This window comes from Garra rufa, chromosome 4 (assembly GCF_049309525.1).
Source record: "Garra rufa chromosome 4, GarRuf1.0, whole genome shotgun sequence".
NCBI classification, from domain to species: Eukaryota; Metazoa; Chordata; class Actinopteri; order Cypriniformes; family Cyprinidae; genus Garra; species Garra rufa.
This window is the reverse complement of record NC_133364.1, coordinates 37,296,021-37,368,109: the sequence shown is the minus strand read 5'-3', so window position 1 is coordinate 37,368,109 and position 72,089 is coordinate 37,296,021. Positions and strand designations below refer to the sequence as shown.

The 72,089-nt window shown below is 37.2% G+C and overlaps 2 protein-coding genes and 1 pseudogene across 2 annotated transcripts; all 3 read left to right on the top strand.

Annotated features, from left to right (window-relative positions):
- The first annotated feature begins 12,659 nt into the window (after positions 1-12,659).
- LOC141333993 (uncharacterized) lies at positions 12,660-30,946 on the top strand. Its single transcript, XM_073839145.1, has 3 exons — positions 12,660-12,764; positions 17,563-18,545; positions 29,465-30,946. Exons 1-3 carry the CDS (start codon positions 12,680-12,682, stop codon positions 30,284-30,286), a joined length of 1,890 nt encoding a protein of 629 aa, XP_073695246.1. The 5' UTR covers positions 12,660-12,679; the 3' UTR covers positions 30,287-30,946.
- A 2,172-nt stretch (positions 30,947-33,118) lies between these two features.
- LOC141333995 (uncharacterized) lies at positions 33,119-53,442 on the top strand (annotated as a pseudogene).
- A 12,208-nt stretch (positions 53,443-65,650) lies between these two features.
- On the top strand, positions 65,651-71,674 carry LOC141332921 (uncharacterized). The gene is made up of 2 exons (XM_073837882.1): positions 65,651-65,781; positions 70,962-71,674. The coding sequence occupies exons 1-2, from the start codon at positions 65,697-65,699 to the stop codon at positions 71,672-71,674; spliced, it is 798 nt and encodes a 265-aa protein (XP_073693983.1). The 5' UTR covers positions 65,651-65,696.
- The last annotated feature ends 415 nt before the right edge of the window (positions 71,675-72,089 follow it).

Here is a 72,089-nt window from a genome sequence, read left to right as displayed (position 1 = left end):
GAGAAAGATCATCATGGTTTCACAACTGAAGAAGAAACGTTTAGTTACTCACAAACTAAAAAGACTTCCTCACGTAAAAGAGTTAAAAAAGCGACAGGAGCTAGAAGTTGTTTAACTTGCTTTCAGTGTGGAATGCGTTTTAGTCAACATGGAAACCTTAAAGCCCACATGCGGATTCACACTAGAGAAAAGCCTTACACTTGCCATCAGTGTGGAAAGAGTTTTGATCAACATGGGAACCTTAAAATCCACATGAGGGTACACACTGGAGACAGCCCTTTTATCTGCGAACAGTGTGGAGTAAGTTTCACTCAAATAGGAAGCCTTAACCGGCACATGAGAATTCACACCGGAGTGAAACCTTACTCATGCTCTCAGTGTGGACAGAATTTTGATCAACATGGAAATCTCAAAGTCCACATGAGAATTCACACTGGAGAGAAGCCTTATATCTGCCCTCAGTGTGGAAAGAGTTTTGATCAACATGGAAAGTATAAAATACACATCAGAATTCACACCGGAGAAAACCCTTTCACCTGCCCTCATTGTGAAATAAGTTTCACTCAAAAAGGAAGCCTTAACAGGCACATGAGAATTCACACTGGAGAGAAGCCTTATACCTGCCAACAATGTGGAAAGAGTTTCGATCAAAATGAAAAGCTTAAATTACACATGAGAACTCATACCGGAGAAAACCCATTCATCTGCCAGCAGTGTGGACTAAGTTTCAGTAAGAAATGGACTCTCAATAGACACATGAGAATTCACACCGGAGAGAAACCTTACTCATGCCCTCAGTGTGGAAAGAGTTTTCATCAACATGGGAACCTTAAATTCCACCTGGCAGTTCACACTAGAGAAAAGCCTTACATATGCGGTCAGTGTGGAAAGAGTTTTAATCAAAGTGAAAAGCTTGATTTACACATGAGAAATCACACCGGAGAAAACCCTTTTACCTGCCAAGAGTGTGGAAAGAGTTTCAAACGAAAAGGAAACCTTGATCACCACATGAGATCACATGCCAGCAGTGCGGATGAAGTTTTACTCAAAAATGAAGCCCTAACAGGGACATGAGAGTACACTTTTTCAGTCAACAAACCTTGAAGTTCAGATGAGAAGTCATACTGGAGAGACCTTTTACTTGCCAAGCGTGAGGAAGCTTTGCAGATTACTTTGAAAATGAATCCATATCTGGCTCACAAGAGATCAGTGTGGATAGTGCTTCAGATAAACGTAACCCATAAGCTCAATCCTTGAGGATGCACTCGAGAGATAATGACACCAATGGTTGGAGTTTCACCGACGCGAAACCCTTTGGAATCGTGTAATAGAACTTTTCTATTTCTTAGAACTTAGGTTTAATGCGAGTGCTGAAAACACTTTCAGAAATCATTTGTTCTGAAGGAAGACAGTTTAAGATGTGGAAACGTGAGACCCTATTTTTGTTCTTTGTGATTCATTACAAAAACACATTGTTTGTTTACATATGGGTTTATACATGCATCACAGCTGAAACAAATGAAGTATCATTATAGCAGGGGTCTCCAACCCTGTTCCTGAAGATCTACCTTCCTGTAGAGTTTGGTTCCAGCCCTGATCAAACACACCTGAACCAACTAATTAGAATCTGAATTAGCGCTTGATAATTACAGACAGATGTGTTTGATCAGGGTTGGAGCTGAACTCAGCAGGAAGGTAGATCTCCAGGAACAGGGTTGGGCACCACTGCATTATAGAGTTCCCAAATGCTACTTTTCAACCTAACTTTAGGCCCAAAAAAAAAATCTGCCAGAAAGCTTTAAAAACAATGTTATATTGATTGATAATTGTGACATGGCTATCTCAGGGGTGATAGCGTTCCGGCACCACGCCGGATTTCCGGCGTACTGTGGCTGCGGGATATTGATCTGTCATTTCTCTAAATCTGAGATGTGCAGGTCAGAGAGCAGCTTGACGCTCAACGACTCAAACAAGTCACATTCTAGCCGATGAGCCAATCAGAAGTAGGGAAGGGGCGGGCCTTGTGTCTCTGTCAAATAGATTGATACAGGTTAAGGCAATGCTCCATGCGCAAAGGTGTTTTTAGCTCCCATACTGTACAATTGTCTCCTACTGGCAACTCAAACCGTAATTCATGGATATGTTTATGAAGCCAGGGGAAGACATTAAGGATTTCGATAAAGGCATATTTACAGCGCTCGCAAAATCGCTAGCCCGACGTCCTGGAGCTATTGGGTTTTCCAGTCGGGCTACCAACATTATTTGACCGGCTGCCCGACGGCTATCCTGAAGTAGAGGGCTCATGGGGTCCTTAAAACTCCTCAATTTAGTTGTATCAAATTTAAGGCCATAAAAAGTGGTAAATATTTTAAATAGTAAAAGAAGAGGATTAATTATTTTAAGAGGTCTTACAGTTCGGGACGGAAAGACGAGAATCGCGATAGAGCTGGATTAAACTTTAAGAGGCAATGATTTCATTGAATAAATATGCTCAATGCACTTTCAAAGTCAAAACGCGGCACTGTTGTCTTTATATGAATGTATCTGAAGGGAAGCGACTGTCCTCAGAAACGTGTCGTTGGCATTTTCATTTCATGACTGATAAAACAGCGTTAATGCTGCTTTTGCTTTCAGCCATTCTTAGGGAAACCGTAATATTTCAGCGCTCCTAAAGTGCCCCCTCGTGACAGAATTAATTTGCACGTCCAAATTTTTAGCTGTTTTTGGTCAGATTATTGCAAATCTCGACCAATGTTTTTTATGCAAACACAGAGTTGTAAATGTGAAAGAAGTTAATGTGCTTTCTAAAAATCTAAACAATTAGGACATTGTTTTAAATAAATGTTATGCATTATATACTTGATTTATTCATTTTAATGGGATAAAGGCTGAAATGCCAATCTATAAGCTTTTTTTGTAAAAAAAAAAAAAAAAAAACCTTTATCTGACTGAACTGAACCAACAAGTTATGTGTTAAAAGTGCGTCGCATACATAGTACCTCCACCCCACTCACCTCGGGGGGCAAGGGAAAAAAAAGTTCAGGCTCAGGAATTTTTTCCACTATCAGGCCTGCTATCTTAACAAAATATCCTCTTACACTCATCATTCCTGTTCTGTGTTGATTTTATGTATCACCCAACTCATAAAGAAGTAATCTAAAGCAGAAATTTGCTCTGTGAAAAAATTAAACTTAATTGATAAATCCTTGAATAGTTCTCTTTGCAACTGTTCATGTTGTTGTGCATATATCCTCAATTTTATTAATAATGTGCTCTGTTCCAGTGTGTTTACTGCATTGAATCATGACTTTGTGGAAAAAAGGACATAGGACATGTTAAACATATTGTTTATATATTTTTTATTACCTTATATGGTAATATATTTTTATTGTCTCCGTACACATAAAAAAAATCACATGCCTTTGTGCTATGAGACGGCAAAACCTGACTGATCTCGTTCCACAGCATCTGAAATGTTGCTATGGTCATTCTGAAATACCAGCGCATAAATTGTATAATTGCCTTCAGGAAATGTCTTACACGACTGAGTTCCCAAACAGCAGGCATCCACTTCTAAAAGCAAAGACCCCATTTACTTTGTCTACTCGCTCTGAGGCGCAAGTAATTTATTATATATGAAAAGTATTATATTCAGTGGCTTCTCCTACTTTCATAGTGATGCATATTGCCTGTTTATGTATTTTTTGCACAAGTTAAATTCGCAACTTTTGGATGGAACCCTGGCTACAAACATAATAAACGCATGTATAGAACGCTTAAAATGTCCACTTTTAAATAAATCAATTCAAAACTAAAACAAATAATATCTTTTGATGTGATCCTGTTGGAAGTAGTGGTACGGTTTCTCCTGTATCACCTCATTATCACTAATGTGATCCCGCCTTACATTGAGCGCAGAGTTCATATCGAAATTATGTAAGGTGATGGGACGATGTTCTCTTTAAAAAATCTAAATGCCTCTTTGGATACCTCTTAATGTATCACAGACATATCTCATGATTCCTTCTATAAACAAAATGTAGAGAGAGTGTAAATAAGAGATTGATCGTGCGGCGCAGAGAGCGTCGTTGATTATAATGGAGCTTTGTGATATCGCAAACTAAGATGAGGGACTTTTAATATTTGTAATGGGAGTTTGTAAATTAGATATTGATTGAATACAGCAGTTAAATAAACAAGAAGTTATTATTAAGTGACTTACATTGTCTGACAATAACACTAAATGCAAGTGAAACACGCACACTGTTGAGGCCATGCAGATTTTTAATGGATTAAATCCAGATACAAAGCAGAGACAAATAACACAAAATGTTTATGACAATATCTTCACTTAAAATGTAATGACCTCTAACTTAACCAATTCAGATATGCTTCCACAGTTTAATACTTTAAAATTTTCCAGATCCAGCAGTTTTCTTTTTTAACTTGAGTCTTATTGTTGACCAATGCCAAGTACAATGTCTTTTATAAAACAGATTTAACCAGTATTTAAAAATTACAATTAATAAGCATCTTTGTAGCGGGAACTGTTCCATTAACAAAAACTGAACATTTTTAGATGTCTACAAATCATTTGGGGCTGCAAATATTTTGATTTATTAATTTTTATTGAGATTAAGATTTTATTAAATTAACACGCTTATTTGTTTTTCAATTCATCAAGTAATTATTTGATGTCTAAAATGTCAAATAATTATTAACAATTTCAAATCCAAAGTGACATTTTCAGATGACTCTATACAAGATGGATTTAGTTTGGTTCTATACAAGAATTTACATTTGATACTTTGTTGCTGTAGGTTTGCACCACAATGGGCTCATTTCCTTCAGCTTGCTTCTGCTGTTAAGACTAATGGAGAAATGGCATGCCTATGATTGTATTTCTGTATGGAAGGAGGACATACTTTTTGACAGTCTCATCCATCTTAACACATTTGAGTTCCTGGGACAAGTCTGCGAGAAGGAACACCCCCAGCTGGCATGAATTTATCGGGTAGTCAAACAAGCTTGAATGATGATGAAACTCATTATACACCAAATGCAGAACTCCATCAACCTCAATGATATTCCGGACTATACCTACTACACCACTATGGTGAATGCAGTTAACTCCCACTGATATTTGACAGAAAACTGTGGAAGAGTAGCTTCTTTGTACTGCATAACTGGACATGTGATGTAAGATGGTAGAGGACCATCATTGTGTAGCTTTTGAGTTTAGTTTTGTCGTGTGACATTAGCCTCACAACTTGTGCAACTGGGAACTGAGGGCTGCGGATCGTTTTTTCTTTATTTGCCCAAGAAATTTCTCGCAGGGAAACCCTGAAATGTTGTCTAGGCACTGACCTATGTTGTTTTACATCGTCACCAAGATGAATAAGGCCACGCACATTGTAGACAAGATTTCCCCTGCCATAAAGCTCTCCATAAAGTGTTCTACAAAAGACACATGCAGTGTTTTTGCAAAGTCACAGAATGTGACACAGAGATTTGGTTATGGCAATATAGATATGGCCACATAGAGCAACATGAAGTTGCTGTAAACTGGAGAGGCAAAAACATCAAGTAATGCCACTGGCCCGGTATACAACAAAAACTGTCTCCATTCAGTTGCCTTCCATCTATGTCTCTCTTGGCTTTCTAGCAAATTCACTAGGAATTTGACACTTCTGAAAGACAGAAGTGTTTCTGACAACTGAGCTACTTTACTGGAAGGCAAGCGACACCTAAGTGTGCCACTGGTACCTCCCCACAGCTCTAGGAGCTTCCTTGTGACTCCAAGGCATACGAGGTGCATGTAATCATGCAGAAACATGGAAACCATTCCGATGTCTGTTTCAGCAAGTGGGGAGATGCCTCTGTGATCGAGCCGACCGATTTATCGGCAGGCTGATGTAACCCCTCACATCCGGGTCCTACCGCACCTGCTCCGAGTGGGTGGGTCTCGAACCCGGGTCTCCTTCACGGGAGGCGGACGCACTAACAAGGAGGCTAAAAGGCTGCAACCTCTAGCGTCAGTCGCTAGTGCCTGTCTTGAGATCGGGGAGTGAGGTTTACCTGCACAGCACCTACTAGCTGGCCTCTGTTACACCGATATTATCGACCGATATTAGGCATTTTTCAAACTATCGGTATCGGCATTTATAATGGCCGATAAATGAATATTTCAAAACTAAAATAAAAACGGACGAAACACCCTTCAACCATATCATGAGTGTTGGTGTTGTATAGTTTGTCCACCAGAGGGCACTCTACACCGTCCCTGTTGGCAACACTCGTGTATAGCGCCACACATCCTGCAACCTGCTGATCCAGCCAGAGTCGAGGAGAGAGAGACAGTTATCCGCGAGTGAAATCATCGGTGAAGTGTGTTTATGGTGAGTTGGTCACGAGACATGCATTGCTTGAATAACAATTAAAAGAACATCCCCATCAGTTCTCTTAACTCAAAAAAGCATGACAAAATTTGTGACTATCATGTCCAGTTTTGCTGCTGTTAAATGAGTCGAGAGTGAAGCGGAATTAGCTAATGCCCCTATCAGTCAAAGACCGCTAACGTTAACATTAAAGGATAACTATTGCCAAAATGCAACCTGGGCTGTTTTTTTACTGTAAACGAGACAAACATATATCTAAAAGCATAATTACGACAAACGAGCCGTTTTTGAGATTGACCGTGATTTCGTTTTGTGGTCAGTGGCCGGTGAATGGGAGTACTAGGGGCATAACTTTGAGCGCATCAAAATCGATATTTTTTCAACACTAAGAAGCTCGACACACCATGAAACTTTGCTGGAAGTATTGCCTGGGTCTCTACACATGAACTCCAGCATTGAGAACATTGTTTGTGTACACAGTTTACTAAAAAGAAAGGTTTTGAACAACTCACTTTCACTGTTTGGGTTTCTGCTCGCAGCCGTCTTGCCTGTCAAGAAGTGTCGATCTCCGAATGCGAATGATTGGACTCCATAGGATGAAATATTAGGCTTATATGAGGCTCTTTTTACAACTAGAAGGTTAATATTGTTTTTCACTTGCGACAAAAAACAACGAATTAGCCGTGCATTTATATGGAAATATACTTTAGGAGCAATCCATCCTCCCATTCGGAAATCGAAACTTCTTGACTGGCAAGACGGCCGCGAGCGGAAACTCAAAAAAGTGAAAGTGAGTTGTTCAAAACCTTTCTTTTTAGTAAACTCTGTGTACACAAATAATGTTCTCAATGCTGGAGTACATGTGTAGAGACCCAGGCGATACTTTGAGCAAAGTTTCATGGTGTGTCGAGTCTTCTTAGTGTTGTAAAAATATAAATTTTGATGCGGTCAAATTTATGCCCCTAGTACTCCCATTCACCGGCCATTGACCACAAAACGAAATCACGGTCAATCTCAAAAACAGCTCGTTTGTCGTAATTATGCTTTTAGATATATGTTTGTCTCGTTTACAGTAAAAAAAAAAAACAGCCCTGGTTGCATTTTGCCAATTGTTAATCCTTTAATGAGCTTGGAAACCACAACAACTTATTCTGCCTAAATAAAGTACTCATTACTGTATTTATATCTAGCATATCTCTAGTTACAGTCCCTGCATTGTAAAATGTCAGTTAGACTTGTGAGGAGTGAACATTTAGACATAGAGAAAGAGTATCAAACCTAGCTTGTGCATAAAAGTTAGCTTTTCTTTTACACGTGTGTGAAATCCAATGACGCCAAGTGTGCGTTGCAGACTGTCGTTCAGCCGCAGCATTAACGAGTCACATAATGGAAATAACTACAAATAACTAATGTTAGGGAAATCTGTTAATGTTTTGTTGCGCATTTTAAAAAAAAAATAAAAAAAATATCGGCCGATATATCGGAATATTGGATTTTAAAACCAACAAATATTTGTATCGGCATCAGCCTTCAAAATCCTTTATCAGTCGGGCTCTACCCTGTGATGTTCTTCATCTGTTTGTAGTATACAACTCTCATCTGTTCTAGCAGGGCATTTGCTGTCTGGAAACCTTATCCGACCATCTACATCAGTGGTTCTCAATCCTTGTCCTGGGGGACCCCTGCTCTGCACATTTTGCATGTCTCCCTTATTTAACAAACCTGATTGAAATCATCAGCTCGTTACTTCAGTTTATGTATCTCTCTCCTAACGAGCTGATGATCTCAACAGGTGTGTTAAACAAGGGAGACATGCAAAATGTGCAGAGCAAGGGTCCCCCAGGACCAGGATTGAGAACCACTGATCTACATGAACCCCTAATGATGTGCACTTGTCACAGCCTGCATAACCTGTGTGAGATTTGATGGCTTTTATGTAACCTCGTGCAGGAGCATCACACATTACTGATGTTATCTTTATGAACAATGTTTTACCTTTAAATGTAAATCCAGCTGCTAGGGTTTTTTTTTTTTTTTTATCTCTGTCACTAGATCTCTTAAGTTGTTTCCCAGCGGATGTGGTTTTGACCTTCCACCAAACAAGGCAATCAAGCAAGGTTTTTGTTTCGAGGAAATTCCTTGGACTAACCCCAGAACTGGCCATAACTGGAAACCTGAAGTCTTATACAGAGGAAGTTATGGAATAACTAAAATGTCACAGACATTTAATGTAATGTGGTCAACATTGATTGATGCTGAAATCTGTAGTTGCTGCTTCACTTGCATGTGCTGCATTTCTTCCAACAAAAAAGGTATTTCTATAGCTTCCAATTCATCTGCAATAAAGTAGGCAAACGCCACGTGATCTGGCATGTTTGAGAGAGCAACGAGATCTCCAACGTGTCCGACTTGACGGCTCCGTTTTCAGCTCCTCCCCGACTGCTTTCGGCTAATCTCGCCGATCGGTCTGCGCAGCGCAGCATGAGCTCGAACGCACCTATTGTAATTTCTGTTTGTATGGAGGAGTGTCTTGGCATCTTTAGGCAGGGGTGGACGGTGACACCTTAATATTGACAATAAGGCAGTCAGTGCAACCAAAGTGATGCCATACTCTACAGCCCAGTTCATCAAACTAGTAAGCAGAGATGGCTGTTCAGTTTCTTCATCGCTCTCATCTCTTTCCACAGTCACCCACAGTCCTAGGATATGCCTCAGTTTCCATGATTGTCTCCATGTCCTGCTCACTAAGATCCTCAATTTCAGCTCGATCACCAATCTCAGCAACATGATCACCAAACTCTTGAACTTGATCACTACATTCAGCATTTTGTTCAGGAAGTTGACTTTCAGCAGGATCGGTAGCTTCATCTATTAAGACACTGTAGTTGACTGACTCTAAACGTGCATGAAGGTAGCTGTCGCCTTTTTTCGCAGATTTGAGGTCCTGATGTACTCAGAATAACGCTCAGTCATAATGGGTGGAAAAAAACGGTAAAACTGCAAAGCACAAATAATAATAATAAAAAATAAAACATGCAATAGCGCTGAAGTAACCCCTCACATTTAAGCAACCGCTTTAGTATATCTTCTCAAGGGACAATACTATAGAAATGAAACTTGGATATATTTTAGAGTAGTAGTCGATGTGTATGAAAAGGTGAGGCAAAAAATGGCAGATAATTGCCAAATGCAGATGTGCAAAGCTTGTCACATCAGACCCAAAAAGACTTGAGGCTGTAAAGGTGCTTCAACTATGTACTGAGTTAAGGGTGTGAATACTTATGCAATCTACTTATTTTTAATACATTTGTCAAATTTGCTAATCTGTTTTTTTGCTTTGTCATTATTATGGTGTATGGAGTGTAAATTCTACAAATTTATTAAAAAGAAAACACTGAAATATGTACATTGCATAAGTATTCATACTCTTAACAAGCTTTGCACATCTGCATTTGGCAATTATCTGCCGATCTTTGCCTCACCTTTTCACCTCTCCATCTCTGTCAGACATTTTCTAGAGTCCTAGTTGTTCCAGTCGTCTTCCATTATGGAGAATGCTTCTGTCAACCTTCAATGCAGCAGATTTGTTTCTGAACTCTTCTCTAGATCATCGCCTTAACGCAAGTCTGTCACTGAGCTCTACAGACAGTTGTCTTGGTTTTTGCTCTGATATGCATTTTCAGCTGTTAGACCTTTTCTGAGAGGTGTGTGTCTTTCTAAATCAGACTCATTCAAATGAATTTGCCACAGTTTAACTCCACTCCAAGTGTAGGAACATCTAGAAGCAATATGAATGCTCCTGGGCTACATTTACAGTGTCCCAGAAAAGAGTATTAATACTTATGCAAGGGGATCTTTCCAGTTTTTTATTTCTAATACATTTGCACAAATGTTAAAAAACTATTTTTTGCTTTGCCATTATGGAGTATGGAGTGTAGATTGATGAGGGAAAAGGTAATTTAAAGTAGTTTAACATAATGCAGCAACATAACAAAATGTGAAAAAAATGAGGCACTATAAATTGATTTGAAATATTAGAGTGAAAGTTTGAATGGATTAGAAAAAGTACATAGAATGGAAGCTTGAGTTAGTCTCAAGAGTTTAAAATTAAATCAAGTCTATGGAATGTTTATGAGTTTTAATCTTCAATTTTATGAAAAGTATAAGTACTATGGAGTTTGGTGGTTCTATCTTGAAAGCTCTAGGAGGAGGAGCATTCAGAAACTTAATCTAAGAAGAAGAAAAAGCTTCATTAGCAGATCAGTGGCTTTCTCAAACCTACTTAAATCAAGCTTTAAATTTTTTGGGAATAAATAATTTGGCACTTCAGATTTTACTGGGAGATGAACCAAGGAAATCTATCATTTATAATGAATTATTTTTCTATTTGAAAGAAAATTCAAATAGTTAAATTGGCATTTATATAGTAGTTCTTCACACTCATTTCCAGTAGATGGCGGGAATGCACCATTTTACAATAAACTAAACTCCAGAAGAAGAAGTGACCTCAAAAGCCTGCGCCGCTCCTGTGTCTGTGATCTGAGGAAAGGTTTGTGTTTTCATTCTTTCAAAGTATTTAAATCATTAGGAGCTGTAGTGAACTGTGACATGCATTGAGTATAGTTTGTGTTACCGCTGTAATACTTCATTATTAAAGAACATTATCATGTTTGTCAGTTAAGCGCATCCACAGATGAGTAACAGAAAAGTTGTATATATTCCCTGTATATCGCGAAACAGGTTAGTAAACACGAATTCGGTCTCTGGCAAGTAGAGATGGAGAAACGGAGCTTAAAACGTAACTGAAACCGTTTCTAATCGCTGGAGCCTGATAAAACAGTGCAACGAAATGAAATGTAAAAGTTTCCCATCAAGTTCAGTCTATGCAGAATTGCTGTAAAGCAAGAGTTGAAAACATCTTCAAAAAAGTTTTTTTTTTTTTTCAAAATAATATATGAATGCAAATTGTAAAATGTCCAGTATATATATAAATGTCCAGTCCATATATATATATATGCTATTTTAATTTATTTTTAGAGGTAAAATGATACAAATTAAATTTTTAACAAAACTTCATATATGTTAACAACATGCTACCCAGATAGCACACATACATCTTGGAGACATCTATTTGACGTCTGCATTAACATCTGCAAGACGTAGTTTGCTCATCTGCAATACATCTATTGGACTTTTCCAAACAGATGTCAAATAAACGTCTATTGGATGTCTTTAAGATGTTTATGAATTAGAATGGATGTAAAACTGACATCTTACAGATGTCTGCCAGACGATTGTTCACAGCAGATGCTTTCCAGATCAACAGATCTTTAACAGACATCTTGCAGAAGTATGTGTGCTATCTGGCTTGTATTTTTAATCCAGTTTTTATATGTAAAAGTTGATCATACTGATTTCAAAGTTAAGGATTCATTCGTGTGAGTATACATTCAACCAAAAACTCTCAAATCACTTTATATACTTTATTTTTTATAGTCACAGTGTTTTGGTAGTGACCTCATCACATTACAGAATTGTATCTTGCATACTAATACACTAATAAAACGGCATAACTGTGCTAAAAGTGTGTACGAGAGAGAGAGAGGGGCACATGAATATTTCCTGATCACTACAGTTTCATGTGACATGAAAATATGGATCACAATTTTTTACATAAAGTTGTATAATTTAAAAAGACAATAGAAGATAAATAACTTTCTTGAACTTCTCTTTTTAAAAGAATCAAAAAATAACTTTTAAAAACAACAATGGAATAAAATACAAAAATATAATTTTCACAAGTGTATATTTAGTGGTTAAGGTTCAGGACAGCTATCTCCCAATTGAAAGTACCCACTAAATTATGACTTTTTATACATATATATATATTATATATTTTATATATTAAGCTTACTGATATTTTAAATGTTAATGTGGGTTTCAACAGAGAATAGAAGGATCTTAGTAAACATCTGAGATTTTAAATGTGTCTTTTGGTTGTGGGACAGCAATTCTGCAGTGTAAATGCAATGACAACAATTACAAAAAAAGCTAATGTTTTGATTAAAACTGAATATGCCATGTTATAAATATAAATAATAATTAAATAAATGGAAACTTGTGTCTATTTTTTATTTGTAAGTGGTAGTTTTGTACCTGTTTGTTTGTTTGTTTTTTCAAACCATCACTCTGACAGACTTACAAGTGCACACAAAAATTTCGTTTTTTTGTGTTAATCATTCTCATCTTATTCATGACAGAGTGCCCAAACACTCAGAAAGATGGCCGTTATTAAGGAGGAGACGGAAGACCTCAGGATTGAAGAAGTGTTCAGTATCAAACAAGAAGATACTGAGGAACAAACAGGTTGGTTTTCATTCTCAATGCATTTGGTTCTCATTAAAATGGCAGCATGAGTTTGTTGTGATTGGTTAATCCTCAGTCATTTAGTGTAGGATACCCAGCTTTTCTTCTGTATCAGTTTACAGTCAGCAAGTTTAATAAGGTTTTAAAATCTGTTCAGAATTTAAGTCGTGTAGTTTATTCTAGTTTTGAGAAGAATGTGCACAAGGAGACTTCTGGTAAGATGGCGGAGTGAGAAGTCGCAAAGTTTCTGCTCTTCGAATTTCTTCTGGTCATTAATTTCTTCAGTTCTCTACACGCCCGGCGCATCTAGCATTATAGAACGAGGTTAATTAGATTTGAATTAAGTCCATTATTAACCTAACATGCCGAGATTTAATACGAGGAAAGCCGCAGACTAGGGATGGACATTTCTGATCATATTTCATTCCACAGGTTTGAGAAACGAGTACTCGATTAATCGGGGGTGGAGCTTAAGCAAGGGGCGGGGCGTTTTCTGCACAGTATACAGTAAACATTTAAAAGAAGTAATAGCATGAGGTGAAGCTGAAGCGCTTTTTCTACATGACACATTGTATATAAAATTAATCACATAGCCTAGATACATAAATATGTAAATGTTATATTACAAATTGTATTTATCTACACAAAATGCATGTGAGCTTGAACTACGTGCAATCATAAAGTAGTGGATGCGCTTGTCCCGTTACTTTAAAACAACAGCAACTGAAGCCCCGCAACAAATAAAACAAAACACATATGATACTCTGCTTTTCATTTTTTTTTATTCAAGTGTTATTTTTAACAAAACAATATTTTATTTCAGCAGCATCACAACAGCTGTGGATCAAAAAAGTTTTTTTGTTAAAGGTTCGCGAAAAATAAAGTTTAATATAACTTGAAACGACTGTTAAGTAGCCCATAACGAAAATTAGAAGCCAGCATAATTTGGCTGTGTAAACTTAAAGTAAAAATAGCCTGAATAATTTTACCACAGCTTTAAAACTTAAAGATTACGTAACATTAACATTTCTTTCAAAATGATCAGTCGGTAAAGGTAAATTAAATAAAGCCGGCTCATCCTTAAAATAAAAACAGCCTGAATAGTTTACCATGCATGGCTAAGAAAATTTAACATAAGGACGACATATTTTTATTCAAAAAGATCAGTCGATCTACGGGCTCAGATGAAAGCCGAGAGTGAAGTCTATTTACATTTAAACCAGCGGCGGAAAAAACGCGCTCAGCAGGCACAGAAATTGCAGGAACAGCCAGGGACCACTGGGCAAGGGTGCTTAGCTTTGCAAATCGAGACTCATTTACTTTCCACCACAATAAAGGATCCTGGTTTACAGAGATGCACGGCTCCCTGAAGTAGCTTTCGATTTCGGTGTCATACGGAGAAATACCACTCATGCCATAGTCATCTCCGAAAAGAGTGTCGAGCGCCATTGCTGAGTCGGGCTTACTTTGTATGGGTCTGACAGGATTTGGGTTTGTTACAAAGCTGCTTCAAATTTTCTTTTACTCTCTCCCGAAGCTCTGTCTCAAGAAACTTGAGATGTTCGGATCGGATAGACCATTGAACTGGAAACATGGGTCTCACTGCACATTGTAGTTGTGGCACACTTAAGAGACTTGAGAACAGGTGTCAGTTCACAGTCGTCCAGTGCTCATCTTTTAGATCAAGTGTCCTCGCATCTGCAAGTTTTGTAACATTGCGATCGGACAGAACAGCACACACAGCCCACCTCTGTTTCAAAAGGTGTTCGAACATGTCACACACTGAATTCCACCGCGTGCGACAATGCTGAATAAGCTTATGGTCGGGTATATTTTGTTCTCTTTGTTTCTGCCTTGGCGCGGTTGTAGCTACTGTGCTGTGGTGAAAATGTGATACCAAGCGGCTACTCGCAGCTATTACATTTTATACAGTTGCAACATTGAAGCCCTCATTGATTGCAAGCTGCAGGGTGTGTGTGAAACAGGGCACTGATTCCCAAATACTTTGATTTGCCAGAACCATGTTAGCAGCGTTGTCATGCACACATGCCATTACTTTTTCAGAGCTTAACAGTCACTTTTCTGTTGCATCTTTCAGGTAGTTGGCAATGTTCACAGCTGTGTCTTTCCTCGAAATCTCGCGTCTCTAATACTGCGCTGTGAATTTTCCATTCATTTATGTAATGACAGGTTAGCGTCATATACGATTCGGTGGTTAGCGAAGTCCACGAGTCCGTAGTTATTGCCACCCGCGCTGGCGTCGACAGGCTGTCTTTTAGTGAACACGCGCATTTTTCGTATAAAGCATCAATCCTTGCAGTGACCGTTTTGCGTAATGGGACAGTATAGTGGGGCTCAACGTAATTCATTAAACGTTTAAAACCTTCACGTTCAACAAAACTAATAGGCAGCAAGTCTTCTGCTGTCATTTCTGCTATTAGCTGCGTCATCTTCTCTGCCCTGCCTTTGTCACATTTCTGTCTGATGGTGAAATCTCGTATGCTCATCTGACTGCTGGTAGTGGCATCGGCATCATCTGCTTTTATGTGCAAGATGGTAACGCATCGAACTCGTTGTGGAGTTGTAGACGAGTGTGCGCTGCACATCTTACACTTGACTGTTTTTTCATCAAGTTTTTCAAAGTATTGCCAGACATTGCTGCGCGCTTTAGAAGCCATTTTCGCTCTGTGCTCCGGTCTTGTCTCTAAACCGCAACTTCTCACAGTAACCAATCAAATATCAGACTACCGCCCAAATACCAGCATAACCAATCAGAAAGAATGAAAGTAGTTTCATGTAAAAAAAAAAATGAATTTTTAGAGCCAATCGATCGTCATTTTCATGCTCGATCATCGCTGATGGGTTCAAGTAATCGATTAATCGAGTACTCGTGCACACCCCTACCGCAGACATTGCTGAAGAAAATGCGCAAGCAGTGGACATGACTGCTTCGGCGCAGGAGGATGATATCCGCGAACTTCTCAGAGGTATAAGATCGGAGGTCGCGGCACTCAGAACAGAGATTCTCTCCGAGTTGAAATCTTCCATTTTGACTGTGAAAACATCGCTGCAGGTTCAGGAGGAAAAGCTTAAAGATGTCGAAGAATCACTCACCGATGTAGATGGACGCGTTACCTCTCTGGAAACCTTGTGCGCTGCCTTATCAAAAGATAACGAACGGATGAGGGCTAAACTTGACGACTTAGAAAACCGCTCGAGGAGAAATAATGTCAGAATAATTGGCATTCCCGAGAAATATGAGGGCACACATCCGACTACATTTATTGAGGAACTTCTGCTTGAAGTCTTTGGAAAGGAGATTTTCACCAAAACCCCGGTGGTAGACAGAGCACATTGCTCCCTGGCCCCGCCACTGAGACCAAACCAGGCGCCGAGACCCTTTATCGTCCGATTACATCATCAGACGAGGGAATTAATTATTCGACTCGCCAGGGAAAAGGGACAGCTTCTGTACAAGGGTTCTCAGGACCCTCAGGGGAAGGTGCTGAGGTGTTATGGAGGCCCAGGATGCTTCGATAGCGGCCTTAAGCTCATCCAGAGTGTTGGGTCTTGCGTCTCTCAACTTTCTCTTCACAATATCCCACAGATTCTCTATGGGGTTCAGGTCAGGAGAGTTGGCAGGCCAATTGAGCACAGTAATACCATGGTAAGTAAACCATTTACCAGTGGTTTTGGCACTGTGAGCAGGTGCCAGGTCATGCTGAAAAATGAAATCTTCATCTCCATAAAGCTTTTCAGCAGATGGAAGCACAAAGTGCTCCAAAATCTCCTGATAGCTAGCTGCATTGACCCTGCCCTTGATAAAACACAGTGGACCAACACCAGCAGCTGACATGGCACCCCAGACCATCACTGACTGTGGGTACTTGCCACTGGACTTCAGGCATTTTGGCATTTCCCTCTCCCCAGTCTTCCTCCAGACTCTGGCACCTTGATTTCCAAATGACATGCAATATTTGCTTTCATCCGAAAAAAGTACTTTGGATCACTGAGCAACAGTCCAGTGCTGCTTCTCTGTAGCCCAGGTCAGACGCTTCTGCCGCTGTTTCTGGTTCAAAAGTGGCTTGACCTGGCACCTGTACACGGTGGCTGTGGATGTTTCTACTCCAGACTCAGTCCACTGCTTCCGCAGGTCCCCCAAGGTCTGGAATCGGTCCTTCTCCACAATCTTCCTCAGGGTCCGGTCACCTCTTCTCGTTGTGCAGCGTTTTCTGCCACACTTTTTCCTTCCCACAGACTTCCCATTGAGGTGCCTTGATACAGCACTCTGGGAACAGCCTATTCGTTTAGAAATTTCTTTCTGTGTCTTACCCTCTTGCTTGAGGGTGTTAATGATGGCCTTCTGGACAGCAGTCAGGTCGGCAGTCTTACCCATGATTGGGGTTTTGAGTAATGAACCAGGCTGGGAGTTTTTAAAAGCCTCAGGAATCTTTTGCAGGTGTTTAGAGTTAATTAGTTGATTCAGATGATTAGGTTAATAGCTCGTTTAGAGAACCTTTTCATGATATGCTAATTTTTTGAGATAGGAATTTTGGGTTTTCATGAGCTGTATGCCAAAATCATCAATATTAAAACAATAAAAGGCTTGAACTACTTCAGTTGTGTGTAATGAATCTAAAATATATGAAAGTCTAATGTTTATCAGTACATTACAGAAAATAATGAACTTTATCACAATATGCAAATTTTATTGAAAAGGACCTGTATAACCCCTGTGTTGTTGGTTATGTTTTACTTGTTGAAAATGATTTAGATGTCTGTTTTGTTTTTGCCCTAGACCTGACAGCGTTTAAAGTGGAGAATGAAGTACTGAATGAAACGGAAGAGAAAGATCAGTACGAGAGCCATCATGATTTCATAACTGAAGAAGAACCTTTTAGTTACTCACAAACTAAAAAGACTTCCTCACGTAAAAGAGTTCAAAAAGCGACAGGAACTAGAAGTTGTTTAACTTGCTTTCAGTGTGGAATGCGTTTTAGTCAACATGGAAACCTTAAAGCCCACATGCGGATTCACACTAGAGAAAAGCCTTACACTTGCCATCAGTGTGGAAAGAGTTTTGATCAACATGGGAACCTAAAAATCCACATGAGAGTACACACTGGAGAGAGCCCTTTTACCTGCCAACAGTGTGGAGTAAGTTTCACTCAGATAGGAAGCCTTAACAGACACATGAGAATTCACTCCGGAGTGAAACCTTACTCATGCTCTCAGTGTGGACGGAGTTTTGATCAACATGGAAATCTCAAAGTCCACATGAGAATTCACACTGGAGAAAAACCTTATATCTGTCCTCAGTGTGGAAAGAGTTTTGATCAACATGGAAAGTATAAAATACACATCAGAATTCACACTGGAGAAAACCCTTTCATCTGCCAGCAGTGTGGACTAAGTTTCAGTAAGAAATGGACTCTCAATAGACACATGAGAATTCACACCGGAGAGAAACCTTACTCATGCCCTCAGTGTGGAAAGAGTTTTCATCAACACGGAAACCTTAAATTGCACCTGGCAGTTCACACTAGAGAAAAGCCTTACAAATGTGGTCAGTGTGGAAAGAGTTTTGATCAAAATGAAAAGCTTAAATTACACACAAGAACTCACACCGGAGAATACCCGTTCACCTGCCAGCAGTGTGGACTAAGTTTCAGTAAGAAATGGATCCTCAATAGACACATAAGAATTCACACCGGAGAAAGGCCTTTTACCTGCCAAGAGTGTGGAAAGAGTTTCAAACAAAAAGGAAACCTTGACCACCACATGAGATCACATGCCAGCAGTGCGGATGAAGTTTTACTCAAAAAGAAAGCCCTAACAGGGACATGAGAAGACAACATTTCAGTCAACCAGGAAACCTTGAAGTTCAGATGAGAAGTCATACTGGAGAGACCTTTTCAAGAGATAAAGACATCAATGTAGATGGAGTTTCACCGACGGGAAACACTTTGGAATCGTATAATAGACATTCTGAGAGAAATCTCATAGTTCACACTAGAGATAAACTTTTCACTTCCCTCTAGTGTGGGAATCATTCGTTCTGAAGGAAGACAATTTAAGATGTGCAAGCATGAGACCCTGTTTTTGTTCTTTGTGATTCATTAGGGTCTCCAGCCCTGTTCCTGAAGATCTACCTTCCTGCAGAGTTTGGTTCCAGCCTGATCAAACACACCTGAACCAACTAATTAGAATCTGAAGGAGCGTTTTATAATTACAGACAGATGTGTTTGATCAGGGTTGGAGCTGAACTCTGCAGGAAGGTAGATCTCCAGGAACAGGGTTGGGCACCACTGCATTATAGAGTTCCCTGACTTTAAGCAAAAAAAAAAAAAAAAAAACAGCAAGAAAGCTTTAAAACAACATTATACAGACTGATAATTGTGACATGGCTATCTTTACAAAATATCCTCTTACAATCATAATTTATGTTCTGTGTTGATTTTATGTAACACTAAATCCTTGAATAGTTCTCTTTGCAACTGTACATGTTGTTGTGCATGTATCCTAAATTTTATTAATAAATAGGGTGCTCTGTTCCAGTGTGTTTACTGCATTGAATCAGATCTTTGCAGAAAAAAGGATGTAGAACATATGAAATATATTGTTTATATATTTTTTATTACCTTATATGTCCAAACCTGCAAACTGTTTGCCCTCTTTCCACATATCAGACCTGAAATACATAAAATATTACCCTTTATAGATTTAGTTTCTGAAGTTAATAGTAAAGAAAACACTGTACTGTACTTATTGAAACAACCAGTTCTTTATTTACTCCTAAGATCACAAGTACCCTTCTAAGTATACAGTATCCGAAAATCATAATACCCTGTGAAAACCTTTATGTTTTATAAGGTTTTGCTTGTACTCATTACAACCCTCATCATTAAATTAATCAGTGAAATGCCTGGTTTGGTAAAATACCCTTTATAAATAATTTTAATATGCTGATTTGCTACTCAGGAAACATTTACCAGTTATTAATATTAATGTTAAAAACAGTTTTGCTGCTTAATTATTATTATTTTTTTTTTTGTGGAAACAGTGATACCACTTAAAATTGTGTATAAGATTTTAAAAAGAGAGAATTTACAAATTTTATTCGTCATACATACATGAAAGGGATAAAGTGAGAAAAGACATGTAAAATTATTTATATTTAACCCTCTGGGGTCGACAAATGTGGCCACCTCCAAAAGCAATGACCCCATTTACTTTGTCTACTTGCTCTGAGGCGCAAGTAATTTATTATATGTGACCCTGGACCACAAAACCAGTCTTAAGTCGCTGGGGTATATTTGTAGCAATAGCCAAAAATACATTGTATGGGTCAAAATTTTTGATTTTTGTTTTATGCCAAAAATCATTAAGAAATTAAGTAAAGTTCATGTTCCATGAAGATTTTTTTGTAAAATTCCTACTGTAAATATATCAAAATGTAATTTTTTATTTGTAATATGCATTGTTAAGAACCTAATTTGGACAACTTTAAAGGTGATTTTCTCAGTATTTTTGATTTTTTTGCATCCTCAGATTTCTGATTTCAAATAGATGTATCTCGGCCAAATATTGTCCAATCCTAACAAACCATACATCAATAGAAGGCTTATTTATTGAGCTTTCATATGATGTATAAATCTCAGTTTTGTCAAATTTAACCTTATGACTGGTTTTGTGGTCCAGTGTCACATATATGAAAATTATTATATTCAGTGGCTTCTCCTACTTTCATAGTGATGCATATTGCCAGTTTATCAGGAAGTAACCATTTAGTTCTCTTTGACTTGTTGGATGGGAACTGAGCTTACTTAATACTACTTATTTACGCAATATTACAATTTTGCACAAAAGTTAAATTCGCAACTTTGGATGGAACCCCGGCTACAGACATAATAAAATTATGTATAGAGCGCTTAAAATGTCCACTTTTAAATAAACCAATTCTCAAAACTAAAACATTTTGTGAATGAGAGAGCTAAGATCGCTTTTATAATTTCCTTGCTTTTATAATTTCCTTGCTGAATGGATTGAAAAGCTCATCAATACACTTGTTAATCCAACCCCAAACCTTCAAGACAAAATGTATTTACATTTTACATCACTGCAAAAACAATTATTTTGGTGAAATGTAAATCATAGCCTTAAAAAGAAGGATGAACGTTGTTTACATTTTTAAATGAAGCTCTTTTGCTTCAGGTGTTTGTGTGAATACAAATGTAAAGTAAGACTATCATCTGTTGATGTTCCTGTCTCATTTTGCTTCTCATTGCATTCACACTCCATTCAGGAAGATGTGACTTTCAGTAAAAATGTTTTAAATCCAGCATTAATGTAATGCTTTATAGTCAAGGCTTTTTAATACTGTAACTAAACCATTTTAACCAAATAAAGTTTAAATTTGATGGTTTTTTTTGCCCTTATTTTTTGGACTATATAGAGATTCAGATTTAAATAAATAAGATCCATTTTAAATCCAAACCTTTAATATGAATACACTGAAAATTTCAACCTGGACTGAAACAATGTCACAAACTGCTTCGCAGTTGGTATTATGAATTGTGAGCACTTAACACTTATTTAGAGCCAAACCAGGGGTCCGTTCTTCGTACCTCGCTTACTACATCCAAGATCAAATCATCGCGCTAACTATGAGCTCGCTATTCCGGTTCTCCGAACGCACCTGTTGTTGATGATTAGTATAGCTGGATGAAGTTATTTGAGATCACTGGGTGGCTTAAAAGGGGCTACGTATCGATAGTAGAAACATTGATGGGCAACGCTTTGATTGGTCGGCGAACATGACGAAGGAGCGCGCTCTGTATTTTTCTGCAGCAGAGCAAGAACTCTTGATTGAGGGATTTCAGGAGTTTCAGAGTTTAATTAAAACGCAAGGGAATACTGCAAAGGCTGGAAAAGCAAGGAGAGAGGGCTGGCAAAAGTAGTGAACAAATTAAACGCGTTAATGCTGCCCATGTTACATGTTTTTTCCTTGATATGTTATTTTATTTATATTTTTATTTTTTTATACACTACCGTTCAAAAGTTTGGGGTCAGTAAGACTTGTAATAGTCTTTAAAGAAGTCTCTTATGCTCATCAAGACTGCATTTATTTGATTAAAAATACAGAAAAAACAGTAATATTGCAAATTGTTTTTACAAAATAAAATAATGTTTTTGTTTTTTTATATATTTTATATATCATACTTTGAAATTTATATAGAATTTATTCCTGTGATGAAAAGCTGAATTTTCATCAGCTGTTACTCCAGTCTTAAGTGTCACACGATCCTTCAGGAATCATTCTAATATGCTGATTTATTATTAGAATGATCAATGTTGGATAATATCAACAGTTGTGCTGCCAAATATTTTTTGGAACCTGTCATATATATACACTTTCTTGCAAGATACTTTTCTTTTCCCACGTGAGTCAGTCCGTGTCAGTCGTGCTCTTTAACCAATCAGATGTGACCTCGCCATTTCAACCAATCATAACCCGCCAGGAGCGCAGCCTAAATCCTGTTTACATGAAATAAACCTGCTCCAGAGCAGGTTTAAGCTTGCAGAGCTGTTGCTATGACAGCAAGTCCAGGATGAGCTTCGAAGAACCAAACAATCCAAGATCATGCCAAATCGTCAACAATCAAATCCAGCTAATTTAGTTAGCGAGGTACGAAGAACGGACCCCAGAAGCGTTCGAGTATATTGTTGTTTGTCAGCGAATTTGTGTAATTTGGTGTGGACCAGACTGTTATTTTGGTCTAAAGACGCGACGTCACAAAGCTGCGCCGCTCCTGCGTCTGTGATCTGAGGAACGGTTTGTTTTCATTCATTTCATTCATCAAGTATTTAAATAATTACGAGCCGTAGTGAACTATGACATGCATTGACTATAGTTTGTGTCACCACCGTAATACTTCATTATTAAAGAACGTTATCTTGTGTCATCCACAGATGAGTAACGGAAAAGTTGCGTCTTATTTCGCTCCCTATATATCGTGAAACAGGTTAGTAAACACTAACTCGGTCTCTGGCTGATAGTGATAGAGAAACGGAGCTTTTTAAAAACGAAACTGAAACCGTTTTGCCGCAAAACAGTCCCTGCTAGTCAAAACACTGTAAATGCAACAAACGTGTTTTGCAATTACAAGTTTGACAATCAAAAAAGCAGCCGTTTTGATGAAATAAATATAAATAAGAATTAAATAAAAATGAACTGTGTATCTAAATTTCATTCATTTGTAGTGCTATTTTTGAGAATTTTAGTTTGTTTGCTTGTTTTTAGCCATCACTCTTGACTGAATCCCTTACCAGCTCGCTGACATTGAGTTTACATTTATTTATCCTTGTTAACTATATTCTCATCTCAATTACGGCAGAGTGCGCAAACACACAGGAAAATGGCCTTTATTCAAGAGGAGACTCAAGACTTCAGGATCGAAGAAGTGTTCAGTATCAAACAAGAAGATTTCGAGGAACAAACAGGTTGGTTTTCATTCTCAGTGCATTTGATTCTTATTAAAATGTAGTGTATATTTCTGTCATTTAGTGTGTGATGCCTATTGTTTTAAAATCTGCTCAGATCTTAAGTTGTATACTGTATTCCAGGCTTAAGAAGATCCTTCTTCCAAGTCAAAAGTTGTTTTAACTGTTTAGTTACAGTCTAGATTGCCCAGATAGCGCACATACGTCTGCAAGATGTCTGTTGAAGATCTCTTGATCTAGAAAGCATCTGCTGTGTACAAATGTCTGGCAGACGTCTGTAAGATGTCAGTTTTACATTCATTTTAATTCATAAACATCTTAAAGACATCTAACAAGATGCAATTTTTTTCTTTTCTTACTGTTGCCATTATTTCATTCACTTTAAACTCAAGTGGTTCACAACACAAAACTGTCATGCACAAAGTGAGCATGATGAACATAGCTTTCTCAGTATAAAGTGCAATTAGAGGACCAACCCCTCAACCTCAGTCATTTTAGGCCATAGATATGAACAAATAAGCTAAACATAGTCTAACTGCTTAGAAAGAGAACAGATCAAACAGAGATCTATATGCCTCTAAAAAAACTAAATCCACTTAGGCTACAACAACAAGACAGATAGCTATTGGCTCTATGAAACTATAGAACTAGACACACTTTTCAATACAAAAATGAAATTAAAGTGCTTGGGCCTACAAGGCCTAACAGGAAATATGGCTCAGTCATTTAAGTAAAAAATAAATAAATAATAATAATTCAGTAAAAAGGGGTCATACAACAAAACATTTTAGCAATACAAAACTGAAATTAAGGTGTTTGGGCCCACATGGCCTGACAGCAAATATGGCTCAATAATCGAACTCGATAATCTTGGATTTAAAGAGTTCCGTTTCCTGCCAAATATAAAACAGAGGTAGTGTGCAGTTCAACGTGGCTGAAAGTAGAAGGGAAATCGAGGCCGTCCTTACTGCTATGGTCGGGGCTAGCCTATTCCATTATACCCCCTTGACTGAAATTTCAGTTGAAGCGCTTCAGAATAAGGTGCTCCATCACCAAGACGGTTGCGTTTTGGGGTGAGTACCAGACTCCCAAGGCTGAAAAGTCTTTCGACCTGTGCACTGGATGGTGTTGGTGCATTATAGCGTAGTGCAATTTTTTTAATTCTTGAAAACTGATGCAGGCTTTCCATTACTGGATCAGAATTGAAATAAGATTTCACCTCTGTTTCCAGTGACATAGGTGCATCAGCCATGGCATTAGGCTGTTCATCAAATGAAAAGAAATCATCTTCATGGGAGGTGACTGCAGCAGTTTGAGGAGCGTCAATCATTGGGGTTGCATGCTCTTCTACTGTTAGGGAGCAGTACTCAGTGGTGAAGAGATACTTGATGTGATCTCTTCTGGTTTCTTCTTTTACCCAGCGGAGTTGGGTGACAGCGGCCAGTATAGCTTCCTTGGAGTTTTAATTGCTCCCACAATTAGTTCTGGTTTATTCTTTTACCCAGCGGAGTTTAAACTTGGGCAGCGAGACGGCGGCCTGTAGAGCTTCCTTGGAGTCAATTGTTGTGGCAAAGCGAGTTTTAATTGCTCCCACAATTAGTTCAGGCAACCCAGTGGTCATTTGTGAAAGGCCATTTTGCATTGCTAAAGTTTTGGCCATTAGAACTTCAAGTGTTGGTTGAAGTGTCCCATAAAAACAAGTTTCCTCACCCTTCATAATGGCACAGTATTTCTTCAGAAACTGGTATTCCCTGTTATTCACACATTTCGCACAAGCTGTGTGCATAGATTGTCAATGTCAGTTAGTGGCATTTCTACGATCTGAACATATGCATCATAAAATGAGTTCCATCGGGTTACTGAGGGCACAATCAGCTTCCTTTCACTCATCTTTTCTAGGCACTCAGATGCAACTGTGGACCGGCTAGCTTTGGTCCATAGTGCTGAACACTTTGCTGTGGAACTGCGAAAAAACAGCCCTGGATTCTGGGTTTGATGCCAACCATTTGCCAATCTCATTGTTGGCAATCTGGCCCATCTTTAATGTGCAGTGTCTCCGAATCAATCCAATGGACCGTCACCCCCAAAAAGCTCTTGTTGTAGGCAGTCCAAATGTCTGCAGTTGTTGACACGAACTGCTGTTCATCAATTGTCAATTTCCATGGCAGTGTAGTTCATATCCAGTTCTTTGGCAAAAGTTGTTTTGCATGGCAGTACATGCTGAAAAAGAAGTAAAATACACAGATATTAAAACTCCAGTTCATGATCATGCCATGCTAAATCACACTTATGCATATTTATTGTCTGTTCCAGTCGGATACAAGAGCATACATTCACGTTATGCTGCTGTATATAGGTCTGTAGATGGCTATAACATTTGACCCAGTCCCCAACTCTTTTTCTGGAGATTTACCTTCCTGCAAGGTTCAGCACCAACCCTGAGCAAACACAATTGAACCAACTAATTAGGATCTGAAGGAGCACTTGATAATTAGCAGGTGTGTTTGTTCAGAGTTGGAACTGAACTCTTCAGAAAGGTATCTCCAGGAACTATATGATCCATACAGAACTATATGAAGTACATCAAGGATGTCATTATTTCAAATACATTTAATCTTTTATTTTTGTATTTTCAAAATACAAAATACTTCTTTTTATCACCTCTTTATCAGACTGCTGATTTCATGTATTAATTAGGTTATACAAAAATAAATACAAGATTAAATGCATTTAACTACAACATACTATTACAAAATAATAGTATTCTGTATTTCAAACGGATGTACTCAAAATATTGCCCATTAATGCAGTCTAATAAAAAGGTTGATTGGTAAAAAAAAAAGTATATTTTAGTTTAAAAAATACGAAAATACTAAGATTAAACACATTTAAATACAAAATAATCCCATCCCATCCGTGAACTAGATTATATAGAATTCTAGCTAGTCATCATGTAAACGTTAGTCATTGCTGCTGGTCACAGGGATCTTGCTAATAAGCTTCCTGAAAGCAGGAGATTCCACCGTTGACAATGGTAACATGTCCTTGACGGCATACTCTGCCACATGTCTTCTGACTTCTCAAGGTTCAAGTGGCATGATGGCAGACCGAGAGAAACTTAATTTCTGCTGCTTTGGCTTATCACTCTCGTCCTCTGTTTTCTTTCTCTTCTCTGTAAGTGGAGTGGTCACATGGCAATGCTGAGATGTTTTAAAGGTCCCATATTGTCAAAATCGAAATTTCCTGTCTTTTTTTCATGATAACTGAGGTCTAGGGGCTATGTAACTACCATATGAGTTTCAAAACAGTCAATCCACAGTAAACTGCACTCAGCCTGCTTAAAGTAGCTGTTCATTTTCACGAGCCGCTGTGACTTCCGTAACGATGTGACGTCCGATCGACTCAGTCACCGCCTTCAGTCACCACCCCGAACACCAATCACGTCCCACCCTCCTTTTGTCAAACCCAGACAATATTGTGTCCATAACATTGCTAATCAACAACAACACAAAAACAAGTCGAGAAAACCCTGTTCAGTCCATAGATGTCGAAACTACATCATTGCACAGGCTTCAGAACAACGTTAATATAAGAGACCAGAGGCACGTCAACTTCAGCCTCTTTTACACAGCGATTCCAGTAAATACACGGATAATATGTCCCATGATTTGTTCCAGAATTGTTTAATTTGGTTCATTCACAGTTGTTTTCCGGAATCTGTGCGTGCTTTACACACAACCCACTAAACTGAAACTAACCTACCTGAACAAACTGCTTCAGCGCTGATAGTGAGGAGCTGGCTCTGCCTGATCGCTGCTTCATTCCACTTTGCACATATTTTTTCGTTGTGAAGAGTCGCTTGATAACGTGCATCATCACTACAACACTGCCTTTATGGTTCTGGCTTTTGTTCACACAGCGCTCGTTCCCGTAATTATCCAGAATCAGCGCTCATTGTGAAAGGGGCTTTACTAAAGCAACAGTTATGTAGCTTACTGCATTCGGTGTTTGAAAAAGAAAAAACATTAATGATCATTCTAAAATATCCTGTTGAGTATCAGCAGGCTAGGCTCTCTCTATGGCTCTGGGCTCGCTTACAGCATACATGACCGTAGTTACCTGTGATTGGCCTGGCTGTGCGTCACTCAGAAAACAACAGGCCAATCAGAAGAGAGGCTCATGAATATTAATTAGATGGGCCAAAATCAACCTGTTTTTGACAGAGCTCCTAAAAAAGGAGCTGTAAAAATATTTTGAGATGGATTTTGGCACTTATACTGCAAATATATATTCTTAAGGACATCAACAACTAAAATAAACCTCCAGAAATGTGTACAATATGGGACCTTTAAGGTTTTAAAATCTGTTCAGAATTTAAGTCGTGTATTGTATTCCAGTTTTAAGAAGAATGTGCACAAAATGCCGAATGAAGTCCAAAATTAGTCTAAAATTAAAAAAAAAAAAAATTGTAAGGTTTAGGGTTTTTTTTTTTAATTTTTTGGAAAACAAAAAGTAATTTTTTTTTAACTCATCGCAAACAAATTCAATGAAAAGCACACAAAAATGGACGTGAGGCTGTATCTCCGCAAAGGTTTGTCGTATTGAGACCAAACTTGGTGTGTGTTATAACAAGCATGACCTGAGTCTACCTGCAGTGTTTTGGCACAGTGCCACCTAGTGGTCAGGATATACGAAAAATTGATATTTTTGATTATAACTTCTCAATGGTTTGGCTAAAAATGTTTTAAATTCAGTGCATTATGCTGACTTCAACCATACCCAATTTTTAATTTTAAAACCTACTTTTTCGAACTCCTCCTAGACTGTTGGCCCGATTTTCATCAAATTTGACTCAGATCATCTTTAGACCATGCTGACAAAAAGTTTTTGATTTTGTGTTGATATACGAAACCGCTTTCATTTAACGCATCAACAAATTTGCTGGAAAGATGCCAAAGTGCATCTGAAGAATGTTTCTCTGCAAAGCTTTGAGATATTTGCACCAAATTTTGTATGTGGCATTTGTCACTTTACACTGATTACACATCAATTTGGTAACAGCGCCACCTATTGGTCAAGAGTAATAAACCATTCATTAACCATTAATTATGAAATTTCAAAAAATGTTAATAACTGTAGATTGCATTAGCCTATTGTGATGAAAGTGGTCTCAAAATATTCCTTGGTTATGGATTTTGTGTCGATATAAAAAACTTTTAATTTTAGGCTTGATGCCACAAAAAGGCTTTATCTCTGCAAAGCTTTGACATAATGACACCAAACTTTGAGTGTGCCTTTGTCACCTCACACTAAACGCACCACATCAATCTGAATATATCTGAATTCCGCAATTCTGTCCGTGTTTTCCGCATCACGGAAATCATAGTGCCCTACCTTTCCCGATCCCCTCCTCCCACTTTGTTTTCTGCCAAATACTGTCCTATCAAACATAAAGCTAAAACACCTCAAATAAAGTGGATATAAAGTTAGAAAGCATTGCTTTGTCAGAATGCCATTCTCTTAGTCAAGTCCAAAAAAAGATGCAACCCACAGTAATGCTTTATGACTGTTTATGGCAAATAAATGTAAATGGTATATAACTGACCTTTGAGTGATTTGTTACAAAAGTGTGCCTCAAATATGCTCAACATGCCAGGTAGAATATGTGGGATATGCTAGAACAGACCTCACTAGTTCTTGAGTGACTTGTTTTTCTTTTAATATCAGTTAACAACGTACTAGACGCCACCTACTGCACGACTCTTGAGTGACATTTGGTGTAAAATACTGGATCAGGTTTAGGCTGGCCAATACAAGTAGTTAAATAATGCTGAAACTATATTAAAAAAAGGTTCTGGGATTATATGCTCCACCACTTTCTCTAGCTTAGTGTGTATGAGGAAGTATAACCCCATGTTGTTGTTTATGATGTTCTACGTGTTTAAAATGATTTTGATGTCTGTTTTGTTTTTGCCTTAGACCTTAAAGTGGAGAATGAAGTACTAAATGAAACGGAGGAGAACGATCAGTACGAGAGCCATCATGATTTCATAACTGAAGAAGAATCTTCTAGTTACTCACAGACTAAAAAGACTTCCTCTCGAAACAGAGTTGAAAAAGCGACAGGAACTAGAAGTTGTTTAACTTGCTTTCAGTGTGGAATGCGTTTTAGTCAACATGGAAACCTTAAAGCCCACATGCGGATTCACACTAGAGAAAAGCCTTACACTTGCCATCAGTGTGGAAAGAGTTTTGATCAACATCGGAACCTTAAAATCCACATCAGAATTCACACTGGAGAGAAGCCTTATATCTGCCCTCAGTGTGGAGTAAGTTTCTCTCAAACAGGAAGCCTTAACAGACACATGAGAATTCACTCCGGAGTGAAACCTTACTCATGCTCTCAGTGTGGAAAGAGTTTTGATCGACATGGAAATCTCAAAGTCCACATGAGAATTCACACTGGTGAGAAGCCTTATATCTGCCCTCAGTGTGGAAAGAGTTTTGATCAACATGGAAAGTATAAAATACACATCAGAATTCACACCGGAGAAAACCCTTTCACCTGCCCTCAGTGTGAAGTAAGTTTCTCTCAAAAAGGAAGCCTTAACAGGCACATGAGAATTCACACCGGAGAGAAGCCTTATACCTGCCAACAGTGTGGAAAGAGTTTCGATCAAAATGAAAAGCTTAAATTACACATGAGAACTCACACCGGAGAAAACCCATTCATCTGCCAGCAGTGTGGACTAAGTTTCAGTAAGAAATGGACTCTCAATAGACACATGAGAATTCACACCGGAGAGAAACCTTACTCATGCCCTCAGTGTGGAAAGAGTTTTCATCAACACGGAAATCTTAAATTCCACATGAGATCTCACACCGGAGAAAGGACTTTTGCCTGCCAAGAGTGTGGAAAGAGTTTCAAACGAAAAGGAAACCTTGACCACCACATGAGATCACATGCCAGCAGTGCGGATGAAGTTTTACTCAAAAAGGAAGCCGTAACAGGGACATGAGAAGACAACATTTCAGTCAAACTGGAAACCTTAACGTTCAGATGAGAAGTCATACTGGAGAGACCTTTTACTTCCCAAGCGTAAAAAGTTTGACAAAACTAAAAAAAAGAGCAATTTCAGGAATCATTCGTTCTGGAGGAAGACAATTTAAGAATCGCAAGCGTGAGAAACAGTTTTTGTTCTTTGTGATTTATTAGGGTCTCCAGCCCTGTTCCTGAAGATCTACCTTCCTGCAGAGTTTGGTTCCAGCCCTGATCAAACACACCTGAACCAACTAATTAGAATCTGAAGGAGCGTTTTATAATTACAGACAGATGTGTTTGATCAGGGTTGGAGCTGAACTCTGCAGGAAGGTAGATCTCCAGGAACAGGGTTGGGCACCACTGCATTATAGAGTTCACTGACTTTAGGCCAAAAAAAAAAAAAATCGCAAGAAAGCTATTATATTGATTGATAATTGTGACATGGCTATTTTTACAAAATATCCTCTTACACTCATCATTCATGTTCTGTGTTGATATGCATCACTCCACACATAAAGAAGTAATCTAAAGCAGAATGATGCTCTGTGAAAAACAATAAACTTTAATTGAGAAATCCTTGAATAGTTCTCTTTGCAACTCTACATGTTGTTGTGCATATATCCTACATTTTATTAATAAATGGGGTGCTCTGTTCCAGTGTGTTTACTGCATTGTATCATGACTGAAAAAGGGACATAGAACATATTAAACATATTGTTTATATATTTTGTATTACCTTATATGTCCAAACCTGCAAACGGTTTGCCCTCTCTTTCCACATATCAGACCTCAAATACATAAAAGATTACCCTTTATAGATTTAGTTTAAGTAAAAAGTAAAGGAAACACTGTAAAGTACGTATTGAAACAACCAGTTCTTTATTTACTCCTAAGATCACAAGTAACCTTCTAAATAAAAACAGTATTCGGAAATCATTATACCCTGTGAAAACATTTTTCCCGCTGCTAAATATTTCTGTGAAAAACAATGATAACGCTCAAAAATGTGTGTAAGATTTAAAAAAGAAAGAATTTAATCATTTCATTCATCATACATGAAAGGGATGAAAGACATTTAAAATTATTTCTTTTAAACCCTCTTGGGTTAACAAATATTCCGGTGCATTTTTTTTTTCTGATAACGCAGAAAAAATATAAATTACTCTTTATTTTTGATCATACAGATAAGCGCAGTACATTATTTGAATCTGTAAAAGATTTGAATCTTTTCTTTTTTTGTTTACACTCATAATAACAACAAAACGCTGTGTTTTGTAAAATAAACAAAACAGACAGGGTGCACTCTCTGCCGTCTGGGTCTCTGTCATCTTTCTTCACAGACACAAAAATAAAACAATCTGAATCTCAGTGAATACTTGCCTCATTAGCTATGTTTTCATCAACATTTTGAAATATTGCATCAGAAATGAGTGACGGAAATGCCTCATTTCAAATAAAAATCCCTTTATATGCCCGCTTGAGGTGGTTTTTAACTTGTCCGAAAAAGGCTTAATGCAAATAATGAGAGATGGAAATGCATTTGCTGAATATATTCCTCCGTACGCATCAAAAAATAACGCGACTTAGTGCTATGTGACGGCAAAACCTGACTGTTCTCGTTCCACAGCATCTGAAATGTTGCTATGGTCGTTCTGAAATGCCCGAGCATAAAATGTATAATTGCCTTCAGGAAATGTTTTACACGACTGAGTTCCCAAACAGCAGGCATCCACCTCCAAAAGCAATGACCCCATTTACTTTGTCTACTCGCTCTGAGGCGCAAGTAATTTATTACATATGAAAATTATTATATTCAGTGGCTTCTCCTACTTTCATAGTGATGCATATTGCCAGTTTATCAGGAAGTGACCATTTAGTTCTCTTTGACTTGTTGGATGGGAACTGAGCTTACTTAATACTACTTATTTACGCAATATCACAATTTTGCACACAAGTTAAATTCGCAACTTTGGATGGAACCCCGGCTACAGACATAATAAAATTATGTATAGAGCGCTTAAAATGCCCACTTTTAAATAAACCAATTCTCAAAACTAAAACATTTTGTGAATGAGAGAGCTAAGATCACTTTTATAATTTCCTTGCTGAATGGATTGAAATGCTTATTTTCTAACAAAAGCTCATCAATAATCCAACCCCAGACCTTCAAGACAAATGCATTTACATTTTACATCACTGCAAAAACAATTATTTTTGGTGAAATGTAAATCACAGCCTTAAAAAGAAGGATGAACGTTGTTTACATTTTTAAATGAAGCTCTTTTGCTTCAGGGGTGTGTGTGTGTGTGTGTGTGTGTGTGTGTGTTTGTGTGAATACAAATGTAAAGTAAGACTATCATCTGTTGATGTTCCTGTCTCATTTTGCTTCTCATTGCATTCACACTCCATTCAGGAAGATGTGACTTTCAGTAAAAAAAATTTAAATCCAGCATTGATGTAATGCTTTATAGTCAAGGCTTTTTAATACTGTAACTAAACCATTTTAACCAAATAAAGTTTAAATTTGATTGTTTTTTTGCCCTTATTTTTGGGACTATATAGAGATTCATATTTAAATAAATAAAATGGTTAGATCCCTTTTAAATACAACCTGGACTTAAACAATGTCACAAACTGCTTTGCAGCTGGCATTATGAATTGTGAGCACTTAATACTTAAAGACAAACTAGAAGCGTTCGTGTTCATTGTTTTTTTTTTGTATGCGAATTGTGGACCAGACTTTTATTTTGGTCTAAAGACGCGACGTCACAAAGCTGCGCCGCTCCTGCGTCTGTGATCTGAGGAACGGTTTGTTTTCATTCATTTCATTCATCAAGTATTTAAATCATTACGAGCCGTAGTGAACTATGACATGCATTGACTATAGTTTGTGTCACCACTGTAATACTTCATTATTAAAGAGCATTATCGTGTGTCATCCACAGATGAGTAACAGAAAGTTGTGTCTTATCTCTCTCTATTTATCGTGAATCAGGTTAGTAAACACGAATTCCGTCTCTGGCTGATAGTGATAGAGAAACGGAGCTTTTTAAAAAACGAAACTGAAACCGTTTTGCCGCAAAACGAGTCCCTGCTAGTCAAAACACTGTAAATACAACAAACGTTTTTTGCAAGTTTAACAATTAAAAAAAAAAGCAACCGTTTTGATGAAAACGGAATATTTTGTAATGAAATATAAATAAGAATTAAGTAAAAATATACATTTTATTTTTGTTTGTTTGTTTGCTTGTTTCTAGCCATCACTCTGACTGAATTGAGTTTCTGTTTTGTTTTTTTGTAATCCATTTTGCTTTGTTTCTTTGTGCTTTGTTTTGTGTTTTTCTGCTTTTTTTGTTTGTTTGTTTTCTGCTTGTTTTGTTTTGGGTTTTTCATTTTGTTTTGTGTTTTATTATTTGTTTTGTCATTTTGTTTTGTGGTGGTTTTTATGCTTTGTTTTTTGTTGCCGTCTTGTTTTTAGTGTATTTTTTAAAACTCATATGTGTTTTGTTTCATTTTGTGTTGTTTTCTGCTTGTTTTGTCTTAGGTTTTACATTTTGTTTTGTTTCATTTTGTATTTGGTTTTTATTTTTATTTATTTTTTGTTTTATGTTACTCTTTTTTGTAGGCATGTTTTGTTTACTTTAGTTTTGTTTTGGGTTTTCCGTCTTTTTTTTTAATGTTTTGTGTCTTGTTTCACATCTAGTTTCATGTTTTTTCCGCAAAACGATTCCCTGCGAGTCAACATGTTTCGCAATTACAAGTTTAACAATTAAAAAAAGCAACCGTTTTGATGAAAACGGAATATTTTGTAATGAAATATAAATAAGAATTAAGTAAAAATATACATTTTATTTTTGTTTGTTTGTTTGCTTGTTTCTAGCCATCACTCTGACTGAATTGAGTTTCTTTTTTGTTTTTTGTAATCCATTTTGCTTTGTTTCTTTGTGCTTTGTTTTGTGTTTTTCTGCTTTTTTGTTTGTTTGTTTTCTGCTTGTTTTGTTTTGGGTTTTTCATTTTGTTTTGTGTTTTATTATTTGTTTTGTCATTTTGTTTTGTGGTGGTTTTTATGCTTTGTTTTGTGTTGCCGTCTTGTTTTTCGTGTATTTTTTAAAACTCATATGTGTTTTGTTTCATTTTGTGTTGTTTTCTGCTTGTTTTGTCTTAGGTTTTACATTTTGTTTTGTTTCATTTTGTATTTGGTTTTTATTTTTATTTATTTTTTGTTTTATGTTACTCTTTTTTGTAGGCATGTTTTGTTTACTTTAGTTTTGTTTTGGGTTTTCCGTCTTTTTTTTTTAATGTTTTGTGTCTTGTTTCACATCTAGTTTCATGTTTTTTCCGCAAAACGATTCCCTGCGAGTCAACATGTTTCGCAATTACAAGTTTAACAATTAAAAAAAGCAACCGTTTTGATGAAAACGGAATATTTTGTAATGAAATATAAATAAGAATTAAGTAAAAATATACATTTTATTTTTGTTTGTTTGTTTGCTTGTTTCTAGCCATCACTCTGACTGAATTGAGTTTCTGTTTTGTTTTTTTGTAATCCATTTTGCTTTGTTTCTTTGTGCTTTGTTTTGTGTTTTTCTGCTTTTTTTGTTTGTTTGTTTTCTGCTTGTTTTGTTTTGGGTTTTTCATTTTGTTTTGTGTTTTATTATTTGTTTTGTCATTTTGTTTTGTGGTGGTTTTTATGCTTTGTTTTGTGTTGCCGTCTTGTTTTTAGTGTATTTTTTAAAACTCATATGTGTTTTGTTTCATTTTGTGTTGTTTTCTGCTTGTTTTGTCTTAGGTTTTACATTTTGTTTTGTTTCATTTTGTATTTGGTTTTTATTTTTATTTATTTTTTGTTTTATGTTACTCTTTTTTGTAGGCATGTTTTGTTTTGTTTACTTTAGTTTTGTTTTGGGTTTTCTGTCTTTTTTTTTTTATGTTTTGTGTCTTGTTTCACATCTAGTTTCATGTTTTTGCCGCAAAACGATTCCCTGCGAGTCAACATGTTTCGCAATTACAAGTTTAACAATTAAAAAAAGCAACCGTTTTGATGAAAACGGAATATTTTGTAATGAAATATAAATAAAAATTAAATAAAAATATACATTTTATTAATTTGTAGTGCTATTTTGAGAGTTTTTGTTTGTTTGCTTGTTTTTAGCCATCACTCTGACTGAATTGAGTTTACATTTATTTATCTTTGTTAACTATATTCTCATCTTAAATACGGCAGAGTGTACAAACACACAGGAAAATGGCCTTTATTAAAGAGGAGACTGAAGACTTCAGGATTGAAGACGTGTTCAGTATCAAACAAGAAGATTTCGAGAAACAAACAGGTTGGTTTTCATTCTCAATGCATTTGATTCTCATTAAAATGTAGTGTATATTTCTCAGTCATTTGGTGTGTAATGTCCAGCTTTTCGTCTGTAATGGTCAGATCTTAAGTTGTATACTGTATTCCAGGCTTGAGAAGATCCTACTTCTAAGTCATGATGGTAGTATGAATTAGAAAATGATCAACCAAAGTTATGAGGAACTTATTTGATTAGCAAATCTTTTGTTCATTTGTTACATGAAAGATGTGATGAATTGTTCACAAATGACCTATTAGATATTAATATTGTGTGATATTTTCTTGAAAAATACTATTGTACAATGGTTTGAAAGTGTTGGCCCCCTTCCTGATTTTTATTTATTTTTTGCATGTTTATCACACTTTAGTGTTTCAGATAATCAAACAAATGTAAATATTAATCAAAGATAACACAAGTAAACAACACAGTGTTTAAATGAAGTTTTTTTTTAATGAAAGCCGTTTTGTATCAGACAACCGCATTTTCACATCAAAATCAAAAGTAGGCCAAACTTCTCTATATAAGTTTACCTTATTAGCAATACGGCATACGTTTTATTTATTTTAAAACAATCAAAAATAGCACACTTTTTGGCCAGTGAAAAAGACTGAATCAACTTTTTAAGAATCTGTTGAAATATTTTTTCTAAAGCATAACAAGGATACTACAAGATTTTTAGCAGTGTAACCTAATGCGTATGGCACAAATAGCATTTATAGTCCGTATCTCATATTTGGACGGTGTTTAACATGGTGTCACGTGGGCGGGAATATGTATAGTAAACTATGCGTTGTAAGCTACAAACAGTCAGGTCGATAAATATTGGGAATTCGACACAATTCTAACATTTTTGGCTCTATACACCACCATAATGGATTTGAAATTAAACAAACAAGATGTGCTTAAACTGCAGACTTTCAGGTATTTACGTATTTGCATATGTGCCTCCCACTTGTTAAGGGACCAAAAGTATTGGGACAGAATAATAATCATAAATCAAAGTTTCACTTTTTTAATACTTGGTTGCAAATCCTTTGCAGTCAATTACAGCCTGAAGTCTGGAACGCATAGACACCACTAGACGCTGGGTTTCATCCCTGGTGATGCTCTGCCAGGCCTCTTCAGTTCCTGCTTGTTCTTGGGGCATTTTCCCTTCAGTTTAGTCTTCAGCAAGTGAAATGCATGATCAATCGGATTCAGGTCGGGTGATTGAGTTGGCCATTGCATACCATTCCACTTCTTTCCCTTAAGAAACCCTTGGTTGCTTTTGCAGTATGCTTCGGGTCATTGTCCATCTGCACTGTGAAGCGCCGTCCAATGAGTTCTGAAGCATTGGGCTGAATATGAGCAGATAAGTTTGCCCGAAACACTTCAGAATTCATCCTGCTGCTTTAGTCAGCAGTCACATCATCAATAAATACAAGACAACCAGTTCCATTGGCGGCCATGCCCACAACACTACCACCACCATGCTTCACTGATGGGGTGGTGTTCTTCTCCATACTCTTCTCATCACTCTGGTACAAGCTGATCTTGGTCTCATCTGTCCATAGGATGTTGTTCCAGAACTGTGAAGGCTTTTTTAGATCTAATCTGGCCTTCCTGTTTTTGAGGCCCACCAATGGTTTCCATCTTGTGAACCCTCTGTATTCACTCTGGTGAAGTCTTCTCTTGATTGTTGTCTTTGACACACATACACCTTCCTCCTGGAGAGTGTTCTTGATCAGGCCAACTCTTGTGAAGGGCGTTTTCTTCACCAGGGAAAGAATTCTTCAGTCATCCACCAATTATTTTCCGTGGTCTTCCGGGTCTTTTGGTGTTGCTGAGCTCACCGATGTGTTCCTTCTTTTTAAGAATGTTCCAAACAGTTGTTTTGGTCACGCCTAATGTTTTTGCTATCTCTCTGATGGGTTTTTGTTTTTTCAGCCTAATGATGGCTTGCTTCACTGATAGTGACAGCTCTTTGGATCTCATTTTGAGAGTTTCCACAGATTCCAAATGCAAATTGCACACTTAAAATGAACTCTGGACCTTTTATCTGCTCGTTGTAATTGGGATAATGAGGGAATAACACATGCCTGGCCATGAAACAGTTGAGAAGCCAATTGTCCCATTACTTTTGGTCCCTTAACAAGTGGGAGGCAAATTAAAGCTGACAGTCTGCAGTTGAAGCACATCTTGTTCGCTTCATTTCAAATCCATTGTTGTGGTGTATAGAGCCAAAAATGTTAGAACTGTGTCGATGTCCCAATATTTATGGACCTGTGACTGTGTGTGGTAATTTCAAGGGGGAATTTTCAAAATCTAGCTTATGTGTGATGTACACTTTTAGGATCAAATCTACGGAAAGTTTTATAAATGAGGTCCCAGGTCAGTTGAAACAATATTTTTTAAAAGAGTCTAAAAAGTACGTTACGCCTCTTTCAGAGGCTAAATGTGTATAAAGATGTGTTGTTGGTTTTTGAAATGTTTTTGATGTCTGTTTACTTTTTTGCCTTAGACCTGGTCGGACTAAAAGAGGAGAATGAAGAACCGAATGAAACGGAAGAGCAAGATCTGTATGAGATCCATCATGATTTCAAAACTGAAGAAGAATCTTTCAGCTGCTCACAGACTAAAAAGACTTCCTCACGAAAAATAATTAGAAAAAAGACAGGAAGCAGAAGTCGTTTAAACTGCTTTCAGTGTGGAATGCGTTTTAGTCAACGTGGATACTTTAAAGCCCACATGAGAATTCACACTAGTAAAAAACCTTTCTCCTGCCAACAGTGTGGAGTAAGCTTCACTCAGAAAGGAAGTCTAAACAGGCACATGAGAATTCACTCTGGAGTGAAACCTTACTCATGTCCTCAGTGTGGAAAGAGTTTCAATCAAAAAGCAAACCTTAACAAGCACATGAGAATTCACACTGGGGATAAGCCTTACTCATGCAAACAGTGTGGAAAGAGTTTTGATCAACATGGAGAGCTTGAAGTGCACATGAGAGTTCACACTGGAGAAAACCCATTTGGCTGCCAACAGTGTGGAAAAAGGTTCAGTCACAAAAGAAACCTTAACAAACACATGAGAATTCACACTGGGGATAAGCCTTACTCATGCAAACAGTGTGGAAAAAGTTTCAATCAAAAAACAAACCTCAACAAGCACATGAGAATTCACACTGGCGAGAAGCCTTACTCATGCCAACAGTGTGGAAAGAGCTTCAATCAAACAGCAAACCTCAACAAGCACATGAGAATTCACGCTGGGGAGAAGCCTTACTCATGCCAACAGTGTGGAAAGAGTTTTTATCAACATGGAAATCTTAAACTCCACATGAGAAACCACAAAAGAGAAAAGCTTGAAGCACACTCGAGATCTCACACCGGAGAAAACCCTATCTCCTGCCAACAGTGTGGAGTAAGTTTCACTCAGAAAGGAAGCCTTAACAAGCACATGAAAATCCACACCAGAAAAGAGGAGTTTTCAGTCAACATCGAAACCATAGAAGTTTCTGCAGATGTTTAAACTCAAAATGTATCCATATCTGGTGCATGAGAACCATAGCACTTGAGGATTGATTCAAGGATTGAGTCATTAGATTTGAAGGGGTTTCAGATGCCATATCTCTATGGGAAGACTTCCAGAAACAGAACAAACCTTGAGGTTCTCAGTAGAGTTCACACTAGAGAGAAACTTTTCACTTGCTCAGTTTCAACCCAAAGAAATGTTAACATTTACATGAGACTTCGCGATAAAGAAAGGCTTTTTGGGTGCTACTCGGTGTGGAAAAAGGTTTTCTGAAAAGAGCAATTTCAGTAATCAGTTGCGCATTCATACTGGAGAAAGACCATTTAAGTTGTGCAAATGTGAGACGCTATTTGTGTTTACTGTGATGGCATAACTAATAAAAACTCTTAATTTAAAATGTATTTTCACTAGTTTTTACAACACACGTTTGGGAACAAAATAAGCTATGCAAACAAAGAAATGTCGCAAGGGTAATAGAAAAAAAAGATAAATGAAAGATTATTGATATGTTTACATCATAGGGCATAGTATTATTTGTTATTTCTGGGTCTTGCTTTGGGTCAGCTCGCCTCTTCTCTCAACCTCCATGATGGCTGTTCCACCGTTCTTTCTCCCTTCACAACTACCTCTTGTATTAATATTTAAAAAACTCTCTTTAGATCTTTAGATGTAGTTGGAAAGACATTAATAGAAGGACTCCGCACCTTATCAATGGTTGCAAACAATACCCTTGGATTATATACATTATGAGATATAATTAGCGAGAAAGAAGAAAATCGAGCTGCTTTAACAGCATCTTGATATTGTGATAAAGAATCTCTAAGGTTATCATAAGATACTTGTAACTTATCCCTTAGCCACTTACGCTCCGCAGGCCGACAGACTCTCCTAAGGTTCAGAGTAGCATCATTTAACCACGGTTGCTTTTTTAATCTTTCTACTTCTCATTATAAAAGGTGCAACATTATCCAAAATCTCAGTACAAACATGATTAAATGAATTCAACCATTTCTATAGTAGGTAAACCTGTAGTCCTACTAATATGAAATTACTCAGTGGTACTAAAAACAGATGAGAACAAACTAGATGTAGAAGCAGTGATAACACAAGACCGAAAGAAGGACTGATTTGTTACAGAAGTCAAATTAAACCTAATGGGCATGAGATCCGAAATTGCAGACTCTTCAACACAAATGTTATTAATCAAGACCCCTAAAGAAAACACCAAGTCGAGAGTGTGTTGGTCCAGAGACACATTGGGATAAATTAAAAGAATCAACCAAGTTCAAAAATTCTTTGGTCATAGTTTTTTTTAGGATCTCACCGCGAATCAGACAATTCAGGTGATTCGATTCAAAGTTTTGAAACACTTCTACATACCCAAATTCCTCAAATCTGACATTTGATACCCTGGTCCCGCTAGCTTGAAGCAAACCTTGTGCTGACAACTTGACAACAGTAATAGCTGCTCCCTGATAATCCAAGTTTCTTTCTGAGGAAGCTGCAGTAGGGCACATACATTCTGGTTCTTTCCTGCAAGCTCTGCGAATAAGTCGACCTATTTCTATCTGCTCCTGATTGACTGGACTGGGAGGAGAGTAGGTGAAATGGGTAAAGGATTCAGTTCTCAGGTAATTGTGAAGAACACATGCTGCCTTTGTTATTATTACAACATTGGAAGGCTCCAGTGCAACTGCTTGGTGAACAACTCTAAATCTGTTTACCAAGATTCCAAAAACATTCTCAACACAATGATGTGCACGAGAAAGCCTTTAGTTAAAGATATGCTTGTTGTTATCCAGCTGTGTCCTTGGGTATGGTCTCATCTTCCATGGCTTCAAACCAAAGGCCTCATCTGCCATGACAACATAAGGGACAGGGGTCTGATGTCAAGGCAGGTCTTCTGGTGGTAAGTTCAGTGTGTTGTCTTCCAATGCCTGGCTCAGCCCATACTTGGCTCAAACTCTGCCATTTGTCCCTACATTGACGTAAATCAATTTCAGGTCTGTATCTGCTAGATGATAACTATTGAACTGAAACCTTTGCAGTTATAGTAGAGGAATCCAGAATTTGGTGGAGGATGGATGTTGACTTCCTTGCACCTTAAGACACTGATGCAGTGTGGGAAGTTCCACCTCTCCACAAACCTTGGGAAGATGTGTATCCACTCCTCCTCTGTAGATGGTACTTTGCTGTGCCTACTAACCCAGAATGTGTATTCCAGAGAGGAGAAGGTCTGTCCTGTGGCCATGTACCTCAGCATTATTGCCAGTCTCTCCCCAACAGGTATTTTTTCCCTCATGACTGTGTGGAACCTTCTTAATCATGGTTTCTCCAGATAATGTGTTTTATAATGTGTTTTGTCATATTCTTAAACAGTTTCTGTAACCAGGAGCATCTAAATCAGCTAGCTCTTTCAGTAGTTGCTGTAACAACCCTTGTTCCCTAAGTTAAATTAAAAGGTTACCCGATTTTTTATGATGTTATGGCACAGATATATACAGTATGTTACAAAAGTGATCTTCTCAAGGACCAATACTATAGAAAAGAAACAATGTGCAGGTTGTATAGCAGTATAGATTTATTGTCCCCTGAAAATCACTACATACAGCCATTATTGTCAGAATAGCTGGCAACAAAAGTGAGTACACCCTGAGTTAAGTGTCAAAAGTAAAAGTGTCAATATAATGTGTTAGCACCATTGTTATCTGGCACTGCCTTAATAATCCTAACCATGGAATTGACTAGAACTGCACAGGTTGTTTGCGCTTCTCCACATTTTGCTTGAGGATGGCCCACAGGGGCTCAATAGGGTTCAGATCTGGAGACATAATTGGCCACCCCATCACTTTCACCTTCAGCTTCCTCAGCAAGACAGTTGTCATCTTGGTGGTGTGTTTGGGATTGTCATCATGTTGGAAAGTGGCCGTTCGGCCTAGTTTCTGGAGGGAAGGCATCATGTTCTGCTTCAGAATGTATTGTACATAATGGAATCCATGTTTCCCTCAATGAACTGCAGCTCCCCAGAACCAGCAGCACTCATGTAGCCCCAGACCATTATACTATCACCACCATGATTGACTGTAGACAAGACACAATTTTCTTGGTTCTCCTCACCAGGGCATCGCCACACATGCTGGACACCTTCTGAGCCAAACAAGTTTATCTATAGTCTCATCAGACCACAGGACATGGTTCCAGTAATTCATGCTCTTGGACAGGTTGTCTTCAGCAAACTGTTTGCGGGCTTTCTTGTGAGCCAGCTTCAGATGAAGCTTCCTTCTGGGACGACACCAATGCAAACCGACTTGGTGCAGTGTGAGATGAATGGTCTGAGCACTGACAAGCTGACTTTCTACAAGTGATGCGCGGGTCGTCTCATAACCCGCGGGCCCCGCGGGTAACCCGCGGGTCGGGTTGGGGCGGGTAAAGAAACTGTCACTTTATTTGCGGGGCGGGTTGGGGCGGGTCATTAAAAACAAAATAAAATTTAAAAAAATCAATGTATGTTGCGTGCAATCCCCTATAGCCTATATTACATATTTGGGAATATCTATTTTCATATTTTATTAAGTTCTTTAATAAGGTTATCAACACGTCACGTCACGAAAGCGCCAAGCAGCTCCCGCTGCCAGCCACAAGCGCATCAAGCGAACTCACATTCAGCTCTGCTGGCCTGGTGCTATGCGTATTTAAATCTCCTCTGATGCGCATTATCCTGCATTAGCCAAAATCATGACAGTCAACCACATCCAGTCATATGTGAATGAATGTAAATATTCGCTAAAAACACACAATAAAGACAGCAATGATGTAGTCAGGACTGTGGCGCCGGCTTGCTTTGAAATGTATTGCGCCCGCTGCGTCCTGCACCCTAGTCATTTTAAACAGTACATAATAACGAACACAATATCTTACAAATAAAAAGAAGCAGATTTTCATGATCAGAACTTCCTTAAACCAGTGAACCTTTAAACCTTTCAGTCCAAGGATCCAGTAAACGAATGCGTTCAAATAGAAAGTTCAAACCGATATTCATAAATGAAGCATATATACCCACATTTCTTCCAGCACCACTAACGTTACACCACTGATTATCTTGTTATTAATATGATTTGATTTATGGTTCATATTCATAATCGTACAGTATTGTTGCCAGTTTAAAGGGCGAAAAGCACTTTCGGTTTTCATTTGCATTACAATGCATAGTATGTCTATTTAATTGTCGCGGGTGCGGGGCGGGGCGGGTTGTAAAAATAGACACAGTACTGCGGGGCGGGCTGGGGCGGGCCAAATAATTTCATAATTGCGGGACCCGCGGGTTGAAAAAAACCCTGACCCGCGCATCACTACTTTCTACTACTGCAACCTTTAAAGCAACGCTGGCAGCACTCATCCATCTGTTCTTTGAGGCCAGGTTCTGCACCTGATGCACAGAACGAGTGCTCAACTTCGTTAATCAACCCTTGCGAGGCCTGTTCCGAATGGAACTCATCTTGGAAAACCTCTGTATGACCCTGACCACTGTAGTGTAACTCGGTTTCAGGGACCTGTAATAGCCTTAGCCATCTTTGTGGAGAGCAATAATTGGTAGGGGGTGGTAAAACACCAGTTTTTGCAAGCCTTGTCATAGCCATATCTGGGGTAGAGGCTGATACCGCAGCAATACGAGATACTCTTGACAGTCTGATGTCTTGAGTGCCTTTGGGTCTCGCTCCCTGTTTGTGCCATCGATTTGTGTGTCGATCAGTTTTGGCTTGTTCCTCTGCACTTCTAAAATGTCGATATTGACTAGATTCACAGGACTCACCGGCTGTATGCTGAGGGGGTCTGTGATGATGATCTTCTGTGTGTTCCACCTGTTTTGGAAGTCCAGCAAGTCACTTTGTTTCTAAAATCACAATCCTTTGTAGAAGTCTGTGGCAGTTTGTGCAGCAAGTAGATTCCAGAAGAGGCATTTTCTTTCTGTTGAAAGTAAGCAGCTGTGTTTTCCCATCTCCGGAATGTAAGCTGCTGGCAGTGGGAGGCAAAAAGTCTCCTTTTTCGTAATGTTTGTATCAAAAATGTGTTGTCTGAGCACTGTGCTGATCTGCTGAAGTTTAAAATCTTAGAAAAATCTGAGAAAAGTTCGTAAACAGGGAGCAAAGCGCGGAGCAGTAAGCAAGAGCGTCCGAACAGTAGCAAAGCCGGAAGCGAAGGGTGTACTCACTTTTGTAATCAGCTATTCTGACAATAATGGCTGTATGTTGAGTTATTTTCAGAGGATAGTAAATCTACACTGCAATACAAGCTGCACATTGACTACTCTAAAATATATCCAAGTTTCATTTCTATAGCATTGTCCCTTGAGAAGATATAAAACAAGTTCGGGTTTAGGGAGGAACGAATGTGCACCGCTGTGAAGGGAAAGGAAATTAACTAGATAAAACATGGCTAGTTTTTAATAGTTCATCTTTTTTTGTTATGAACCTTAGAAGCCAACCTTGGAAGCCATCAAAAATAAAAATAAGCCTAATATCACAGCCACAGATCTAAAGTCTAAGCAGGTGGTTGAATGTTTAGTTTGGTCCTCTGTCATCACTATTCAACGGGGCTTGCATATTGTGCGCTCTGTATCTCCTCCTCCTGAACAGGCCCACTTTGTGCTTTTAACCACATACAGTGATATGTAGCTACTCCTTTATGGTTTTGTTTGAGTCTTTGTCGGTTTTTAAAGTCCGCATCACATCGGATATTATGGCACATATAAGGTATGATCACAACTTGTGGCTCAGTTATGCTGTCACCAGTCCACATCACAATGACTGACACTGTAGCAAGATGCACAGTCCATCTTTTATCAAGCAGTCTTTTCAGTTTTTCACCAGAGTATTGTGCAGCGACCGTAAGTTTGCTTAAAATGTGTTGAGTAAATTGCACACACTGACAAAATCGCCCTCTCAGATGACACTGCATTTACTACCTCCAAATGCAGCTGGTGATTAAAACAATGCGCACACTTGCAATCTGTTTATTTATTTATTGCATTCCACTGTGTTTTCCAGAAATTACTCTCAGTTTTCCTGAAGTTGAAGCACTAAAATTAGGTATTAACTAGAAATAAAAACTTAAACTAAACTGAAATGTAAATTATATAAATATTATTTAATATCAAATAGACGTAAATAACAATAGGCCCATTAAAAAAAAAATAACCTAAAATTAAATAAGCACAAAAATAAAATAATAATCATAAAATAAAAATTACTAAAGAAAAAAGCTAATAATAAAACCAAAATAGCACTGCAAGAATCTGTACCAATCATTTGACTAAAAACAACTGTGAAAATAATAAAAATAAACAACTAAATAATCATATGAAAAAATACAATTAAAGCTAATTCAAAATATTAATAAAACTAAAATAAAAACTTAGAAGCAATGCATGTCTCTGTACAAGTGACCTGACTAATCTACGAAAATACTGTCATTAATAAAAAATAAAAAATCATAATAATCTTAAAAATAAATTCATGTTTCGCTCTCCTTAGTTGGCGCTGCTTTTATTATTTTTAATAGTAAGACTGAGTGTGTTTAAATGAGCAACATCCAAACGACAAAGAATCATGAACAAAACCATGGAGGAGTATGTGGTTGAAAGCACAGTGGGTCAGCGCGAAGGAAACAAAAAAGAGTGTAAACGAATATTCTTTTGCACTTTAGATGTTGTGCTGAGGGAGCTTTCGTCAAGATTTAACAAAAGAGTGTTTTAATATTGTAACTAAACCATTTTAACCAAATAAAGTTTATATTTGATTGTTTTTTTCCCTTTATTTTCAAGACTTTATAGAGATTCTGATTCAAATAAATAAAATGGTTAGATGCCTTTTAAATCCAAACCTTTCATATGAATACACTAAAAACTTCATCCTGGTATGAAATAATTTCACAAGCTGCTTCGCAGGTGTTATTATGAATTGTGAGCACTTAATACTTATTTAGAGCCAAACCAGAAGCGTAAGTGTTCATTGTTGTTTGTAAGCGAATTTGTGTGATTGGTGTGGACCAGACTTTTATTTTGGTCAAAAGACGCGACGTCACAAAGCTGCGCCGCTCCTGCGTCTGTGATCTGAGGAACGGTTTGTTTTCATCCATTTCATTCATCAAGTATTTAAATCATTACGAGCCGTAGTGAACTATGACATGCATTGACTATAGTTTGTGTCACCACCGTAATACTTCATTATTAAAGAACTTTATCTTGTGTAAGCTAAGCGCATCCACAGATGAGTAACAGCAAAGTTGCGTCTTATTTCGCTCCCTATATATCGTGAAACAGTTTAGTAAACACTAACTCGGTCACTGGCTGAGGCCCCGTTTACACGAAGGGAAAACGCAGATATTTCCCTGCGGTTTGGCCTCTCATTTACACGAAAACCCCGTTTTTATCACAGAAAACGATTATTTCTAAAAACTCCGGCCAAAGTGGATAAATTAGAAAACGCCGTTTTCACGTTGTAGTGTGGACTGTGAAAACGGAGGCTTTTGAAAACGATGACGCATATTTATAGTCATGTGACGCATATTGTACCAATAGATATCTATGTTTACACCAGTAATTGTGCCTGTGCTATTCACACACTGCTGCTAAAGAGATTTACCTTGTACACTCTTCAAATTACAGTCCTAAAATGATGACGGAAAATTTACTCACAGTTGCTGTCCTGCAAAACATGACGACAACTGCTTTTCAGATAAAATATGAATGAGCGCGATATAGACGCGTCAGTGGATAATGAGATATTTCCGTAAATTATCCCGCCAGAAGAATTGCGTGAAAACTTATTACGTCTGTATAATTTTGGAGGCTTTACGCATGCGCAGTAAGGCGAATTTGCTGTTTTCCTACGTTTCAGTGTGGATGAGAAACTTTTGGAAACGCTAGTGTGGACGGAGAGCGTTTTAAAATGAAAACTACGTTTTCAAATGTATCCGGATTAATGTAAACGTAGCCTGATAGTGATAGAGAAACGGAGCTTTTTAAAAACGAAACTGAAACCGTTTTGCCGCAAAACAGTCCCTGCTAGTCAAAACACTGTAAATGCAACGACAACAAACGTGTTTAACAATTAAAACAAACAAACAAAAGTTTTGATGTAAACGGAATATGTTTTAATGGAATAAATATAAATAAGAATTAAATAAAAATGAACTGTGTATCTAAATTTCATTAATTTGTAGTGCTATTTTTGAGAATTTTAGTTTGTTTGCTTGTTTTTAGCCATCACTCTGACTGAATCCCTTACCAGGTCGCTGACATTGAGTTTACATTTATTTATCTTTGTTAACTATATTCTCATCTCAATTACAGAGTGTACAAACACACAGGAAAATGGCGTTTATTAAAGAGGAGACTCAAGACTTCAGGATTGAAGAAGTGTTCAGTATCAAACAAGAAGATTTCGAGGAACAAACAGGTTGGTTTTCATTCTCAATGCATTTGATTCTTATTAAAATGTAGTGTATATTTCTGTCATTTAGTGTGTGATGCCCAGCTTTTTTTCTGTAATGGTTTATAAAGCTGTATACTGTATTCCAGGCTTAAGAAGATCCTACTTCCAAGTCAAATATTGTTTTAAAAGTTCACTTACAGTCTAGATTGTAGTATGAATTAGAAATGATTATAATACAACCAAAGATATATTATGAGGATCTTATTTGATTACCAAATCTTTTGTTCACTTGTCACATACAAGAGGCAATGAATTGTTCACAAATGACCCATTAGATGTTAATATTGTGTGAAGGCAGACACCTTTGGTATTTTCTGAAAAATACTATTGTACAGTGGTGTGAAAAAGTGTTAGCCCCCTTCCTGATTTTTTTATTCACTTTAATGTTTTAGATAATCAAACAAATTTAAATACTAATCAAAGATAACACAAGTAAATGCAACACACAGTTTTTAAATGAAGGGGTTTTTATGAAGGTAAAAAAAAAAAAAAAAATCCAAACTCTAGCCACATCCAGGCCTGATTACTGCCACACCTGTTCGCAATCAAGAAATCACTTAAATAGGACCTGCCTGACAAAGTGAAGTAGACCAAAAGATCCTTCAAAGCTACACATCATGTTGAGATCCAAAGAAATTCAGGAACAAATGAGAAAGAAAGTAATTGAGATCTATCTGTCTGGAAAAGGTTATAAAGCCATTTCTAAAGCTTTGGGACTCCAGCGAACCACAGTGAGAGCCATTATCCACAAATAGTGAAAACACAGAACACTGGTGAACCTTCCCAGGAGTGGGTGACTGACCAAAATTACCCCAAGAGCGCAGCGATGACTCCTCAAAGAGGTCACAAAAGACCCCACAACAACATCTAAAGAACTGCAGGACTCTCTTGCCTCAGTTAAGGTCAGTGTTCATGACTCCACCATAAGAAAGAGACTGGGCAAAAATGGCCTGCATGGCAGAGTTCCAAGACGAAAACTGCTGCTGAGCAAAAAGAACATAAAGGCTCGTCTCAGTTTTGCCAGAAAACATCTTGATGATCCCCAAGACTTTTGGGAAAATACTCTGTGGACTGACGAGACAAAAGTTGAACTTTATGGAAGGTGTGTGTCCCATTACATCTGGTGTAAAAGTAACACAGCATTTCAGAAAAAGAACATCATACCAACAGTAAACAGTCCCTCCAGAAAAACGCGGCGTTTTTTTGTGATTGTTGCGGGCAAAAATCCTTGATTATGCGGCACGTTTTCTTAAAAAATGCGATTGAATATGCGGGATATTTATGCAATTTTATGCGATGAAATTGCGGGAACTTGCAAAAACTGCGGGAACTTGCAAAAACTGCGGTTTGATGAAAAAGAGAGAAAAAAGTGATTCCCCCAACACCCTGTTCTCACCAGGCTACTACTTTAATGTAAAGAGTCATTTCTTATTACTTCCTATGAGCAAGCATACTACATTGCATAAAGTGCTGGGAATATTTAAGTTCTCATCTTGTTTTATTTCAGACCTTAATAAACACATGGCTCAAACTTACAAAACATTGAGTCGAACAAGTGGCAAAGTGGTTGTCCAGCGTAGACTTCCGCCTGTGGTCCAACACGCAGTTGCACGGAGTGCAAAATAATTTGCCCCCACTGTCATGTAACACACTGGGAAACTGCTTTGCGCGGTCTTTTGCGCTTATGTTTGTTGGCAAATGAGAACGATTTGCGGGCTTCATCATGGTTTCATCGGCATCGCAGAGTTTGCAGCTTTTCAATAATGTCGCGTAATTACGTCACTTCATAACGTTCCCATGGCAACAGGGGAAATGGCTGCGCTTGTGTGAAGTAAATGTAAAATTTTTCAACTTTCTGCTAAGATATATGTGACTTTTTGCACCGAAAATGCAGGGATTATGAAATCATGCAAGCCCGCATATTTTGCGTGCGGGAAATCTGCAATTTATGCGGCGAAAGTGCGGCGTATTTGAAAAAATGCGCCCCCCGCATAAATATGCGGACTTTGGCTGATTATGCATGGATTCATGCGATCGCATAATCGCGTTTTTCTGGAGGGACTGAGTAAAGTACGGTGGTGGTAGTGTGATGGTCTGGGGCTGTTTTGCTGCTTCTGGACCTGGAAGACTTGCTATGATCAATGGAACCATGAGTTCTGCTGTCTACCAAAAAACCCTGAAGGACAATGTCCGGCCATCTGTTGGTGACCTCAAGCTGAAGCAAACTAACAAATCCACCTTTGAATGGCTGAAGAAAAACAAAAAAGAAGACTTTGGAGTGGCCTAGTCAAAGTCCTGACCAGAATCCTATTGAGATGATGTAGCATGACCTTAAAAAGGTGGTTCATGCTCGAAAATCCTCCAATGTGGCTGAACTACAACAATTCTGCCAAGATGAGTGGCCAAAATTCCTGCACAGCGCTGTAACAGACTCATCGCAAGTAATCGCAAACGCTTGATTGCAGCTATCGCTGCTAAGGGTCCAAGCAGTTATTAAGTTTAGGGGGCAAACACTTTTTCACACAGGGCCATGTGGGTTTGGATTTCGTTTTCCCTTCATAATAGAAAACTTCATTCAAAAACTGCATGTTGTGTTAACTTGTGTGATCTTTGATTAATATTTAAAGTTGATTGATGATCTGACATATTAAAGTGTGACAAACATGCAAAAAAATAATAATAATAATAAAAACCTTTTCACGCCTCTGTATTTGAAGGATAGAATTGAAAGGAAACTGTAAAATTAGTTAAATTTTGTATCAGACAACTGCATTTTCACAGCAAAATATAAGTAGGCCAAACTCCTCTATATAAATTTCCTGAAATATGTTTACTTTTTCAGCCATACGGCATACATTTTATTTATTTAAAACAATCATAATAGCACACTATTTGGCCAGTGAAAAAGACTGAATCAACTTTTTAAGAATCTTTGAAATATTTTTGCGCAGGTTCTGGTGTATGAATGTTTTTATAAATTTAAAAACTATTGTGCGTGTGCAAAATCTAGCTTTTGTGCGATGTACACTTTTGCGATCAAATCTACGGAAAGTTTTATAAATGAGGACCCAGATCAGTTGAAACAATATTTTTTAAAAGAGTTTAGATGCTTATAGATTACATGCTACACCTCTTTTAGTAGCTAAGTGTGTATAAAGATGTGTTGCTGGTTTTGTCAAAATGTTTTTGATGTCTGTTTTAATTCTTTTTTTTTTTTGCATTAGACCTGACAGCACTGAAAGAGGAGAATGAAGAACTGAATGAAATGGAAGAGAAAGTTCAGTACGAGAACCATAATGATTTCATAACTGAAGAAAAATCTTTCAGTTGCTCACAGACTAAAAAGACTTCCTCACAAAAAATAATTAGAAAAAAGATAGGAACTAGAAGTCGTTTAATCTGCTTTCAGTGTGGAAAGCGTTTTAGCCAACATGGATACCTTAAAGCCCACATGAGAATTCACACTGGAGAAAAACCTTTCTCCTGCCAACAATGTGGAAAGAGTTTTTATCAACAAGGAATTCTTAACAAGCACATGAGAATTCACACCGGAAAGAAGCCTTATGAATGCCGTCAGTGTGGACAGAGTTTTTATCAACGTGGAAATCTAAAAGTCCACATGAAAATTCACACTGGAGAAAGCCCTTTTACCTGCCAACAGTGTGGAAAAAGTTTCAACCGGAAAGGAAATCTTAATTATCACATGAGAGTACACACTGGAGAAAGCCCTTTCACCTGCCAACAATGTGGAAAAAGGTTCAGTCACAAAAAAAACCTTAACAGACACATCAGAATTCACACTGGAGAGAAACCTTACACATGCCAACAGTGTGGAAAAAGTTTTAATCAAAAAGCAAACCTTAACAAGCACATGAGAATTCACGCTGGGGAGAAGCCTTACTCCTGCCAACAGTGTGGAAAGAGTTTTTATCAACATGGAAATCTTAAACTCCACATGAGAATTCACACAAGAGAAAACCCTTTTACCTGCCAACAGTGTGGACTAAGTTTTGCTCAAAAAGTAAGCCTTAACAAGCACATGAGAATTCACACTGGAGTGAAGCCTTACTCATGCCATCAGTGTGGAAAGAGTTTTGATCAAAATGAAAAGCTTGAAGTCCACATGAGAGTTCACACTGGAGAAAACCCCTTCACCTGCCAACAGTGTGGAGTAAGTTTTACTCAAAAAGGGACTCTTAACAGGCACATGAGAGTTCACACTGGGGAAAAGCCTTACACGTGCCATCAGTGTGGAAAAAGTTGCAATCAAAAAACAAACCTTCACAAGCACATGAGAATTCACACTGGGAAGAAGTCTTATACATGCCAACAGTGTGGAAAGGGTTTCTATCAACATGGAAATCTTAAAGTCCACATGAGAATGCATACAGGAGAAAGTCTTTTTAATTGCCAACAGTGTGGAAAAAGTTTCAATCGAAAAACAAACCTCAACAAGCACATGAGAATTCACACTGGGGAGAAGCCTTACTCATGTGTTCAATGTGGAAAGAGTTTCGATCAAAATGAAAAGCTTGTAGTACACATGAGAGTTCACACTGGAGAAAACCCTTTTACTTGCCAAAAGTGTGGAGTAAGTTTTACTCAAAAGGGGACTCTTAATAGGCACATGAGAAGTCACAGTGGGGAGAAGCCTTACACTTGCCAACAGTGTGGAAAGGGTTTTTATCAATATGCAAATCTTAAAGTCCACATGAGAATTCATACAGGAGAAAACCCTTTTAACTGCCAACAGTGTGGAAAAAGTTTCAATCAAAAAACAAACCTTAACAAGCACATGGGAATTCACACTAGAGAAAACTCTTTTACATGCCAACAGTGTGGACTAAGTTTCACTCAAAAAGGGATTCTCAGTAGGCACATGAAAATTCACACTGGGGAGAAACCCTACAAGTGCCTTCAGTGTGGAAAAACTTTTGATCAACATGGAAAATTTAAAATCCACATGAAAATTCATACAAGAGAAAACCCTTTCACCTGCCAACAGTGTGGAGTAAGTTTCACTCAAAAAGGAAGCCTTAACAGGCACATTAGAATACACACTGGAGAGAAACCTTTTACCTGCCAAGAGTGCGGAAAGAGCTTCACTCAAAAGGAGATCCTTAAAAGGCACATAAAAATTCACGCAAAAGAGAAGCTGTACACATGCTCTTAGTGTGGGCAGAGTTTTCATCAACACAGATATCTCAAAGTCCACATGAGAATTCATACAGGTCTAAGCTCTTTTACTTGCCATCAGTGTGGAAAAAGTTTTAACCAAAAAGGACACCTTGATTACCACATGAGAGTTCACACTGGAGAAAGCCCTTTCACCTGCAAGCAGTGTGGACTAAGTTTCACTCAAAAAGGAAGCCTTAACAGGCACATGAGAATTCACACTGGAGTGAAACCTTTCTCATGCTCTCAGTGTGGAAAGAGCTTCACTAAAAAAGAGATCCTTAACAGACATGAAAATTCACACCAAAGAAAAGGAGTTTCAGTCAACATAGAAACCATAGAAGTTTCGGCAGATGTTTACTCAGAGAATGTATCTGTATCTGGCTCATGAGAACCATAGCACTTGAGGATCAATTCAAGAAAGAATGTCATTAGAGTGGAAGGGGTTTCACAGGAAACACTTGGAAATCATGTAATGACTCACATTGGAGTAAGTCTTTCATGTCATATCTCCGTGGGAAGACTTCCAGAAACAGAACAAACCTTGAGGTTCCCAGTAGAGAACACTAGAGAGAAACTTTTCACTTGCTCAGTTTCAACCCAAAGAAATGTTAACATTCACATGAGACTTTCGCAATAAAGAAAGGTATTTTGCATGTGTTCAGTGTGACGAGTTTTATTTATCAAAGAGACCTATAATGTGGAGTGCTACTCGGTGTGGAAAACGGTTTTCAGAAAAGAGCAATTTCAGTAATCAGTTGTGCATTCATATTGGAGAAAGAACATTTAAGTTGTGCAAATGTGGGACACAATTTGTGTTTACTTTATCTTGATATCTTGATGCATCACTTTCTCAGTTTTCAACATTACTGCACATGGCTACATTTTTATATATGTTTTATTTCAAATTTATTTTGTGCAAAATATACTTTATTTTTTATTATATGAGCAGGCTACTTTTTAAATCAACTTCTTATTTAAAATAAGTGTTCTTTAAAGGGGTCCTATTATCCTCATGCTTGTTGATAAAAAAAATGCATTATTTTTCACATAATTTACATTATTACAATAGATTCTGTTGGTAAAAGTTCGGCAAGAGGACTCGTATCAGTCTCATTTAACCTAGTTTCAGTAATAAAAAGACAGTCTAGCCCATGCATACCATAATAGTCATTCAGAATATAAGTTTTATTAACAACTGAGTGTGCGTTTATCAACGCCATGTGCACTACATCGATCAGAGCGAGAGCAAGAGCGTGCCCATCAACGTGCTTCATTTGGCTGCACTGCTACACGGGACTCACTTGGGAAGAATGTCTCTAAAGAAGTGTGGTTTTGGTTGTAAGGCAAAGATAACCTTGCTCAGCTTCACGAAGAACCCAGGGTTACGTGAACAGTGGATGACGCAGTTTGTTTTTCCAGAGTTTTACAAGTGTGTTTCTCCCAGCTATAAAAGATATCAGTCATGATTGAGAACTGCAGATGGTAAGTGAAACGGCATCAAATGTTTTGTTGGCAATCGGCGAGTGAGATCTCATCAATCTTTGATATCATCTATTAAGTATTTATGTTACAATATCATGTTCCTTTTTTTGTTACTCTTAAAGGAAGATATAAAGTGTAAGTTTAAAAACAGCGTGGTGCTACTGAGTAGCAAATTGGGGGCCAGAGCTAAAGGTGTTTACCTCCCCAAGTGGTCCTTTCTCCATGACTCCTGCAACCCTGAGAAATGTGCTGACAATTTAACAACAGTTTTGGCTGCTCCTTGATAATCCATGGATGAATAAGACAACCAATTTCTATGTGCTCCTGATTGACTGGACTGGGAGGAGTGTAGGTGAAATGGGTAAAAGATTCAGTTCTCAGGTAATTGTGAAGAACACATGCTGCCTTTGTTATTATTACAGCATTGGAAGGCTCCAGTGCAACTGCTTGGTGAAAAACTCTAAATCTCTTTACCAAGATTCCAAAAACATTCTCAACACAAGTGCACGAGAAAGCCTTTAGTTAAAGATATGCTTGTTGTAACCCAGCTGTGTCCTTGGGTATGGTCTCATCTTCCATGCACTCAAAAAAATGATTTGTTGGACTTACATAAAAAAAGAGTGTCAAGTGGTTCCACGCAAGCATGTTAAGTAGTTTCTACAAGTAACAATATAGTTGAATGAACAAAAGAAATTCTGGTAAAGTTGACAAAATATTTCTAAGTGCATATAACCCTTTCAGATTTGTCACTATTACATTTTAGTTATATGTACATTTTATGTAGTAATGTTATGTTACAATTATGAACTTTTAATATGTAAGGTGAACATGTTCTTTATTGTTTTTATTAACTTTATGTATTTGCTCTACAAGTGTAAAACTTAAATAATCAAGCATATTTTCAGAAAATGTATTTTATTTGCAAAGTTTTGCAACATACAAGTGATAAGAATTGTAAAACAATTGCAATTTCACAGATCCTTTGAAACAAATACACTACAACATCAATAATGAAACAGTAAACATTCTTCACAAGGTCTTTTAAAGTGCAGCTGGTATTAAGAATTTATAATAATCTTACGTAAATAAAAATGAATGAAATGTCTTTTGAAATTAAGCAGCATGCCCTAAAATGATGATATGAATGATGATATTTCAGCTTAACAGCTTAAATAAGAGTTAAAAAAAAAAAAATAATTCAAGACTGAAAAGGCTGTCACAAAATGCCACAGTGATCTTTTTTGATATTTCAGACAGTTTGAGCCATTGGTAAAGAAAAGATTGCAACTGAGATTAATCTTATAAACAACTGATTTTTTTTTTTTTTTTTTTTTTTTTTTTTCACAGTTCATACACACAAAATATTTGCTCAAGCAAGGCGGCATGCCTCAAAAAAAAAAAACTGCAGAACTCCATTTCAAATTTTGGTCCCATCAACAAAGGTTATATTAAAACTGGACCCTAATTTTAAAACCAGAAACAAATTGCTCTTCACACACAAAAAAAGCATCTTCATTCTGTACAAATGAAAGAGAAATTATGATGTAACGATTCAACCAACCCGTTTGCTCTTGAGAACCTGCATTTCTGAGCATCAAGTTTCAGCAACACTTTCTGTAAAAACTTAAGTGTACTTCAGGTCTGCTGGATAACAGATTCAAGCTGTAAATGACTCCTAAAAAAAAAAAAAAAGAGCACAAGCCTTGGTGACCTTCACTCCCTCAACAATCTGTCCAACATCTGATGGTGGGTCACAGGCTTCTGCATCTTCAGGTCTGACGATGTAAACTCCAATTACAGTATTGGCCAAGTCTCTCTCTGAATTCTTAAAGTCTGTGTCCTAAAAAAACACAAAAACAGTAACACTGTTCAGTCACTGTAATTGCATCAAAAAATGCAGGTTGTAAACATAACAATAGAAAGAAAAAAAAAAAAAAACTTCGTAATACATCCATCCATAAAAATAAAATAACCTCAGAATTTTGTATCAACTGTCCATTCCTTAATGAGTTGCCCAAGAAAAAAAAAAAAATCTAGATATCAAGGTACCATCAAGCACTATTAATGCTATCACAACTACACCCGAGTTACTTACCAAGCAACTCGGTTTAAGTTCTTCCATTTAAACATTACTCTACTGTGCTTGTTAGGGTTGTCAAAAGTACAGGTTTCAGCACGAGCGTTTCCTGCAATAATTTTTTGCAGATTTTAAAACACGGCTGATTGGCCATAGGTTTCATGTGCTCAACAAATACGACTGTGATTGGCTACGATGATCATCACTTCACGTTCTTCACAGAGCGCTCACACAGATTAGCACAGCGGAACTTTTAAAAAGCCACATCTATCTGCGGATCAGTCAGAGGTTACTTAATTTATATATATATATATGCTTAGACAAAACTGTTGAGAGACATGGTTTACAAAGGCTACCATGTGGGAGTGTAATCTGTGCAAGTACTCAGTGAAGAGTGTGAAGCAATGATCATTGCAGCCAATCACAGTGATCTGTCGAGCACATGAACACTATGGCCAACAATTGTGTTTGTGAATCCGCTCAACAATGCTCAAAATTCCCAGAAATGCTGCTATCATCACAGTTTCAGTACTATGTGGTACTGAAGTCAGTACTTCTGACAACCCTAAATAAATGTATCTATATTTCTTGACTATAAAATGTGGATTGACCATATACGAGCCCTGTTTTTTATTGTCTAGTGAAGGGGGAAACTTTAAATATTCACAAAAAAAACAAAAAAACAAACAAAAAAAACTGAAGTGCAGAGAGCTGAGAACACTTACTGCATACTCCTTCATGAGGTTTCCCTAGTCTTCTTTAAGATACACAGAAAGTGCTCTGAGAATGCAAGCTCTCCGAGTTGGGATGGTCTCATTCTGTAGAAGAGTAGAGACATTAAGAATGGACAATGACAAAACACCATTTTAAAGTTTTTAATTACAAGCATCATAAATACACATAACAAACCTCGTTTAACAACTATTTAACAGGATGGTAAAGAATTATGAGATATTCATACCTGACAAAGTCACTGACTTCTCAATATTCGCGCTTTTTGCTATCTCCCGTTCTCTTCTGTTACTCCGCCTCCAAGTGAACGGCTACGTCATTTTTTTTAACCCAGTCATTTTTTGTTTGATCCATCACTCTAAAAGAGAGAAAAAACTGATTATGCAGCACATATATGGATAGCACAAACCTTATAATCAACGGGTGGATAACGATCTGCCAATTCACCCAACGCTATAAATAAAACATGCCTTTAACGCGGTTCCAATTCAAAAGATCAATAGTGTTTGTTGTACCAAGAGCTTAACTTTCTTGCTATAAAAGTTTGCTATGTACAGCGTTATTTATTGCTATATATAGTGTTGCAACAATGTGATCTAGTCAATACTGATATTTTGCAGTTCTTGCACTGCCACATGCTTGCCTAGAGAAACATTAGTTAGCATCACTGCATAAAAATAATACATTCTAAAACTCAGAAATACACCAATATCTTAAATTAATTTAACTATGCATCACTATTTCCTGACGTAATTCAACAGGATGGTAAAGTATTTATGAAATATTCATACCTGAAAAAGTCACCATCTTGTCCTTCTCAAGCTTCGCGCTTTCTTCTCTGTTGCTCCGCCTGCAAATGAGCAGCTACGGTATCCGCAAAGATCAAATTTCATGGGGTTTTGCGTTTTACTCTACAATGTTAAGTTGTCCAATCAAATCCTTATTAAGTAAAGCCTACAGTACAACATTTTTGTAGAAATAACATAGTTACTTGCATTTTTTATGTACAGTGTACAAGGGTGGGTGTAGTAAAACTAACAATAGTGAAAGTTCATTTTTTTGAGTGTGGATTCAAACCAAAGGCCTCATCTGCCATGACAACATAAGGGACAGGGGTCTGACATCCAGGCAGGTCTTCTGGTGGTGGTATGTTCAGTGTGTTGTCTTCCAATGGCTGGCTCAGCTTACACTTGGCTCAAACTCCCCCATCACTAACTCTGATTTGTCCCTATATTGATGTAAGTAATTTTCAAGTATGTATCTGCTAAAGCCATGAGAACTATTGAATTGAAACTTTTGTAGTTATAGTAAAGGGACCCTGCATTTGGTGGCGGATGGATGTTGACATGCATGCCACCTCTCCTCAAATCTTGGGAATATGTGTTTCCACTCCTATTCTGTGGATGGTACTTTGCTGTGCCTACTAACCCGGAATGTGTATTCCAGAGAGGAAAAGTGAAAATGATTTTAGTAAAACCTTTTTTGAAAGCATCTCGGACACAAACTCTCTATAAAGCTTCTGTTTTCTCACTACAATAATATAAATGCATACGTGCATGTCATACAGTTTTTATTTGGGGGCTTAAAAGGTTAGTTCACCTAAATATAAATTCAGTCATTATTTACCTGCCTTCATGTTGTTCAATCCCTCTTTTTTATTGTTCAGTTCATACTATATCTGTTAGAGTAAGGCGTGAGACGGTCGGATCCATTCGCAAGCTTTATTTGTATTTAGCACAGACGTGGTCAAAACAGGCAGAGGGTCGGGCAACAGTAAACGGATACAACGGGGCCAAAACACAGGAGAAATCCTAGACAGGCGAGGGTCGAAAACAGCGGTGAACAAAATCCAATGGGGTGAGGCAAGAGAGTAATCCAAAAGGGCAGGCAGGAGATCGAGAAACCAGACAGGGCAATAAGAACACGGAAACACAAGACAGAACTAGAAAAACAAGGGAACGCTTTGTACAGCTGCTACGCAAAACCAATACTCGGCAGTGAGTGACTGTGGTGACCTGGTATTTATACAGTTGCTGATTCGATGTGGGTGAAAATGCAAAGCGTGCAATGGCACATGGGAAATGGAGTCCAAGGTGATGAGTGACAGAGTTCGTAACAATATCAGTCAATGGAGCTTTATTTTCAGGAGCTTCATGACATTATTTGATGATGCTTTTGAAGCTTCTGAAAGTCCACTGACTGATACTTACCTCTTGTGTAAAAGGGGAACAAAAGCACAGGGATCAAACAACATGAAGTAAATACTGATTGAATTTATAGGGTTTGAAAAAACCAACCCTTTAATCACTGTTACTATTGTGTAGTTAATGCAGTCTCAAGTTCAACTTGGTTCATTGTTTTGCAGAGTTTTTCCTAACCTAATTAAACACACCTGAACAATCTAAGCAAACCAATTAATAACAGTGGCCACCATGTTATCCCTTTATGTGCTCTATATGGATTTATAAGTCAGATACACAATAATAAAACTATCCTTTTAAAGTGTGTGTGGTACATTACACCACACATATGCACAAAATATTCATCACTTTTGTATTTTAATAATTTAGGTTATCATCTGAATGCATCAGCAAATGTCTATAAGTCCACACCATATATATATATATATATATATATATATATATATATATATATATGCAAGATTTTTCAAATTATTTTATGTATCTCCTTTATTTTCTGTTTTTAGCTTAATAAAGAGACTACAAAATAAATATGGATGTCATTGAAGCATTGCTAAAACAACAAAGTAAGTGGAGGCCTATGATTTTTGCACAGTACTGTAGATAGATAGTTAAATATCTGTCTAATTAAAATTCTGTTTTAAAATCTTTAAAACCAGATGTGTAAATGATCAGAACATGCTTTCAATTTACAATTTATTAAATTAACTTTTTTTAGAACCTCAAGGAGGCGAAGGAATCTTTCCTCCCTTTCCTTTGCCTCCCGGTCTCTCCTTTCCTCTCTCTCACTTGTTTCCTGTCGCCATCGCTCTTCTCTTTCTCTTGCTTCTCTTTCTTGTCTCTCCTCTCTCTCTCTCGTTCCCTTCTGTCTTCCTTCTCCTCCATTTCTCTCCATCTTCTTTCCTCCCTCTCAGCTGCTTTCCCATTCTCTCTCCACTTCCTGTTCCTCTATCTCTCTCATCAGATCATTGAGATCCATTTTCTCAAATGTAGCCGTAACTCCACCACAAAAGCTCTGCAGCAAAGGCACAAAATCAAGAATCAGAAAAGCTCTGTAATAACTCCGTTTGAAATTACAATAACTAAAATAAACTACAGCTTAAAATTTAAAAAGAGTTTTATTCATTTATGTTGTATACTCACTAAAAGCCTTTGATGGCAGCATTTCGTTTTCCGGTGAAAAGTGCTTCATTAGCCACTCTCCATTGGTTAAGTACATGTGTATGCTCATCTGTCCCTGTAACATTCAAAAAGATTCAAGTTCCCTTAGTGATGTCTGTTCTCAATACTACATTCACATGGTGAGGTACAGTGCCTTGCAAAAGTATTCATTTTTTTCACATTTTGTTTTGTTGCGGCATTATGTTAAACTGCTAAAATAACTTTTCCCCCACATCAATCTACATCTTATACACCATAATGACTAGCACAAAACAGGTTTGTAACAACTTTGCAAATTTATTAGAAATAAAAAAAAATCAAAAGATCCCGTTGCATAAGTATTCATACCCTTTTCTGGGACACTCAGGAGCATTCATATTGCTTCTAGATGTTCCTACACTTGGAGTGGAGTTAAACTGTGGCAAATTCATTTGAATGAGTCTGATTTAGAAAGGCACACACCTCTCAGAAAAGATCTAACAGCTGAAAATGCATATCAGAGCAAAAACCAACCATCTTTCTTCACATACTCTTTTTTTCCTAGTATATAGTAGGCATATTCAAATGCAAATGAAGTAATTTGGCAATCGTCTTTAACATATGGTGTAAAATGCATGTATATTCACTTTGGAGATGTACAGTACATGTGCTTACCAGAGCTTCCCTGTTAGCTATACATGAAACAAATCAGAAATATAACGCTACTATGCTATGTAGCGTCTTTACACCTGCAACAATTGAACAGTTTACAGAAGCTCAACAAACACAAGGAACCGTGGTTTTGGTTTCTAATACTCACATTTGAAAACACCCGCATCCATCCTCTCCTTCGAAACGTTCGATTATGACGAATCCTCTTCCTCTTCTTCTTTATGACGTATCGATCTCCCGTGGGCTTCTGGGATAGAAAAGAGCTTTCATCGTGATTTAACGACAGAAATACCTAACTGATAGAGGCTCTGTGTGCCGTGGACGCTGACAGCCCATTCCTTCTGGATGTACACAAGATCAAGCCGCTGTCGCAATTAATCAAATCTGAACCATCAGTTCACCGTAGCTCGTAAATTCTTCCTGAACAAACTTTCAAACAAAGCCAGTGACAAAAACTGGATGCCACACACCCTGGAATGATACCGCGATGTTCTGTCGGCAATGTCAACGGTACTGTTGGCACTGACGCTTTCACTGATATCTCCCTGATAGCACACGTACATCTCTGAGACGTCTATTTGACGTCTGCATTTACATCTGAAAGACATCTGGAAGACGTAGTTTGCTCATCTGCAATACGTCTATTAGACGTTTCCCATCAGATGTCAAATAGATGTCTATTAGATGTCTTTAAGATGTTCTTGAATCAGAATGTAGATAAAACTGACATCTTACAGACATCTGCCAGACATTTGTACACAGCAGATGCTTTCCAGATCAAGAGATCTTTAACAGACATCTTGCAGACGTACCTGTGCTGTCTTACTCAGATCGACACACACAAGCAAATAGTGCAATTCTACACTTAGGCCCCGATCACACCGAACGCATTTTTGCAGTGAGAGGCGCCTTTTTGAATGGTGTTCTGTTGGCAGTGAGCGTTCTGCCTCACGTTTTCGCCGCCTGCTGCGCCTTGCGTTTTTGCAGAAGCGCTCTGAGCGCCTGAAGTTGAAAAAAAAGCAACTCTTCGCGTTTTTTCCATTGTCTAATTGAATGAATGGAGAGGCGGGACTTCTGTTGTGGTAACGAAAGTTTACCGTTGCTTTAAAAGTCCGGAGACCGGAGAAACCTATGGTGTCTGTCGTGGGTAACCCAGAGCTGTATTTTTTAGGGTTTCTGCTAATATGACATTTTAATTAACAGCAAAAACCAAAGACTTTAGAGCACTCGCGCTATAATCCTTTGATTTGACTGACAGGACAGCTGTTTTGGTCGTTGCCTAGCAACATTAAAAAAGCGCACACTACTCTTTTTTTAAAAGTCACCAAAAAAAGGCAGTGCTGTGCGCCTCGCGTTTTTAGAACTAAAAGACGCGTTCGGTGTGATCGGGGCCTTATTGGCCACCTTTTGTGTTTTATTCCTTTCTTTTAATCCATAATAGAGTGTGCATGACTGAAGCGCCACACCTGCCTCAGCATTTCACACTGTTTACACTCTGATTGATGCATCTAAGCATAAAGGCTGTGCAATTCTATGCTTATTTACCACTTTATCTTATGCTTTATTCCTCCCTTCTGGGCCTCTTCGGTCATTTTTGACCGAACAATTTTATGTTTTGAATTTTTAAAAATCGTAGCTTCATCAGAATGAGATGACACTTGGTGAATTTTGTTGCATTAGCTATGTGAGTACACAAAAAAATCAGTGACATGATTCGGATATGTTAAAGGGTAAAAAAAAAAAAAAAAGTCACTCTTGGCGGCCAAAAAGGACCGACATAGGAAATGAATGGGAAATACGAAAAAATGCGATAATTCAGAGAATCTTTTGGTAGTACAAGCTACAAATCAGCCACTGTGCTGAAAAGAAGTGTTCAGCAAGCAAGGACTGACACTATAAAATAACAAAAGTACAGAACTGACACACACACACATGCACACACACACACACACACACACACACACACACACGCACACACACACGCACACACACACACACACACACACACACACACACACACACACACACACAGAAATAAGCAGAAAAATGCAAAACCTGATATTGATCCAATCAAAAATTATATAAAACTTGCCAAAGGTAATCTTTTAGAATGTCTGAATATATTTCTAAATGCAAAGCCTATTAAAATGAAGAAACAGTAAAAAAAAACAAAAAAAAAAAACAATAGGAATCCCAAAGCCCCTGTATATATGTATATAGGGAGATACAGGAGGTTACATGACATTACACAAGTTTTTATTTTTTATGCCACTAGATGGTGCAATTTTCACTTAAAAAAATGGATCTTAAATGCTTTTACTCTATGTTAATGTGAAATGTTGTATTTATTGAAAAATATTAAATACATAATTAAATTAAAAAATATAATAATAATTCTAGTGGGAAAAAATTGTTCATTAAAACTGTATAAATATTGCATAAAAAATGCTCAAAATTCAAAAAATTTATTTAATTGATTTTCCTGAAGAAAAAAAAGTTACTTTTTAAGGCTTCGGTCACTTTTGACCGCGAGGGAGCCAAGTGTGACCCCTAAATGAGGAGGCCCAGAGGGTTAAATCCATAATGAGGCCTGCTCCTGAATTGACTTATATGAGGATGATGATGAGGTTTAGGGTCTACTTTTATGTTGTTTACAAGAGAAACATCAGGTGGCAGTATGTGCCTATGGCACAAAAAATGGCCTCGGGCATTATCCAGGTTAACAAGACAAGTTTTACAATATGGTTATTTTTGCACCAACATATTTGATCACTCGTGGTTTAAAAAGGGAGAGAATAATGCACATAACCAATTTGATAGCGAATGATCTTCAGCAATTTCATTCACTAAACACTCAAGTCATCTGTGACCCAAGATTATGTTTTTTGAAACTGTCCAGGATCAAATCACAACAGCTTTATCCTAAGATCAAACATCTATGATTCTGGCTACCCACTTAAAATAAATCTGCATTTTTTTCTAGACTTTTTTTTTTTGTTACGAATGAAATGTCCAACAATGATCTTATGTTCCTGAATCATTTAGACATGCTCCTTTGATCAACTGACCAAGCAAACATCCAAAAGAACCCTAATATGTCTTTGTTATGACCCAACTGGGGACCGAAAGAAAATTAATTTGAACAAATTGTGATGGCACTTATTGACAAAAAAAGGAAAGACATCAAAAACTAACAGACAGTAAAATGAACACATACAACTTAAAGACTTTTAAGGTAACTAATCTGAAAGTACCACGTCCTCAGAATTAAAAACCAGGGTAAATTACATTTATTTTGTCGGAAACATGAAAGTATCCTTTCTGTAGCTTCTGAAGGACAGTAGTAAATAAAAAAGGCATTTAGGCAAAATAAGAAAAAATACACATTGTTGTACTTCAGTATTTCACTCTTCTTGTGTGAAAAGCAAAACATACACATTTTCTCATCACATGCCGGAAGCTGAAAGCACTCCAGAGCTTTGAAATAGCTGTTTTTAAGGCACAATTGTCTGTTCTGCCATCTGTAGGGCAAAAAAAGAAATCTTTCTTGGCAATACTTCCATCATAAACATCCCACAACTAGCATCATCCGTTTGAAATGTGTTTTATTGGATCTGCCTGTCATTTGATGCTGGACCGTTCTTCTTTTCCAAGCCTGCTAAAAGAATAAATGAATCATATCCACAATTTCTCAATGCTATTTGAAATGTAAAATATATTTGTTTTATTAATTGTTTTCCCCCATATATTTTTACATCTGATCTCAAAGTGCACAAGTTAGAAGGGATAAAGTATAAAACATGAACAATGTTTTGTAATTTATGATGCAATTTCTGTGCACTCTGTGATTTTAGACACCGAACAGGACGTTTATTTTGGTTTTGGTGACGTCATCAGACCGCGCGCGCTCCTGCATCTGTTCAGATTCGGCTTCAGAAAGGTTGGTGTTTTTAGACATTTAAAGCGCTTTAGTAATACAGACAGTTTTTGGCGTTTTTATAGTTTTTAATAGCAATGTAAATGGCGTAATTATGCTGACTGTAATGCTTTATTGTTTTTTAGCAACGTTAGTAAAAGCGCTCCCGCACATCAGTAACAGAAAAGACGCGTCTCATTTCACTCTAAATGCTGAATCAGTTGATTGTAAACACGAATTCAGTCACTTGCAGACAGCGTTTCGAAACGAGTCAATTGAATCAAATGATTCGCAAAATGATTCAGTGATTCGAATCGCTGATCAAAACATCGTAGGCTAAATGCAGCGAGAACAACCAACACAAACATGTGTGATGACAACTTTGACAAATCATCTGTGAATGTTTTCGAGATAGTCTAATATTGAAATATAGTTGACAAATTATTACTACTTAATACTTAAAACTAAAAAGTGAGTCTGTCTGTACATTTTTTTTCTCCTGTTCTCCTAAATTGAATAGCTTTTTTAAAAACAATTTGGTTTAAGGCTGTTAGTTTGGATTTATTTTTCTTTCTGTTCATTATTTTCTTGAACACACAGATAAACTCTCTGAGATCCATGTGACACACAGTTATAAAGATGGCGTTTATTAAAGAGGAGATTGAAGACATGAAGATTGAAGAAGCTTTTGGAGTCAAACATGAAGATACTGAGGAACAAACAGGTTGGTTTTCATTCTCAAAGCTGAACTCACTTAGTAAAATGTCCAGCTTTACAGAAATGATGAATAATATTTTTGTCATTTGTTCATATGTCACATAACTAGACATATATATAAGAATGATCATAGGCTATAGCCAACAGTGCCTTCTCCTATAGGCCTACTGCAGAATTTTTTTTTTCTTAGTGACATTTAGCGCATGTTAATCAGGAAGTGACAATTTTGTTCTCTTCAACTCACTGGATGGTAACAGCTTTATTCGCAAATGTTTAATGCCATATTCTAATTTTGCGCATAAGTTTAATTAACTTTGGATGGAAACATACTGGCGTAGCAAGCAGGCAGGCAGGCACTGGGCATGGGATTCTGTGTGGGGAGAAAACAAAAAAAAAGGGGTATAAAAGAATAAAACAGATAGTCCTAAACGAAATATGTTTCACTTAAATAATTAACATATTATCAAACCAAAAAAAAAAAAAAAACTGCGACACCGAGTTCTGGTTAATTTTGTGACCGTGCAGCAAGCTCAAGGAAACAGAGAAGGCTGAAAGACTTCTTATTTATTTTACGAAAGCTGTTTTTATTGTGAGTGCAAATAGAAGTTAACCTTTTACAGTTCCGAATAATGTCTTATTCTTATCAATGGGACCGAAAATGACATATTTTAAGTTGGTTCCGCTATAAGGAAAAAAATCTAAGCGATCGCGCCGGATCCCTGTGGAAAATATGTACATTCTTGCGGAAAGATGCGTAGGTGCGTTTCAGTTTCTCTTTAAATTCGTATGGTCAGACTTTATATCGAAAGCCATTATAATTTGTGATTTATTTCATAATGCTTATTTATAAATTTGTACTATAATTTTGTAGCTGCTAATATTTTCAGATTTTTATGTTCGCCTGTCTGAATAGGCAAATTTAAAGGATTTGTCGACAACAACTGTTTTTTTTTTTTGTTTGTTTTTTTCTTCTCTCAATACAATTTTGTCTGATATGTGTATAGCAGCTTTTTTTTATTCATGCAGCAAATGTTTTAAAACTAGTAAGTACGTGAATACGTTTTTTTAACTTTACATGATTTTAAGGAACTTTTAACTATGACTTTTCGGGTAGTTTAAAGTAAAGCATTGTCATGAATTCGTTGTAAATTACAAAACGCATTGTTATAGGCCCATATAGATGGAAGAATATTGTTTTAGCAAAGTATATAGTCGCATATAGCATTATACTGATGTATCAATACATATTACGCAATTCCTTAAAAAAATCTCCTTTTCCTCAGCTGCGCATACAATCTTAGCAGTCATGTCTTTGATCGGCTATTGTTCAACGCTGCAAAAACATGCTTTAACTTGAATAAAGTTCTATATGAAAACATATTTTAATGTTATATATGTAAATTATTATATATAAAAACTGTGCCCCTCTATGAAAACGAAATGCCCCCCCAATGAAAATCCCTGGGCTGCCTTCAAGTGCAGATCCTGCATACAAGTTAAGCATTCATTATTATGACGCCACACATTAACATTAACCTTATGGACATTTTTTGGCCATTTCAGTTTAGTTTTTTGTTATAAGTGTGCCTGTGTTAATGCCAACTGCATAAATCTAGGCTCAGGTGTGTATTTTTATTGACATTTTAATATTTCACCCTCATTTCCTTCAAAAAAATCTATTTTACCCTCCGTACAAAAAATACTCACACTCAGGACCTTAAGGACAAAAATGTCCAAATTGAAACCCATTAAAACTGCAATTTTTTTAACCCAGGGCCATTTGACCATAAAATGATGCAATATTTGCTAATAGGCATTCATTCTATCGACAAGGCTTCAAATCAAATTTTACATTTTTACCATTTTTTTTTACAAGATTGTGCTATTTTTTCAAATTTTGTTATATAAAAGAAATGCTCACCTTTTTTAATGTTTTCTGCTTATGCATATTATAGTCTATTATAGAGTCAATTGGAAATATAATGCAGCTATAATTGTGTGGGTATGTTGGTAAGGATGTCAGAATGTGGTTTGCATGTGTTTACTGAAAATTTAATGTGTGTAATTAGTTTGAAAGAATTGATATTTTACTGGCAATCAAAAATCCCACTCCATGTATATGAGTCTCACCCTTGGCAGGGTCATGAGAAGGCTATGAATAAGGTCAAAGAAGGTTAATGAGCTTTGAGGATTTGTCTTTTTCACCCAAAACACACATCTTAATCCATGATTGAACTTTTCATGTGTTATTGTTTTTGTACATAAAAGGTGAGCTTGACTTTGATGTAGAAGTTCAGAAGCCCCTAAACACATTGTTTTCGTTTTCACCACAAGAAAACTCTGATTGTTTAGTCTGGTAGATTTTGTACAAAGTTTTAGTGTTCGCACAGCCAAACCTATGCATATTTGGTGCTTGAGGGCTTGGTCGTTTCATTGGTTGCAAGATGAAGAGACGTTACTCAGCAGAGGAAGCTCTGGAGCTAGTGTTGACCACTGACAGCGAGCATTATGTGTAGAAACCAGCTTTTAAAGCATTACAATTCTGAAAATGAAGGAACATTTGGAAAATATGAATACAAGAGATGCTGGTCAAAAACAACAGTCAGTGAAAGTAGAAAGAAATATTAATATATAACATTTCTAATGACAGTTTTGTGACATTTTCATGGACATTTTTGTCCATCATGGACCTAAGTGTTAGTTGTTGTTTTTTTAATCTGACACTACATAAAAATAAAAATGCCTCAAAATTAATGTTGTTGTTCTTCACTGACACACCCAAGACACACAAAGAAAAAATCTCCTTAGCATTAAGTATATGGAAATTAACTACTATTTTTCATTTTTTTTTTCATTAAAAAAAAAAAAAACACCTGTGGCATTTAAAGGGTTTCAATTCTGAAAATTAATGAATGTTTGGTGTGGATAGAACAGTATCTATGGTTAAAAAAATTGACATCAGTGAAAGTGGAAAAAAAATATTAATAAATAATATTTTTATGACAGTTTCTGTCCAGTTTGCACCTATGTGTAACTTTTTTTTTTACGCATCCAAAGTTTCTTTAAATTTTTATGTTGTTGGGACAATACTAAGAAGGTTGTTCTTATATTAAATACAAATGCAGGGCAATTAAAAAAAAAAACGGCTGAGAAGTCACTTAACGATGATGATACATCACCTAGTTGTATGAGGGCCTCTGATCACCAGACGAAATAAAAATTATTGAAAGGTAAAAACAAGTTTTGACTATTTTTAGTGAATCGTACTGGGATCACATACTTGTTCACAGAGTGATGGTCTCGATTTAAAAAAAGTGTTCACATACGAGCCGAAAATCCAGAGAGCGCTTGATTAAGACCAGGACATTCATTTATAATAGTGTTATTTAATTTGACCCATTTGACAGATTACCGCTGCACATAACTCAATTTTGCCCTTGACTGTGATGATTTTTGGTCAAATACAGTGCCTTGCAAAAGTATTCATACCGCTTCATAGTTTTCACATTTTGCTTTGTTGCAGCATTATGTTAAACTGCTTTAAATTATTTTTTCCCCACATCAATTTACACTCCATACACAAACAAAATGCAATTTTTGTTATAAAATAATAGTTAAAAAAAAACAAAACAAATGTTATTTTCCTGTTTATTAATGTTTTTACTCCTCATGTGTGCAGTTTTTGGAGGGTTTAGGATATTTTTAAAATATATATAAATTAATAAACAAATATTTTGTATAGGTTTTTACACAAAAACAGCTTTTTTTGTAAAATTCCCTTTTATAAAAACCTCACATGACTAACTTTCATTCATGTAGATAAAATGGATAATTTCACATGGTTTAGTGTAAGATTTTTGCCCATCTTTTGGAAAATCCAGTTTTAAACGTAAAAAAAATACTTTTACCAGTAGGTGGCTGCAGAGCTCCACTATATGCTTTTTCCTATTTGACCACCTGAAAGATGTCTTTTCACAAGTTTTTTCAGTTGAGTTCATATCTACATATCATGAAACACACAGGACTACATTTGGAGACCATAAAAACTGCTCTCTTATAATTTGTCAAATAAAAAGTAAAAAAGATGTTGTAGTTGCATTCTTATGTTCATGTTTTGTACTGCAACTCAATATGGAATAGAACTGGTTTTGTTTTAGTACAAAAAATGCTTAACTTTGTCAAAAAGTATTTTTTATCGTAATAATTGTGATTTCATAATAGGTAGATATGAATTCAACTGAAAAAACTTGTGAAAAGATATCTTATTGTTGGTCAAATAGCAATTAGTTAATAGTAGTGCTCTACAGCCATCTAGTGGTAAAAGTTATATTTTTTTACTTTTAAAACGTCATTTTCCAAAAAATGGGCAAAAATCTTACACTAAACCATATCAAATTATCCATGCTATCCCCATGAATGAAAGTTTAAAATGTGGGTATTTTATAAAGTCAATTTTACATAAAAAGCTGTTTTTGCCTATAAACCTATTAAAAATATATATTTATTTAATAATTTATATATATTTAAAAAATAGCATAAAAACTGCGAAAACTGCACAAATGTGGAGTAAAAACATTAATAAACAGGAAAAACTTTTTTTGTTTTTTTTCTTACCTTTTATTTTGTTATAAAATTTAAGTTTTGTTGCCTGGGGTCTCTAGAGACCCCAAAGACCATGAGTGTGATTCCAAAACGAAGACCGCATAAGGGTTAACTCAGTCCATAGTTGAAGCAGCTTTACAGCCTCAAGTCTTTTTGGGTCTGATGTGACCATCTTTGCACATCTGCATTTGGCAATTATCTGCCATTCTTTGCCTCACCTTTTCACCCCTCAAGCTCTGTCAAGCTTGGACATTTTCAGACTCATTCAAATGAATTTGCCACAGTTTAGCTCCACTCCAAGTGTAGGAACATCTAGAAGCAATATGAATGCTCCTGAGTGTCCCAGAAATGCAACAGGATCTTTTCAGTTTTTTTATAATAAATTTCCAAAGGTTTGTCATTATGGTGTATAAGATGTAGATTGATTTGGAAAAAAAGTAATTTAAAGCAGTTTAACATAATGCTGCAACATAAAATGTGAAAAAAATGAAGGGGCATGAATATTTTGGCAAGGCACTGTACGTGCATAAATATGTCAAAATGCAGCACTTAGTGATTAACTTTTCTCTCTCTTTTTTGCCTTAGACCTGATGGCTCTGAAAGAAGAGAAGGACGTACTGAATGAAATCAAAGAAGAAGATCAATACATGAATCATCATGATTTCAAAACTGAAGAAAAATCTTTTAGTTGTTCACAGACTGAAACAACTTCCATACAGGAAAGGGCTCCAAACACAGGAAATATAGGTTGTTTTACCTGCCAAGAGTGTGGAGTAAGTTTCACTCATAAAGGAAGCATTAACAGACACATGAGAATTCACACTGGAGAGAAACCTTACTCATGCCCTCAGTGTGGAAAGAGATTTCATCATCTCGAAAGCCTTAAAGTCCACACGAGTGTTCATACAGGAGAAAGGCCTTTTACCTGCCAACAGTGTGGAAAGAGTTTCAGCCAAAAAGGAAACCTTGATTGCCACATGAGAGTTCACACTGGAGAAAGGCCTTACACCTGCCAACATTGTGGAAAGAGTTTCAGCCGAAAAGGAATCCTTAACTTGCATATGAGAGTACACACTGAAGTTCAACCTAGACTCTACACTTGCTCTCAGTGTGGACAGAGTTTCAAGCAAAAAGATAAATATGAAGACCACCTGAGATCTCACACTGCAGAGAAACCCTACACATGTCCTCAGTGTGGAAATTGTTTCATACGAAAAAGAAAAAATGAAGACTACATCAATGAGACTGAGACGGCCTACGTATGCAATCCCTGTACCATTCGTTCATTCGTTTTTTAATTTAATATTAAAAGAAGAAACCTGAGAAAACGGCTCCCTTTTCATTTTTTCCAGCAACATGAAAAAATATTTCAGCATTTTCATTCAGGAGTGGAAACATCCCTAATAGCGCATGCACATCTCGGAGACGTCTGTTAGACATCTGCATTTACATCTGCAAGACGTCCCTGATAGCACACGTACTTCTCAGACCCGTCTATTTTAACGTCTGCATTTACATCTGCAAGACGTAGTTTGCTCATCTGCAATACATCTATTAGACGTTTCCCATCAGATGTCAAATAGACATCTATTAGATGTCTTTAAGATGTTCTTGAATCAGAATATAGATAAAACTGACATCTTACAGACATCTGCCAGACATTTGTACTCAGCAGATGATGATCTTTAACAGACATCTTGCAGACGTACGTGT

What these genes read in the sequence shown, in the direction of transcription:
- LOC141333993 (XM_073839145.1), top strand. Translation starts at nt 12,680, where the DNA reads ATGGCCGTTATTAAGGAGGAGACGGAAGACCTCAGGATTGAAGAAGTG. An exon ending in AGATACTGAGGAACAAACAG is followed by an intron (nt 12,765 to 17,562) that starts GTTGGTTTTCAT and finishes TTTTTGCCCTAG; the next exon opens with ACCTGACAGCGTTTAAAGTG. An exon ending in AAGGAAACCTTGACCACCAC is followed by an intron (nt 18,546 to 29,464) that starts ATGAGATCACAT and finishes CTTAAAGCCCAC; the next exon opens with ATGCGGATTCACACTAGAGA.
- LOC141332921 (XM_073837882.1), top strand. Translation starts at nt 65,697, where the DNA reads ATGGCGTTTATTAAAGAGGAGATTGAAGACATGAAGATTGAAGAAGCT. An exon ending in AGATACTGAGGAACAAACAG is followed by an intron (nt 65,782 to 70,961) that starts GTTGGTTTTCAT and finishes TTTTTGCCTTAG; the next exon opens with ACCTGATGGCTCTGAAAGAA.